Source organism: Halichoerus grypus, chromosome 3 (genome assembly GCF_964656455.1).
Source record: "Halichoerus grypus chromosome 3, mHalGry1.hap1.1, whole genome shotgun sequence".
NCBI classification, from domain to species: domain Eukaryota; kingdom Metazoa; phylum Chordata; class Mammalia; order Carnivora; family Phocidae; genus Halichoerus; species Halichoerus grypus.
The window spans coordinates 124,933,195-125,005,283 of NC_135714.1; the positions used below are offsets into that span (position 1 = coordinate 124,933,195).

General features: G+C 38.3%; 1 protein-coding gene and 1 pseudogene across 1 annotated transcript in view; one reads left to right on the forward strand and one right to left on the reverse strand.

The window, feature by feature from the left end:
- The first annotated feature begins 16,110 nt into the window (after nt 1-16,110).
- LOC118526511 (V-type proton ATPase subunit D pseudogene) lies at nt 16,111-42,534 on the forward strand (annotated as a pseudogene).
- An 18,235-nt stretch (nt 42,535-60,769) lies between these two features.
- The window catches only part of TTC29 (tetratricopeptide repeat domain 29), a 261,685-nt gene continuing 250,365 nt past the window's right edge, over nt 60,770-72,089 (reverse strand). Inside the window, exons 12-13 of the mRNA XM_078068212.1 lie at nt 61,260-61,329; nt 60,770-60,974 (exon numbers count right to left, since the gene is read on the reverse strand). Coding sequence (XP_077924338.1) covers nt 60,944-60,974; nt 61,260-61,329 — 101 coding nt within the window. The 3' untranslated portion in view covers nt 60,770-60,943. The remainder of the gene's footprint in view (nt 60,975-61,259; nt 61,330-72,089) is intronic.

Genomic DNA, 72,089 nt, shown 5'->3' on the forward strand with positions numbered 1-72,089 from the left:
GTACTGAAATGGATGAATAGCAAGTTGTGGCTGAAGAGCCTTGTCATATCAATCAAACCCATTGACATTCATGACTCATTTCCTAATTTTTTTCTTCAAGGTCCACAATTACTATTTAATTAGAAAGAGATATTTTATGAATTGACTTAGCAACACACCTAGTCATCCTCAATTTGACATTTCAGAACTATGCAGTTTATTTTTTAAAACTTCTCCAAAGGCAAGTGATCCAATCTTTTTGTTCAATGTGATCATCTAAATCTAAACTGAATGGAATAAATGTCCAACAACAAAGATCATGTAAGGCCTGGTTGATAATCTGAGTTCTCTCTACACCAATTGTATTCTGATATTATCTAGAAAGAGTGTAGTTTTCTTTGGATATTTGACATTAAATCAGTTGGTCAATTCTTCATCAGATTACGTCTCATTGACACATAGCTTGGGGAAAATAATGAAAATAAGAAAAAGCAAACAAAATAATTAGGATTTATGTTCAACATAATGCTCTTCTATTTTCTATAAAATGTATTTTTAAAATAAATAACAATAAATAACAATACATAACTAAGTCTTTTTACTATCAAGGACAGATTCTGAGGCCTCTCTTTGCCAAGACACTTGGAATTTGGGGTGTAACAATGCTTTATTTCAAACTTTAAATGAATTCATTTTGATCTATCTATTGGGGACACTCTTGAGGACATGGTAGAAAAGGCATTAAAAAATTCACTTGATTTTAAAAGGTGTATTATTCAGAGGATGAAGCTCAGATTTTTCCAAGCAAGCCATGACAGTAAGTTTAGAAATTTACCTTTTAAGTTGTTTGGTGAAAACAATTTATATCTCCAGGTAAAAGGCACACATTAAAACTCAAAACTGCACTTCACTTTTCAGTTGGTCTTGGAGGGAGGGGCTGCAACAGAAGCTAAAAAAAAAAAAAAGTTAGATTGGTTTTCTGATAGGACAAAAAGGAAGACAAAGATTCCCAGATAGTTATGATGATAGAAATGTTCCTGAAGTCTACATTTGTCAGGAGACAGATTTATGGCAATGAGAAAAAAAAAAAAATCACTAAATTTTTCCTGCTTTGCCCCTTTAAAGGAGTCTTTCCCAGTACTGAAAGGCTATTATGAGTGAATTAATAAATTACACAGCAAATTATTAAATCCAGATAATTACAAGGAATAAGTAAGTAATCATTAGTTATCTCAGCTAATTACTGTGGGTCAGAGCCAGCCGGAATGTGAAATCCTCCTCGGGAATTGAAATTAACTTTGCACAGTGAGTCTCTCTGCTTGACATCCCCAGTCTGTAGGCACATGGCAGCTCCCTTGTGAGCTAGTCTTTCTATTTAACTTGGAGAGAATAGAAATAAAATTAAGTGGCGATGTGATAATAGGAAGCTGCTCAGAAAGCAAACTGTGGGTTTTATTCTGTACTTTCAAGGCCTGGAGATGAAAAGCTTTATTTACACCAGTTTCAAAAAAATTTAAAGCACCCTTGTTGAGATAGACTCCCTGAACACACACACACACACACACACACACAATCTACAGTCATCTGGTATGACAGTCAGATTAGCAACACATGAAGAAGGCTCAAGAAGAACAAATGTTTTGAGGTGTGTGTGTGAGAGCGAGAGAGAGAGAGGGAGGGAGAGAGAGATAGGGGGGTAGCAGTAAGAAAGAAAGAAAGAAAATGAAAATACTACTCTTTGCTTTCATCCCACAGAGTAGAAAGGCTGTCGAAAAGTGCAGCCCAGTCTAATAATCTGTTTGTTTTGTTTGGGTAACAATGTGCTTTCATCTTGCCACAGGAAGAACCAGCTTAGTGCAAATGTTGTCTCTCGTTGATCTTTCCGCCAGATGCTTCAAGAACTGATGTCACCTTTTTTTTTCTTTTTCATATAGCATCACTTTCCAAAGCCAGCCTCCACTACTCTGTCTCCCTCCACTCCCACTAACCCCCCAAGGCCTTCTCAAAGGGCAGAGAAGACAGCCAAGCCTGGTGCCTGTTGGAAGTGGAAAATGTATCTGTGTGATAAAGTGATTTTGTGTATCACAGGGTTGGGAAAGACTGGACATACGAAGAAAACTGTTAATATATTAAAATGAGGGGGGAATCTAAGAGCTTTTTTTTTTTTATCAATTGCAATTAGATGGACAGTCTTTCCGCTCATTCCCTGCTCTAGTCTGGGATGATAATAAAAATTTAATGAAGCCTGGGACGAGCAGAGAGCTCTGTCTAGGGACTGTGGAATAGAATATTTTAACTGTACATTTATACCAACTGTCTGGCTTCAAAGACGTGACTGCTTTTAATCTCGAATTAGAAAACCACAGATTTGAAATTAAATATTAGATACCCTCGGATCCCCTTCCTTTCTGAAATATTGTCACGACTCTGTTTTCCTCCATTGGCCCGTAACACACATATCTTAGGTCTCCAATTACATTTCCGTGAATAATAGATGGCTTTGATAGGGTGCAGTATTCTGGTGCTATTGTTTTTTTTTTTTTTTAATAGAGTTAATGCAATATTAATTGGCTGTAGATGTTATAAGAATGCACAGCCCCCTTTTCAGGAACAAATCGATGAGACAGGATATGAGAGTCAGCAAGGCGAAGGCTTCTCCCAGCCTAGGTCACTTCTTTGTGGAGGGGACCTTCTTAGAGATTTGGGTAAGTGGAGGGCTGCTTTGAGTTCCGAGGCCCTGGCTGTGTAGGCTCTGCAACCTGGAGAGAGGACAGCGGGTGAGGGCGGAGGTACAGAAAGGGAACTGTGTGTGAGAGAAGCGGGGTGTGGGGAGAGCGATTACCGAAAGGCTTTACTAGCATTTCAAGGCTAAGGCTTCACGTGCGCCTGGCCCGTTCTGGCCGCGTGGAGGTATCAAGGTCCTCGCACCCACCGCTCTGGCTTACCACCCTTTTGCACCCGCCGGCCTTGAGTTGCATGCCAGCCCCAACTCCCCTCTCCTCCAGTTCGGGGTGCACCTTGGTGAGAAGCTGGTTGTGAATGGGTGAGGGTTAGAGTCCATAGGAGTTGGGGGGGGGGAGCAGAGCCGTCCACCCTCGCTGGACACATTGGCCCTGGCCCCTCGTGGCCCCCAGAGCCTGGGGGATCAGGAGGCTTGCCAGGCGCGCAGCCAGGAACCCGCGAGAAAGACAGGCCCGGGCGCCTCGCCCCCTTGCATTTTACTAATCACGTCTATTTAAATTCTAGCGCGGTCCGCCGCGCTCTCACCGGGAAAGCTCTGGAGAACTGGACCCATCAATTATTCTGAAAAAAATCCCAGACTACGTGAGGCTTCCAGCCTGCGGGAGGGAGGCGGCGGGAGGAGGTGGAGAACCTAGCCCCTACTCTTCTACCCTTCTCTCCGCCCTTCCCAGCGCGGATGCCTTGGTGTACACTTAACTTCAGGGTCCTGGGGCCCAAAGGAGCTATTGCATCTTCTGAAGATTTGCGCTTTTGTGGACCAGGAGGGGAGGTGGTGGGCGTAGACTGGGACCTGGCCTAGCTTTCCCTTCGACCCGTGTGGAGAGGTTTGAGTCCTATGCAGCCAGATCAGATAGATCACCGTTTCCTGACCTGCTACCCCTTCTGCATCGCTACTACACGCCACCCTCACTTTTGGCCAGGTCCCTAATGCGGGCCGACTGGTTGGGGGCTGCTGGGCGTGGAGCTGTCCCCGTTCAGCCTTCCTTTACTCCACAGACCTGCGAGGATGGGACCTTAGGGACATACTAGTTTAGGAGCCTTTTAGGAACCTCGATTTAAAGTCCTCTAGCACTCACCCCATCCCCTATTCAGGCTCCGGGATGCCCCGAGGCGGAGCAGCAAGCCGAGCGCGCAGCTGGACGCGCAAGAAGAACGCGTTCGCTCTAAAGTAGGGAGGCGGGTGAGCCTGGCTAGTAATTACTGCCCCCCCTCAAGCCTCACCCGCCCCCACCTCCGCACTGGGTCTGCAGCCATTACTCCAGCTGTCACTCGGCGGAAAGCAAGCGTCCTCCCCCCTTCCCCCGACTTTGCTGTAGCTAACAGAAGCCTGCGCCCCCCTTGCACTCCGATAGTGCCCGGGTCGTGGTTCCTAAATTTTTGTTATAATTTTTCATAAATACAATACTTCCTCCTTCCTCTGTCCCCTAACCTTCCCATTTTCTGGACCCTGGGAGCATATTCAAAGTCTTATTTGTGTATGTTGGTGTTTATTTTGTTTTTGTTTTTCTTTGACGGGGGGGGGGGGGTAGGGGGTTCTTTTGTAGCTTCTGGGTTCCCTTGAATAATTTGAGGCGACAAGAAAATGAGAAGTATGTATCAAATATTTTTGAAAGAAGCCAACTGGCTTCTGGAATTCTTGTAAGATGCCAAAGTCATCCTGTTAAATCAATGCAGTTTGGTTTCAAAAAACAAAACAAAACAAAAAACAAGTTACTGATGGGCTTGAAAGTGATTGAAAGGCTTAAATCTACACCTTCTGCAGGAGTGGCTCAGGCAGCGTTGGTATTCTCGGAAGGCCTGGGGGACTCTGAGTTGGTGGGCTCACCAGAAGATAGGTGGTTAATACACATAGGGCCAGATAGTCCTACTTTCCCAAAGGGACACCAAGGTTTGGCTAAATGGCAGTCTGTATCTCTGTGCAATTTGGTTAAATGGGGGTGAAGAATCCCTGATTTCCAGAGACAGAGTAGGTCTTGGTTTGGGGAACTTTTGGCCTGGTGTGTGAGGTGATGGAGGTGTGTATATGGAAGGGAACTTGAGGTAATTCCTTTGGAAGAAACAGTCACCTCATGTTCCGAATTCAGCAGCCGTCCAGCGTCCAGATATGAAAGGGTAAGATTTCCCCGGGGAATCCCCCTGACCCTTGCCCAGACTAGCTACCCCTACTCCAATCCTTGTCTCTCAATTTCCTTGTTTTAAACCCATGGACTTCTATTCATTGCACTGGGGGTGGGGAAGGTGGGAGTGAAGTGTCTCTCCCTTGGTGTAGACAGTCCTCTGAGGCCCAGCTGGCCTTTGGGCTCAGCAAAAGCAAGATCTACTCTAAAGGTGCGCCAAGACCAGCTTGAGCCAAATCACTTTATAGCACTCAGGATGCATACCTCTTCATACATCCATACATCCTAGCCTCCTCAGGCTTGGCCTAAAGCCACAGACCCCAAGAGGGGTAAACATCCTCTACTTCAACTCTGTCATTTTCCTGGAAACTTGTCATCCAGGTAACACACACAGGTAGATGGATGTTCACAAACCAACACGGGGTAGACGAAGGGATATTCCCTGCGGGCCACCAGCATGCGTTGATGAAACTTTTCAAACTCACTCAAAATCTCTCCCTCTTAGTCTAGCCCAAACAAGTGATTAGACGGGAAGGTGCTTGAGACTCACCTCCCTGCATATATATATATATATTTTTAAAGTGCACCTAACAGGCTTTGACCTTCTGTTTGCCACAGGTGTCTTTCCTGCCGGTCCTGCCTACACACAGAGCCCAAATCACGTGTCTTTTGGCTGTAGCCCCTCTGGCTCCAAAGGTGAGACAGTCCGTAACTGCCAGGAAGGACATGGGGGCCCCGCCTGCCTACAGCTGGGCTCAGTAGGGGCGAGGGGCCAGAATTAGATGGAGTATTCCATTTGGAATCAGGCTTCAGTGCTTCAGGCTCTGGGCTCTCCTGGACTTTGTGGTGGCTTCCAGAGAGGGCGTCCACGCTCACTGGTTTGAAGTCTCTCATTTTGGTACCAATTTGGAGGTTCTCACTAACAACTCGGAATCTGGCTAACTTTCCATCTCAGTACCTGGAAGTGACTGCTTCTTTGCCTGAATGAACCAGAATGAAAGCCACTGCTTTTTCCTCCACCTCCGGAGTCTTTGGTTTTGGGGTGGAGGATGAGTAGGGAGGAGACCCCTGTCCTTGGCTGCTGAACTAGCAGTTCTGATTCCTTCGGAGAGAAAAGTCGTTTTTGAGGGCTGTGGCGTTCATATCCTTAAATTGTGTCCCTAACTTCGTGGAAAGGTCCTAAATGTGTTAAGTAAGAATTGGTTGGCAACTTGCACTTTCTTTCATCAACTTTTCACTTTGCAGCCCTGAGAGCTTTTAATTACAGTATTGTCAGAGGGGTCCATTCTTCTATTTCCTAAATCATTTCATTGATTTTTTTTTTTTTTCTCATGCTGCCTTCCTTTTCAGCAAGACTTATTTTTTTTTTCCCTGGGATTCACTCAGAGCTTGAGAGGTGAACAAGAAAAAAGAGGGAGTGTGAAGGGAGACTGGTGGTTAATAGGAGAGAAATTTCTACCTCTCCCCAGGGAGAGGGAGAAATGCAAAGAATAACCATGTCTGCCCTCTCCCTAGTGAAGAGAGTGTAGACACAGAAAAGAGAAAGGGAAGCTATAATAAAATAGAAAGGACGCAGTGTGGGGCACCAGACCAGTCCCATTTCATCAGGTATTCTTAATTAGATCCATGAGAACTCCAAGTACCCAGATAATTGATAATTAGCCTTGGTAACATGCATTTGTTCACTGTAAATAAAATTGCAAAATTTCCTGAAGGTGACTCGAACTACATACTCTGGGCAGGAAGGAAAAGTAGAGGAATAAGCAAATGTAGCTCTCTGAGTTGAAATGTGGCAAACACCACTTCCCATTCTGAAAAGCTCAGCTACTTTTCCTCCTAAAACCGGGTGAAACCAGAATTCTTTGGTTTTGTCACTAATTTTGTTATTTGCATAACTCTAAGTTTTATTTTTCAAAAATAGTTTTTATCACCCAGTTTTGGCATCAGCACAGAGCATAAGGCAGCCAGCGGAAAACAGAGAGAAGCAGGATCTTGCTGTCAGACAAAATGAGAGGTGAGGCTGCTCTTTCTACTTATTCCCACTGCTTCAGAATCCTATACTAGTTGGTAGAAGAAATGTCTAGATGTTTCCTGAATGTCCCTTTAGCACTAGAAGTATGTGTGATTGGGGTAGAGGGTTGGAGGGAGGAGTAGACAGATTTAATGGAAGATAAGAATAATCGTATTTATTGTACCCCAATTTAAAACTACTTCATAACCCAGTAATGATGGTAAGAAGCATCCTTACTCTCCACCATTTAACTCCTGGCCATTAGGTATCAGTTACTCCCAGATAAAAAGATTTAATCAGTTAAGGAGAAATCTCTTTAATGCTCAATCCCTCACCCTTCCATTTCTCCCCTCCCCCTGCCTCTTCTCATTACTCTCATCTTTCAAATGGCTTGGATAAAGAAATCTTAGAAGCTACTGTCACTAGTAGAAACAGCTCTCTTATTGAGGCAGGATTTCTGTATCAACTCTAACACTGCCCATGAGCAGCTTATAAAAATGATCCCCCAAATCCATATTTATCATGCATGGGTAAGGCAAAGAAAACTGTCCTGAAATGCAGTAATGCTTGACTTTCTTGCAGCAGAAAGGCTGAGTTTTTGTTTGTAAATTATAATAAGCCATTGACAAGCTAGAGTTGTCTGTTTTTCAGGTTTTGCAAACTCATTCTTATACCAACTCTTTCCACTTGTTTAAGAAAGGATGCTATCCCTGAAACTGCAGCCAGATGCAACTCTAAGCAACCCCAGAGTTTCAGATGGCATTTGCCCCAACTGATGCCAAGTAAACAGCAGAAAGTGGACACAGGTAATACCATCTTAGAGTAACTCCTCTTCCAGGCCTCCCATTATCTGTCAGAGCAGGAACAGGTCGGAAGGAAATCAATTTTAAGAATCAATCCCCAAGTCCTTTCATACAGTCTGATAACCTGACTTAACACTTATAATGTGGGAAGCACAGGAGGGAAGGGGGAAAAAGCAGAGCCACAAATATCTCCTCCACTTTAAAATGTTCCTCCAATGGAGTTCCTCCAACCTTTCCTCTCTGAACTCCATCTGCTCTCAAATTCTTTTCCACTCTTTTTCTTCCCACCACACCACTACCACCATCATCTTTCCCTTTCTCCTTCCCCTGCTCACTTTCCCTCTCCCAATCCCTCCCCGCTCCCCAGCACTTTCTTATAGAACCTGAATTGTGTGCAAAGCTAAAAATGAGATCTCAAGTGATTTCATAATGAGAGGTTTCTAAAACTGTGATCAGTAGAGCTTAGATCCCAGAAAGTTGTCTGTGTCTTTGCGGGTACTATGGGGGTATATGGTTCGGGAGCGTATGATGCAGCCCTGGGTCTTACTGAAGGAAAGAGTTGTGTCTGTTCTGGGTGTCTTGGTGGGTGTGAGGTACAGGTCGAAGGGACCTGAGTCTGGATGCTCTTTCATGACCCTCTTTAACCATGTGGAGGAGATGCGAAGGACATTTTTACTCTTTTGATTGAAGAAGCACGCACACGACTCTAGAAAATATCATATTTACTACCTAAACACACTGACTTTTAGATGGAAATGCCATCAGTTGTCTCTGCCCAGTTCTGTTGCAGATCTATTAATCATATCCACAAGGATTGCCAAAATGGCAAGGCTCTCTTCACTTTTCAGTTTATACAGAACAGAATCATTTACATAAAGTCCTTAAGGCAAATAACTGTTGGGGCTCTAATTTATATCTGATCGAAAATTAGCCGTCATTATGCGCTCCATTAGCAGCATCTTTAATGTGCTTCTAAGCACCATTTGTCAAGCGGCTTGTTAATATCCTTCAAGTCTTTAAAGTTGAGAGCTCATTAAAGAGTGCGCTTTGTTATTGATGTAATTTAGATGAGTTTGGAAGAGCAAGTACACCATGCCTTGAATGGGCAACCTCCAGAAGCCAGGGCAAGGGGCCATTTGGTGACCAAGTTCACTATGAATGATATCCCAGAAGCCTTCATGCTTCTCTTACAGCAGGTCTCTTGGACCCGCAGAGGTGTTTTTGAAGGCCCACTCCCTGACCTGTGTACGTCATCCATCTCTTTGGGAAGGCCTATGTTTATCTTCAGTGTTTTCTTTTTTCCTCATCAATTCATAATATACTGTGGCTATTGAACCTTGTGAGAAGGAGTGGGGAGCATAGAAAAATGGGCCCTAATATAAGATCCTTGATGAGAGAATTTGACAGTTTTCTTTTTTTTTTCTTCACACCTCCATCGCTTATTTAGTGCCTAGTTGTTTACTTCCTGAGGTCTGCCCTTTATTCCACAGAGTGGAGGAAGTAAATATCCATTGAGAAAACCATAGGCTGAAAGACAGAGATACTGCCCTTGAACCTATTTTGACTGAGGTACAGTAAACCCGCTTAATTATGTACATATTATTACATTATCTATCAACCACCCCATCAGAAGAGCATAAAGGCCAATAAATTACCTCAGTTATTTATCTAAAAATCCATATATTTTGTCATTTTCTTTCTGGAGGAGATTATGTTAGTGTAACACAATAAAGAAAACCATTAGCACAGTCAGAAAATTGCAACTGAGTGCAACAATAATTCCACTAGCAGGAATAAATAACAGTTTAGAAAGCTGCATTTTGTCCTGGATTTTCTGGTAGGTTGTATCAGCCTTCCTTTTGATTCAAGTCTTGAGTGAATCTGTGAATCCTGCTAGCAGGGGTTTAGTAAGATTTCGTACACCTGCCTTCCCCCCTTCTAAATCTTACATTAAAAGAAAAACATTCAAACCATCATGATTTTTGAACCCCACTTCTATCTCTACTCTAAATTCACTTCCCCTCCTGAGACCTGGGGACTCAGAGATTAATGCAAGATAATGAAAGACATTAGGCATTTTATTCTCTCCTCTAAATTTCCAAGATTCTTTCAGCCCTGGAAGCTTGTGTGAAGATGGTTCTACTTTATCAGATTGAACAAAAATAAAACCAAGAGTTTAGGAACTGGATGGGGGTGGGGTTGGTCCAAATACCTTCAAGTCTTCTGTAAGCCCCTCTCTCCCCTTTACCTCCCTCTTTGAGAATAATCTCATTTTCATCATTTGTTGAACAGCTTATTCTTGCAGTCCACACCTTAAAAGAGTTTATTACTCACACATGGAGAAAGAGAAGGGAGAAAGAAAGATATAATAAGATCAATCTAAGGACATATTGAGGTCATATAACAGCACAAATATTCTCAAGTGCTCTGTATAATGTGCAGTGGGGATTTTGGGCAGTTTTATTGTGTGGTAGGATCCTCATCTCCGTTGTTTTTTACAGGATTCCTCCAGGCTAAAGTAATAAAGCGAGTAATTAGAATGCTAAAGACAGATGTAAATAACAGGAATGAGACAGCGGTGACAGATGAGCGGCTGGGTCAGGAAAGAGCCCAGTTGGTGGAAATGACACCGCTCCCTCGCTCCGGATCCCCTCCCCCACGCCATTCCCATTTTCTCTTTCGGCCCCTGCTCCCTCCCAGCCCTGGCCTTAGGCGGCCGACCGGGGACACACCGGTCAAAATTGCACTGGGGAGGCGCAGCGTGGCTGCCGTCCCCGGAAGCCGCGCGGGGGCCGTCCGGAGCCCGGAAAGCTACAGGCTCGACCCGTGATCGGCCGCGAGGTCCGGCGCCACTGGGGCGCCAGGGCCTTCCCCGGGGCCCCTCCCGCCCGCAGCCCCGCAGCCGCGCCCGCACCTCCAGCCTGCGCCCCGGCCACGGCCTCCCGGGCATCACGGGCGCGGTGGCTAAGCGCGGCCCGGCTTCGTCCTCGCATCAGCCCCGCTGCCTTCGGGCCTTTGTCGCCTTTTCGCCCAAGCCAGGGCGAAGAGGCCACGGAGGTGCCTTCACCGCCCACTTGGGCCCAGGAAGCCCAGCTGGCCCGTCTTTGGCGCCTCGGCCAGCGGAGCGGCCGCGGCCCAAAACCTGGGAAGCGGCCCCAGCCTGCCGGGTCTGCGCCGGGGTCTTGAGTCCCACGCTGAGAGTGCATCACAGGCCTTGCTTTGACTCCCCTCCAAGGCCACCCCTCAGGACCTAGCCTTTCCTGATGTACATGTTACGTTACCCCACGTAGGACCCGAGAAAAACAACTCTGCATGCCCTTTGACAAGTGTGCCTTTCCCAGCCCTGACCTACCAACCACTGGGCGTGTAAGAGAGCAACCACAGTAATTCCCCAGTGAACTAGCTTCATTTCCCTCCCAATGATTTAAATAGACTGAGCAGCCTGGTCTCAGTTCGTTATATGCAAGTGTAAAAGTGTAAATGCTACCTAACCGCTGTCTTTGACGTTAGAGAAAGAAGAATCAGGTCTGAATCAAATCTCTTAACAGGTCCTTTAGTTTCGAAAACCCCATAGACAACTTCCGTGATCTGGTTGCCAGAGAGCCCTTCTTATTCCTGCTTGTAGGAGCCATAGTCCTAAAATTGGGGCCTATTCATGCTTGAGGGTTTATTTTAAGGAGAATGACAATTCTAGCAGGGCTGCTGCCTTTTGGAATGGATGTGGCTGAGAGTGCACAGAAGTGAGCACACACCACCTTTCTATGTTAGCTTTAGAGGACCGAATGCCTTCTTTTTAGCATCAGTACTCTTCAGATTACAACACAGATGCATCAAACAAATGGAAAATCCCAGAATGAGCCAGATTAGGTGACGAGGCAGCTCTAATCTTCCCAGTAACGTTGGTACTGGATAGGTGAGCTGCTACTGGGATAGGTTAGCAGGTGCTTATGAAAGGCAGTGAGAGCGGACTCAGCAGATGAATTCCTCTAGTACTTCCTGGATTATTAACATCAGTTATGCCCACCAGTGGAGGAAGAGAGCCATTCCTTAGAATTTTTAAAAGAGGCTTGTAAATGGGTGGGGCAAATTGAGAAATACATATTTATCAATTTTGGTTTTAATTTTTAATACCTATTCAGTAAATGTATTTTCATAATTTTTATTGATACACGTGATAGATGCCTTTCTTAGCCTATTCCCCATCTGATTCAGACTGATTATTATTTTGGTTTGTGTTAACATTTTATTTTTAAACAACTATCTCTTCCTTAAAAAAAAAACAACACTGGGGAATGGCTGTGGAGTATTTATAAAACTGGTGATGATGAGCACTATTTCTCTTAGGCTCATAGGTCAGATGTTTCAGGCTTTTGTTAAGTCTATACTTAATAAAAGAAGAGTATTTCAGGTAGACCTGGCTAAAGAATTCGATGTCTTTCCTAGATGAAAAGTTTATCAGCATTGGTGGGTATTGATGAGGGGTCACCATAGAATTCATGGAAAATTGACAGCTTCCTCAGGATGATATGTCTGTTTCTATCTCTAGTAATTGGAGGTCTGATCAGTTATAAAAGGACCGATCTTGGAAAACTGAATTGGGCCTAAAACTAATGCCTCTGAAGAAAGGTACTGGATTAATGGATAAATTCCCTCTACTTGTGTGTAGCCTCAGGAGCTGAAATGTGGGTCTGCCCGGAATTTTGATCTAGTCATATCTCTGATAGCAGTCTTCACTTACTCATGTGAGGAAGCTTCATACACGTGGACTGAGTCAGGCTGGTACACCCAGTGGTGGTAGAGGATAGTGGTTAGTGGAAGATTATGCCTCAGAGAAGGTTATATTGTAAATATGTGTTGTAGCCACCTGCTGGGCATGGATTCCTCATTGCTAAGGTAACTATGTGACTGGAAATGAGGAGAAGCAGGAGGAGTGCTGGGAAGGAATTGGAGGTCATGTCAGCTTGGGCCACTTTTATAGGAGATGAGAATCACTTCTTGGTTTCCTTTTATCTCTGTAAAGGACCCTTACTGTGTGCAGAACTCCCTTCTGTTACAGAAATTTCAAATGTTAGGTTGTAACTCATTAGTGGGTAATGAAGTCAATTTAGGGGGTTATGACTCACATAAAGAAAAGATTTAAAAAACGAAATACAATAGAAACATTCAATGTGGAGCACATATTGTGAGAACAAGTTTTGTTTCGTGAAACTTTAGTTTTTGTTTTATTTATGTCTGTGTGCCTATATTGGGCCATGGTGTAGAATGTATTTCTTATTGTGTGTTTTAATCTAAAACATTTGAAAACCATTGTTGTAGGGCCTATGCTGTGTCCTACCTTATCTGAGAACTCTTTCTGGGTTATGCCAGTCCTTAACGTTCATAGTTCTTTTTCCCATCACCATTTATTTGTGCCACTTACTTGATGCTTCTCTCATGCTTTTTTGTATCATGAATTTCTCATATGTACATGTCTTTTCTGCCTAACCAAGTTGAAACTTCTTCGAAGATGTAGATGTTAGGCTTCTTTGTATACTTCATGGTTTCTAATGTGGTGCTGAACCCAATCAACAAATGGAGATGGCCGATTATGTGCTTAGCAAAAGCAAGCCACATCTTAGCTCACATGCCACCTTCTCAGGGATGCATTTCTTCTTCTTTTTCAAGCAAGAAGTTTATTTAAACAAAAAGATGCTTGACTTAAAGGGAAAACTATTTAGGAATCGTTTCTTTTATTTAAAAAAAAATTAAAAAAGATTTTATTTATTTATTTGACAGAGAGATAGAAAGAGCACAAGCAGGGGGAGTGGCAGAGGGAGAGGGAGAAGCAGGCTCCCCGCTGAGCAGAGAGCCCAATGAGGGGCTCAATCCCAGGACCCCAGGATCATGACCTGAGCTGAAGGCAGATGCTTAACTGACTGAGCCACCCAGGCGCCTGGAATCTTTTCTTTTAGAGGAATTTAAGGGATGCATTTCTTAACCTGTTCTCCACCTCTACTCCAGCCTAGATCATGTCCCCCTGTTACTAGCTCCCATAGCACTATGTAATGCCTTCCTAACACTTATTGGGGTTTGAATATAAGTATTTGTGTGACTACGTGATTTGTGTCCTCCACTAGAGTATAAATTTCATTGAAATGGGCCACATCTGTTGATCTCACATGTACCTAGCACAGAATTTGGCACATGGTGGACACTTAATCAATATTTGTTGACTGACTGACTGACTGACTGATGGACTGACAGGCTAAATGATTTAAAGAATGACCAGCTGTTCTGGCAGAGGAAATAGGCCCTTTCTTGTTATCAGAAAAACATTTTGCTAATGAACATGAGATAAGAAGGGAAGAGTCAGATCTGATGATTTGAGAAAGATAAACTTTTGCATTGCGGTGTCTCATTTTTTTTTTTTTTAAAGATTTATCCATTTATTTGAAAGAGAGAGGGCGCACACACGCGTGTCTGAGCAATTGGTGGGGGTGGGGGGGGGTGGGCAGAAGGAGAAGCAGACTCCCCGCTGAGCAAGGAGCCTGATGCGGGACTCGATCCCAGGACCCTGAGATCATGACCTGAGCTGAAGGCAGACGCTTAACCGACTGAGCCATCCAGGTACCCCACATTATTATTATTTTTTCTAATTATGCTAGCAGCAGGCTATCTTGGTTTACTTGCACCTGGCTATAGAAATGGGTTCATGTAAGAAGAACCTACGTGAATGACATTTCTGCCATTTCTGAATAACTGATATGGAGAAAATGGATTCTATTGTGTGTGGTTCAGTTTGGACCTACATAAGAAACCTCTCTCAGAACTTATAAGCTGCTTCTCCTTCTTCATAAGCCAGTAGTCTTCTGTTTATTAGATAAATGAGAGCTCTACTCCTGTGATTTCCCTCTTTGCCCTGGCAAATAGTGCAGGTCTAAGATTTGGCTTAAAATACCACAGGATTTCACTCATTTGTGGAATTGAAGAAACAAAACAAACCATCATGGGGAAAAAAAGAGAGAGGCAAACCAAGAAACAGACTTTTAACTACAGAGAACACACTGATGGTTACCAGACTGGAGGTGGGAGGGGGGATGGGTAAAATAGGTGATGGGGATTCAGGAGGGCACTTGTCCTGATAAGCACCAGGTGATGTATGGAAGTGTTGAATCACTAAATTCTACACCTGAAACTAACATTACACTGTATGTTAACTAGCTAGAATTTAAATAAAAACTAAAAAAAAAAAAAAATACAATCGGTTCTTTTCTATATACAGAATATTTATCTTCTTGTTCTCTAGGCTTTTATAACGTGTTTTTTTTGTTATTTATTATTTATTTATTTGATTATGTGCTTTCTGGTTTTATTATGCTTATGTCAGCATACCATAGAAAAAAATGGCATGCCTCGACTTTGATCTGAGTGCAAATTCTAAACAAATTTATATTGTAATACTTCCTAGCTATGTGATCTTAGAAAAGTAACCTCACTGTGTCTTACTATTCTCATCTGTAAAATGAGATCAATACTATTTTCCTCATTGTTTTAATTATATCTGAATTACCAATGCAGTGTTTAGCACACTTTAGGTGCTCAGAAAATACTAGTTCTCTTTATTTCCTTTTATGCTGTGTAACTTCAAATCCATTTTGGAAGGAGATAAATAAGATCCGTGATAACAAAAGGGTTTGGTGTGTTGAAGTTACATTTTATGTTGTTTTTTTTTTGAAAACCGAAGAAAATAATTTTGTTTTTCTCAGTTACTTTATCTACAAAATTTAGAAAATAATAATCATTATCACATCAGATGATTATTTGTTAATAATATTGATGTATGGATTATTTGAAGATGCCCATGTATGTGTCAGGGATAATCTTGAAGAGACTAGGAAGAGATAACTTGATGCGCTGAGAATATCATTTCTAGTTTCAATTACCAGGGGTTTTTTTTTTGTATTAATTACATGTATGGATTATTTTTTTACTAGTATTTTAGGTATAAGTTTATATTTCTTTTTTTTTTTTTAAAGATTTTATTTATTTATTTGACAGAGAGAGACACAGTGAGAGAGGGAACACAAGCAGGGGGAGTGGGAGAGGGAGAAGCAGGCTTCCCGCTGAGCAGGGAGCCCGATGCGGGACTCGATCCCAGGACCCTGGGATCACGACCTGAGCCGAAGGCAGACGCTTAACGACTGAGCCACCCAGGCGCCCCAGTTTATATTTCTTGAGGAAATTGAAAATATAATACTTCACATTCTCTACCTGAGTGGTGATAGTGTACCTAGGGAAATGTGAACTAGAGCTTCGGCTCCAGGGGCACACGCTGAGGTGTAAGTAGTGGTTGCCATCGTATAAACTCAAATTTAAATAGCAGCCAAATAGAACTGGTCAGGTAGGCACACAGACTTCTCGCAGAACCAGGTATCAGAAAGAAGCTGGATGGCTAGGACCTAGGGGAGGGTCACCGGGAATGAGAAACCAGTTTTTGATGTTCCAGGTAGACCTGGAGTTCAGCATGTAGAAAATGAAAGGTGTTCAAAATACTCTAGTTTCCTTTATACTTTGTGGGCTTTATATAGGAATCTGAGGCAGAGGGCTATTCTGGAGGTAACTGCAATATTAGGGACCTCTGCTGCTGTATTCATGGTTCGAATGAAATATGAGACCTTGTTTCCCATGATACCATGCCTTTTTTTTTTTTTTACACCAGGAGTCCTGGAATTACTATATTAATTTGTAAATGGAACACTTAAATCGTTAGTTTAACAAACTTTTCTTGAGTTGCAGGTATTTTGAAAGATGTTGAGAATAAAAGACATGATTTACCCCTGAAAAAACTGAGATTCTAAGGGAGAGAGACCCCTGAAGAATACGATGAGCAAATGCTGAGAGCTGGGACACAGAGTTAAGGACAGAGGGCGATGCTGAAAGAGAAATTGGAGCGACAATTTATATTTTGTGAGACAATGGTTTATACTAACACACTCCTCCCTTCCCCCTGCAAGACGCACTCTGAATGACACAGGCAGAATGAAGAATTTCTTTTGTTTGGAGCCTTTTTTGGCTTATGTAAAACCATAATTATGTGTTAAAGTCAAGTGGAGAAATGAGATAACTGTAGTGGAAGTTCAAGGAAAGATTCCATTTTGCCATTGAACTCTGTGCATTTGCATTCCAGTCAATGTACTTTTTGATGCGTTTGCTTGAGAATTTTAGGTTTACACATGTTTACTGTAAACAATTTTTAACTCAATGAAAACAGTACTCTATCCATTATCCCTTTATTGAGAATAGATACTCTTTTGGTTTCTAGAAAGCAATATCAGAACTAGAAGAGGAAAATTTTTCCTTTCCTTATTTTACAAGGATGGTATGTTTTTATTTTTAGAATCAACACATTTTTTGAGAAATTTTAGTAGGTTGCAAACTGGGCAAAATTTCTTCTACCCTTTTTGTGGAACTATATGATTGTATATTCTGCACTAGTGCTTCAAGGATGTTTCACATTTATTATTTGCAAAATGCGCCAGTTTAATACTTTGGGAAAATGTATTTGGGAGTGAAACAGCCACCCCGTGCTTTAGTGATTGTGGATGTGAGCAGTGATCATTTTGCAAGATGAGAAGCTCATAGTGGTAATAAAGCTAAGAGAATGATAGCATGTCAATAAGCCTCAGCTATCTATTTAAAGTCTTATTTGCTTTTAATATATAATAATATGGCCACTGTATAATAATCTGGGCCCCACATTTCCCAGCAGTTGGGGAGCTGGCTTTGGTCGTGTGTTGCGCTGCAGGACTTGGCTAGGAGCCAGGCCACAAGCACAGGCAGTGTGGAAGTCAGGTGAGGAGAATTAGTTAAGCTTTTAATTAACTCACCCTTTCCTGTCGTAGGGATGTGTAGAGACTCAAGTCTTCGGTTATACCTCAAATGCCCAAACTAAGACACATATTGATGTAAGCAATAAACCATTTCCTAAGCTTCAACTATGCGAGTACAGAGGTATAGCAAGGCTTTAAAGAGCTACTCAGCAGACCCAGGAGGCTGCAAGAATTTGTATGGAGATGGAGAGACGTGGGGCACCTCAAGGAGCTGGGATTTCTACTCCAGCCATCGTTGCCACCCTTCTCGGGGTGGAAGGCATCTGTGTTATGAAAGTAATATGTTTGAACACATTCCGCATATACATCTGTACGTAGTTAACCTAGATACAACTGGACACACTTAATTTATTTATACCTGTGGACTGTTGCTCTTGGGGGGTTATTAGTTTGGGCATGTTCTAAACCTTTTATTCATTTATTTTTTTAGATTTTATTTATTTATTTGACAGAGAGAGAGAGAGATCACAAGCAGGGGGAGCAGCAGAGGAAGAGGGAGAAGCAGGTTCCCCACTGAGCAGGGATCCCGATGCGGGGCTTGATCCCAGGATCCTAGAATCATGACTGGAGCTGAAGGCAGACACTTAACCAACTGAGCCACCCAGGCCCCCTGTTCTGAATCTTTTAAATCTCCTAATTCTTATGGATTACAGTTTTGCATCATCGTATGCTTATGTGGTCACTGTCTCTGAAGTCAGCTTCTAAATTTTTAATGATGAGAATGTTTACTGTTATCACATAAGAAGAAGTCCTGAGAGAGGACTCTCTAAAGCTGGCTAATCTCATGTGAAAGCAAACTGTTATCCACTGCAGGAAAGCGAAGAAGTGATCTATCACCTAGTGCAGCGTCAAGCATGATCTACAGAGCAGAATCGGTCACTGGAGTCTCAGACTCTTTGATAAATGCAGACCAGCCAGTGGTGTAGGTAACCAAGTTGGAGAAGTCAAGGACATGGTTGGTGGCCAAGGCAGCTGCTTGTGACTTCTGCTGGGAGTTTGGGGACAGAGCTGAGGAGCACCAGTGTGTATACTCAAGAGACTCTGATCTTCATTTATTGTCTGGGGGATTTAGTAGACCTTACGTATAGATATAAGAATGACAAGAGTTGACTTACCAGGTGTTATTTTTCAAATATAAACGATAGACTTTAAACTGCACTTTAGTAATTTGGATTTAAAATGTCTGTTCCCATATTATCTAAAGGTAAACAGCTTCCTTCTTCCCTTCCTTCACTTCTTCCTTCTTTAGCGTCCCTCCCCGTACATTCTGTTCCTCTTATTCAATCTCCCCCTCAAAACTCATTCTTCCTTAGCATAGATTTTACTTAAAACCGATTCTACATTACAGTGGTTATTTAAATTTTTATCAGATAGCTAAATTTTAATAGCTAAAAATTTGCCATGAAAATGTTAAATGAGTGATTTTTTTTTTGCTTTTAATACTAGCATTTTGATTTTATAGTTGAGCTTAAAGGTTTAGTATATGTAATAAGCACACTGGTAAGCTGAAGAGTTTTATATTCATCCTGTGAGAAGGACCCAAGGGAAAGAGAGTTAGCAAGCAATAACAGAAAATCTTGGATTTATCGTGACCTATGTTTTGAAGCCCAGTAGCTAAGGCTTTGTAAAAAGTCTTCCATAGAATACTAAAATAAGTTTGAGGAACAATTTAGTCCAAACTTACCGTATTATAGGAACAAAGAGATGAAGTGACTTACCTGAGGTCACATAGCAAGCTAGAAATGTAACTGGTGCTCGGCTTCAGGTAAAAGGAACTTACATTACGTGCCTTTTCACCGGATGATGACCTTGCAAGAAATAAGGGTAACATAAAAGCAAAGAACTTATTACAAGTATTAGCCACTATATTTGCACCTCCATCAGACTTAGTTTGAAAGCAGTTTTTCATCTCAATGACTGTGAGGCTGCACCCTGAGAGACCATGACAAGGAACTAGCCTATTGTCTTTCAGTGTAACTAGGATGGGGCAGCTGTTACCTGGGCCTCTGTCTCTGAAGCTGTCACTTCCCCGTTGCCCTTCTCAGACAGGGTTCTGGCTCTATTGACCTCATGGGTAGGAGATAATTCTTAATGACCTGCCTCATCCTCCTGAGTAGAAACTTGAAGAGTGATGTGAATGCCAGTGCAAATGGGTTCTGTTGAGGTTGGGCAAGAAGAGGGATATGTGTGGTTTGGGAGTGGGGCTGGTGAAGTCGGTATACACGGCCCAGGGTCAAGGGATAGGAAGGTCTGAACTATGGGGTAGGGTTGGGGAGACAGCTGCTAGACCTTGCTTTAATTGTAGAAAGAGTTGCTTCTATTTCATTCTACACAATTTAAATTCATCCTTAAAGAAATAGCTGACGTGCTCTGCATGCTGTGTAATGCTGTTTTGTCTCTGATTGGTACAGATTTTAGAAAATTAAGGAAGCAAATATTCCTTCCTCTTATGACTGACTAGCATGTACCTCATTCCATATGTTCCTCTCCAGTTTGTTCACTTACCTGGAGTAGGTAAAGGACATTGGATATCTATAGTATGCCATAATATTTTGAAGTAAATGACTGATTTTGAGAAACATTTTGTAAATTCGGGAAGATGAGAAGTTCAAAGAATACCCATCTTATATTTAAATGCTTGAATTTTATCATTTGTTAAGACTTGAGGTTAATTTTTCATCATTAAAATTTTTCATCATTAAAATTATATGTTTGTAATAGGAAATATGGTAATAATGAAACACTTAAAATATGATATAATAATATATATAAAGGATAAAAGACCACTCATTGCCTCACTACTCAAAGTCTATTAACATTTTGGAGTTGTTTGTTTCTTCTTCTATCTTTTCTACCTACTTATTTTTCCAGAATTTTATATATAGATTTGTATTTTGCTTTTTCACTTAGGAAGAGAATCCTGGTAGCAGGCAGGCTCCAGGCAGCAGGCAATATTCCTTGTTACGGCAACATCATACTCTATTGTGAAGTTATAATTTACCTATTTGTTTTCCTTTTATGGGGCACATAGAACACCGAGTGTAACATTTGGTATGTAGATAATGTTCTAGGATACTTCTTGATACATATGACCTCTGAGTTTGGATTTTTTCCTTAGCATGGATAGGAGTTATGAATTTACAGAGTCTTGATGTATGTTGTCAAATTACTTCCCTAAAATTTAGCAGTTTACACTTGGGACATCTGAAGTTCTGTACGTCAAGTATCCTTTGATTCCTCTTGCAGTAAGAGTACCTGCTTTGTTTTGATTTGCCTCACCCAAAGATGTGATTGTGGGAACAGGGGATGCGACCGAGCAGCAACGTATCTTCCCAGCTTTTAACAATGGATCTAATCAGGACGTGTAACTCAAATTAGGCCAATTAGACTTCTTTCCTTGAGTTTTTATATACTGAAGGTGGAGGTATTCTGTCCTCTGGTGATATGATTTGGAGATTTCTGCTACCAGGATTCCTGACGTAGGGTAGAAATTCTGTGATTGCAGAGAAGGGCAATACAAAGGGAAGTTGAGATGAGACCCTGTGGGGTGGGTGGGGGTTTGAAGGGAGATGAAAGGAGGGTGAGAGGAAGAGGAGTGAGGAAAGGGGAGAAGGGAAAGGGGAAAGAAGTAAGAGAACAGAGGAGAGAGGAGACAGTTGAGTTCTCCAATTCATTTATTCCTAGCATCGAAGGCATCCATGTCCTTTCCAGTTACATGAGTCAATAAATCCTTTTATGTGGTTAAGTTAGTTTGAAGAGGATTTCTGTGACTTGTTTCTGAAAGAGTTGTAATATACATTCCCACTTTTCCCTATAGTTTCCGTTTATTTATTTATTTTTGAAAAGATTTTTCATTGTTAAGTAATCTCTACAGGCAACTAACTCACACCCTGAGATCAACAGTTGCACGCTCTAATGACTGAGCCAGTCAGGCGCCCCTCTATAGTTCCAGTTTAAATTAAAAATCTATAGTATAAATTTCCTACTCTACCTTGCACTGATACCAAGTGTTAATCATAATTAGCATCAGTATTAATTACAATGCACATCCATGCTTAAACTAAAAATCCTCAGTTGACTAGCATTTGAATCAAGATTAGTGACAACAGGAGTAAATACATTTTAAATTGATAAATGAGGTGTTGAATGAGTATTAAAAGTTCATGGGACATTTATTCTTCACCTTAAATTTAATATGGTAGGTTTGTAACTTTTTCTTTTTTCTCCATCCCTCTTTAATTCTTAGGTAGAAAAATTCCAAGAAAAGACTAATGTTTTGCTATTATTGAACTCTTGATTTGTTCATCAAAAAGAAAATCTTATATTTATTTCCTTCAAGAGCATCCAATATATTTCTTAGTTTTTTCTAATGTTTGGGTTATATCTAGGACCATAACTGAAGGTACAATATATCCATTCCAAGGTATTTTGAGATGCTCCCAAAGAGGGCTGATTGATATGTACCATTGATTTGAGCAATTCCTAAAAGTTTTCCGCCATAAAGTAGATATGAGAAAGTCTCTAGAGTACAAGAGGGACTTGGTTAAAATAGTTGGATTCTCAAAGGCTTTAAAGTGCTAATTTACTAATACTCCAAAGGGAACTGCAAAAGGCCGAACATTTTTAAACCATGAGACACCCTTTTCATTTAACATTTCATTGACTATGTGTTTGGTTTTGGAAATATAGCAGTAAACAAGATAAGCAGTTTCTTTGTTTTCACAGAATTTGTATTACTTATATAAGTCATTGCTCTGCTGGAACATGAGTACAAATGAGAGCCCATAGAGCATATACCTATATTTTTAAAAGCTATACATTAAGCTAACACATTGTTCAAATGTGTCCCATGCTCTTACTTTGACTGATACATCAGCCAAATGACCTGAAAGACCAAGCTTTCATTTAGAAATTTTTGGATTCCTTGGTGTGTGGTAATGGTGAAGGGAGAGCATATTCCTGGCTCTCTGCTCCTGGGCCTCTTCCAAATCCAAAAGAAGTTTTGCTTGCATGTTTGTGAACACCACAGTGCTTTCATCCAAAGTCTACTCCCCTGGCAGTGAGGAAACCCAGAGCATCAAGGGTGGTGGGGAGCAGGTTGGGTAGGGGTCCCCATAGCTGGTTCTAAGGGTAGTACTGCTTACTACATCACCTGTGCAGATCCTTGTTCTGAGGGATGCACTTGGGGAAACTGACTGAGTTCACCATTCTGAAAACAGTGACAACTTGAGAAGATGGTACCATAGGGTTTTGGCTTAAATATAGTTAGTTAGTGTTTGTGACAAGAGGCAGATTAGAACTTGAAACAGTTACTGTAAAGGATAGAAATTATATCAAATGAAGCTGCCTCTCTTCTGGAAGCCAGATTTCCACTATAACATATTTCATCTTAAACCTGGCAGTAATTGATAAAGACCTCTGAACATCAAGGACTTACCCAGAGCACAAGCATTTGGTTCTGTAAGAGGTTGAGGGCTACCATTTAGTCCTTACTCAGTGTTTGAAAATAAGCAGCCACGGGGGTGGCTGGGTGGCTCATTCGGTTAAGTGTCTGACTCTTGATTTTGGCTCAGGTCGTGATCTCAGGGTTGTGAGATCGAGCTCTGCGTGGGATTCCATGTTGTTTAAGATTCTGTCTCCCTCTCCCTCTGCCCTTTCCTACGCCACCACCAACCCCCCCTTGGCCAGCCTGTCTCTCCCTCTCAAAGAGAGAAAAGAAAGGAAAAGAAAGAAAAGAAAAGAAAAGAAGCAGCACATATTGTTAGTAAGCTGAAATAATAGCAAGTAGCAGGGAAAGGAGAAAATGCAAAAAGTGGACAGAAAAACTATAAAAGCACAGCCATCAGTGGCCATCTGGTATATAGGAACAAACAACCTTACACCCCTCAATCCTTGCTCCGTGGAACTTTATGACAGCTCCATGAGTTTCCATAGATTTAGAGTGGAATTATTTTTGTTTCATTCTTTATTTAAAAAAGATAATGTGGTACACAGAAGTTTTTTACACGTTTAAAATGAAAAAAAAATGTTTTGAGATAATGGTTCCTTGTTATTAGTAATATTCATTTATGTGGCATACCTAATAAGGAAATTGACCTATTTATAGTTGCTGAAAACTTCCAGATTAATGGCATTCACCAGCATGAGAATTACCACTCTTACACTTAAAATCCTGCACAGCATGGCTTATTTTTCATTTTTTAAAAAGATTTATTTATTTATTTTAGGGAGAGAGAAAGAGAGAGAAAACATTAGCACGTGGGAGGAGGGGCAGAGAGAGAGGGGGAGAGAGAGAGGTTAGCAGACTCCCCGATGAGCATAGAGCCCAATGCCAGGCTCGAGGCTCTATCTCAAAACCCCTAGACCACGACCTGAGCCGAAATCAAGAGTTGAATGCAAGAGTTGGTCGCTTATCTGACTGAGCCACCCAGGCACCCCGACTTATTTTTCTTTTAAAGGAGGCTGTCCTTCTTCAGCAATCTCCTCCCCACGCCGCATGGAGTCCTAGGAAGTCTTTTGAAGAAAGGGTATACTAGGGTGCACTGAAGGGTATGCTAGGAAGAACTCCGATCATCCCCTGATAAGGATTCCTTTGAACACTGGATGGGAGGATCATTCCGTCCACTGATTAACCAGCTTTTTTGGGCTAGAACAGTGTTTACTAAAGAATATTGACGGGCTGGATCGTTGCTGATTGCCCCTGACTAAAAGTTCCCTTTGTTTTGCTTAGAATATGTTGCAGACATTTTCTGGAAGCGTTTTGTGATCTTACTTGGACAAAATGTTTATTTGCCAGTAGATTTAGTGGATGAGAGGGAAGAACAATGAACATGCAGGAATTATGTATGTGCCATGAATTTAAGTTGTTGATAGACATCAGCTATGACAATACTGTGCCACAGATTTCTTTATTTTCTGCAGCTGAGGTTCAGAGACATGAATTATACTTGATTGCACAATATCTTCTCACAGAAATTGTAAGGAGAATGGCATGCCCAAACAGTGCTTATTTACACAGAACACCCCAGTTCACTGTTTCCCCTCTGGCTTTTCTTAAATAAGCAATTTATTCTCAACAGTTTTAAATTTAAAATCAATATTTCTAATAAAATAGTTTTACACTTTTCATCTTTATGTATGGACATGCATTGGAAGAGAATCCAAATGAGTTTAAGCAGTAAAGACGAAGCTATCAATAAAAACATTCTAGGGAAGTCTATGAAAATGAGGTATTTCTGTTTATCTTTCAACACAAAAATATATATGGATGGACACATTGTGTAAGTTTTATCCATTAATTAGATCTGAAGTAGTAAAATTGGTTTCAGGGAAATTAAGTGAATTAATTTTTGTGATATAGAATTTTAAAAATCTACTAAAGTATCCATTTTGGGGGCACCTGGGTGTCTCAGTCAGTTAAGCATCTGCCTTTGGCTCAGGTCATGATCCCAGAGTCCTGGGAATTGAGCCCCACATCGGGCTCCTTGCTCAGCGGGGAGCCTGTTTTTCCCTCTGCCTGCAGCTCCCCCTACTTGTGCTCTCTCTCTTACCTCTCTCTTTCTCAAATAAATAAATAAAATCTTAAAAAAAAAGTATACATTTTGAAGTCTAGCTTTCCCTTGTTTCTATTTTTCCTGTTACCCTAACCTACTTTTATTAGATTTTTGTGTATCCCTCTACTGTTTTTTTTATTAAATTAAATTTAAAAAATTAAGATTTTTTTTTATAACAGTTTTAGGTTTATAATAAAATTGAGAGGAAGGTACAGAGAATTCCCATGGACCCCTGGCCCCACACACATATAGCCTCCCCCATGACCAACATCCCTCACCAGAATGGGACATTTGTTACAACTGACGAGCCTACATTGATTCACAATCAGCCAAATTCAATCAACCAAATTCCATGGTTTACATTAGGATTCACCCTTGGCATTATACCTTCTCTGAGTTTGGACAAATGTATAATGACACGCATCCCCCTTACAGTATTGTATAGAGTATTTTCACTGCCCTAAAAATTCTCTGTGCTCTGCCTAGTCATCCTTCCCACTACGCCCAAGCCCTGATCTATTTACTGTCTCCATAGTTTTGCCTCTTCCAGAATACCATATAGTTGAAATCATATAGTATGTAGCCTTTTCAGATAGGCTTCTTTCACATGGTAATATGCATTTAAGGTTCCTCCATGTCTTTTCATAGCTTGATAACTCATTTTAGTGCTGAATAATATTCCATTGTCTGGATGTACTAAATTAATGGAGAATAATTTAAGTAGTATCTCAGTGTAAGCACTTTGAGCAACTTTAGGAATGCTTACAAATTCCTGGATCCCAAGGTACATTTTCTGTCCTTGTTCTACGAAAGCATTCCATCCATGAAGAATATTCAGTACCTACTTTAAAAGAGCAAACTGCTTAAATTATTTTCAAACTACCAAATGAATTTTTTAAATTTGACATCCTACTTTTTTCCAAGTTTTGCTGATATAAACACCTATGTATAGATTTTTGTGAAGACACAAGTTTTTAACACCTTGGGGTAAATACCAAGGATCACGATTGCCAGATGGTAGGGTAAGAGTATGTGTAGTTTTTTTGGAAACCGCCACACTGTCTTCCCAAATGGCTGTCCATTCCCACCATCAATGTATGAGAGTAGCTCCACACACTTGGCAGCATTTGGTGTTGTCAGTATTTTGGATTCTAATAGGTGTGCAGTGGTGCCTCGTTTTAATTGGCAGTTCCCTGGCACACACCGTAAAACCTCTTTTTGTATGCTAGTTTGCCATCTGTGTATCTTTTCTGGTGAGGCGTCTGTTCGGGTCTTTGGTCCATTATTTAATTGGGTTGTTTGTTTTCTTATTGAGTTTTAAGAATTCTCTGTGTATTTTGCCTAACAGTCCTTTAACAGAAGTATCTTTTGCAAATATTTTCTCCCAGTCTGACTTCTTATTCTCTTGACATTCTCTTTTGCAGAGCAGAAGTTTTTAATTTTAATGAAGTCCCACTTATCAATTCTTTCTTTCATGGATCATGCCTTGGTGTTGTATCTAAAAAGTTATCACCATATCCAAGGTCATATAGGTTTTCTCCTATGTTATGTTCTAGGAATTTTATAGTTTTGCATTTTATATTTAGGTCTGTCATCCATTCTGAGTTAATTTTTGAGAAGGGTTTGAGGTCTGAGACCAGATTAATCTTTTTGCTTGTGGATGTTCAGCACTACTTGTTGGAAGACTATTTTTGCTCCATTTTATTGTCTTTGCTCCTTTGTCAGAGATCATTTAACTATGTTATGTGAGTCTATTTCTGGGCTCTCTATTCTATTCTATTGTTCTGTCTTTTTTTTTTTTTTGCCAATGCCACACTGTCTTGATTATTGTAGCTTTATAGTAAGTCTTAAAGTCAGGTAGTGTCAGTCCTCCAACTTTAAAAAAATTATCATTTGTCAAATTTTGATATATTATCAAAGAAGAATAGCCACAGTTATCTGAAGACTGTTAAATACTCCATCTTTTTCCAAGTGACTATCTGTGTGGGATTGGATTTTCTTCGTATACCTCCAAACAATATATTGCTAAAAGATTGAATTCAGAAGCAGTTATGGGAATCCAGCTGTGTTCTATTAAGCCTATTGTTAAGTTATATTAAAGATATTTGCAAAATATAAAACACTTCCCACTAATTTTTTTTTTTTGGAAAACACAGTTATTTTCATAAAAACATGCCATTTGTATTAACATGTAATGGGATTTTTGTGTTACTTTAAAATAAATACATATTTAAAAATTTTGCTTCCATTTTGAATGTGGTATCAATATATATAACCCAATAACTTTTTTAGAGTCTGAAGCCCCCTGAAACCAAAATGTTTGAGAGCCATATTCTTGGTACCCTATTAGTATTGGGCAATTTGAAAGAGTGAGGTCTGAAGGGTCAAGGCCAATTATTCATTAGGTTTGTTTTATTATGTGCACGATCTATTCTGAATCAATCAGGTTTCCATTGCCATAAGTGGAAGTTTGTTTGCTTTAGAATAATGCATCAGCTGAGCTAAACTATTGTGAGCATTGCTCAGTCCTCTCCTTTCTATTTTTACCATTTTGTTTCTAGCTAGATGATTCTTGTTCATATCAATGCTTTTTATGCCTTAAATAACCTTGTTTTTATTCTTTTATTCATAATTCACAATGAAACCCACTTTGTCCAAGTCCATTCCTTTTTTTTTCTTTTAAGATTTTATTTATTTATTTGAGAGAGTGCGAGAGTGAGAGAGAGAGCACAGAGGGAGAGGGAGAAGGAGACTCCCTGCTGAGCAGAGAACCTGGTGCTGGGCTCCATCCCAGAACACCGAGATCATGACCCTAACTGAAGGCAGACACTTAACTGACTGAGCCACCCAGGTGCCCCTGTTTTTTGCTTTTTTTTTTTTAAAGGCTTTATTTTTAAGTAATCTCTACACCCAATGTGGGGCTCAAACCCACAATCCCGAGATCAAGAGTCACATCATGTTCCACTGACTGAGCCAGGCAGGCACACCTCCTTTGTGAAATTGACATTTTGGGGTTTTTTAATTTGTTTTTTTCTTTAAAGATTTTGTATTTTTTTAAGTAAAGTCCAAGACCGTTCTTTTTTTTTTTTAATTTTTTATTGTTATGTTAATCACCATAATTACATCATTAGTTTTTGATGTAGTGTTCCATGATTCATTGTTTGTGCATAACACCCAGTGCTCCATGCAGAATGTGCCCTCTTTAATACCCAACACCAGGCTAACCCATTACCCCCCCCCAGAACCCTCAGTTTGTTTTTCAGAGTCCATCGTCTCTCATGGTTCGTCTCCCCCTCTGATTTCCTCCCCTTCATTCTTCCCCTCCTGCTATCTTCTTTTTTTTTTTCTTCACATATATTGCATTATTTGTTTCAGAGGTACAGATCTGAGATTCAACAGTCTTGCACAATTCACCGCGCTTACCAGAGCACATACCCTCCCCAGTGTCTATCACCCAGTCACCCCATCCCTTCCACCCCACCCCCCACTCCAGCAACCCTCAGTTTGTTTCCTGAGATTAAGAATTCCTCATATCAGTGAGGTCATATGATACATGTCTTGCTCTGTTTGACTTATTTCACTCAGCATAATACCCTCCACTTCCATCCATGTCGTTGCAAATGGCAAGATCTCATTCCTTTTGATGGCTGCATAATATTCCATCGTGTATATATACCACTTCTTTATCCATTCATCTGTCGATGGACATCCTGGCTCTTTCCACAGTTTGGCTATTGTGGACATTGCTGCTATAAACATTGGGGTGCACGTACCCCTTCAGATCCCTACATTTGTATCTTTGGGGTAAATACCCAGTAGCGCAATTGCTGGATCATATGGTAGCTCTATTTTCAACTTTTTGAGGAACATCCACACTGTTTTCCAGAGTGGCTGCACCAGCTTGAATTCCCACCAACAGTGTAGGAGGGTTCCCCTTTCTCCGCATCCCCACCAACATCTGTCATTTCCTGACTCGTTAATTTTAGCCATTCTGACTGGTGTGAGGTGGTATCTCATTGAGGTTTTGATTTGGATTTCCCTGATGCTGAGCGATGTTGAGCACTTTTTCATGTGTCTGTTGGCCATTTGGATGTCTTCTTTGGAAAAATGTCTGTTCATGTCTTCTGCCCATTTCTTGATTGGATTATTTGTTCTTTGGGTGTTGAGTTTGATAAGTTCTTTATAGATTTTGGATACTAGCTCTTTATCTGATATGTCATTTGCAAATATCTTCTCCCATTCTGTCGGTTGTCTTTTGGTTTTGTTGACTGTTTCCTTTGCTTTGCAAAAGTTTTTTATCTTGATGAAGTCCCAATAGTTCATTTTTGCCCTTGCTTCCCTTGCCTTTGGTGATGTTTCTAGGAAGAAGTTGCTGCGGCTGAGTTCGAAGAGGTTGCTGCCCGTGTTCTCCTTTAGGATTTTGTTGGACTCCTGTCTCACATTTAGGTCTTTCAACCACTTTGAGTCTATTTTTGTGTGTGGTGTAAGGAAATGGTCCAGTTTCATTCTTCTGCATGTGGCTGTCCAATTTTCCCAACACCATTTGTTGAAGAGACTGTCTTTTTTCCATTGGACATTCTTTCCTGCTTTATCAAAGATTAGTTGACCATAGAGTTGAGGGTCCATTTCTGGGCTCTCTATTCTGTTCCATTGATCTATGTGTCTGTTTTTGTGCCAGTACCATACTGTCTTGATGACAGCTTTGTAATAGAGCGGGAAGTCTGGAATTGTGATGCCGCCAGCTTTGCTTTTCTTTTTCAACATTCCTCTGGCTATTCGAGGTCTTTTCTGGTTCCATACAAATTTTAGGATTATTTGTTCCATTTCTTTGAAAAAAGGGGATGGTATTTTGATGGGGATTGCATTGAATGTGTAGATTGCTCTAGGTAGCATTGACATCTTCACAATATTTGTTCTTCTAACCCATGGAGCATGGAACGTTTTTCCATTTGTGTCTTCCTCAATTTCTTTCATGAGTATTTTATAGTTTTCTGAGTACAGATCCTTTGCCTCTTTGGTTAGATTTATTCCTAGGTATCTTATGGTTTTGGGTGCAATTGTAAATGGGATCGACTCCTTAATTTCTCTTTCTTCTGTCTTGTTGTTGGTGTATAGGAATGCCACTGATTTCTGTGCATTGATTTTATATCCTGCCACTTTACTGAATTCCTGTATGAGTTCTAGCAGTTTTGGGGTGGAGTCTTTTGGGTTTTCCACATAAAGTATCATATCATCTGCAAAGAGTGAGAGTTTGACTTCTTCTTTGCCGATTTGGATGCCTTTGATTTCTTTTTGTTGTCTGATTGCTGTGGCTAGGACTTCTAATACTATGTTGAATAGCAGTGGTGATAGTGGACATCCCTGCTGCGTTCCTGACCTTAGGGGGAAAGCTCTCAGTTTTTCCCCATTGAGAATGATATTCGCTGTAGGTTTTTCATAGATGGCTTTTATGATATTGAGGTATGTACCCTCTATCCCTATACTCTGAAGAGTTTTGATCAAGAAAGGATGCTGTATTTTGTCAAATGCTTTTTCTACATCTATTGAGAGGATCATATGATTCTTGTTCTTTCTTTTGTTAATATATTGGATCACGTTGATTGATTTGCGGATGTTGAACCGACCTTGCAGCTCAGGGAATAAATCCCACTTGGTTGTGGTGAATAATCCTTTTAATGTACTGTTGGATCCTATTGGCTAGTATTTTGGTGAGAATTTTTGCATCCACGTTCATCAGGGATATTGGTCTGTAATTCTCCTTTTTGTTGGGGTCTTTGTCTGGTTTGGGGATCAAGGTAATGGTGGCCTCATAAAATGAGTTTGGAAGTATTCCTTCCATTTCTATTTTTTGGAACAGTTTCAGAAGAATAGGCATTAATTCTTCTTTAAATGTTTGGTAGAATTCCCCTGGGAAGCCATCTGGCCCTGGGCTTTTGTTTGTTGGGAGATTTCTGATGACTGCTTCAATTTCCTTAGTGGTTATAGGTCTGTTCAGGTTTTCTATTTCTTCCTGGTTCAGTTTTGGTAGTTGATACATCTCTAGGAAAGCATTCATTTCTTCCAGGTATCTAATTTGCTGGCATAGAGTTGCTCATAATATGTTCTTATAATTGTTTGTATTTCTTTGGTGTTGGTTGTGATCTCTCCTCTTTCATTCATGATTTTGTTGATTTGGGTCATTTCTCTTTTCTTTTTGATAAGTCTGGCCAGGGGTTTATCAATCTTGTTAATTCTTTCAAAGAACCAGCTCCTAGAGTCGTTGATCTGTTCTACTGTTCTTTTAGTTTCTATTTCATTGATTTCTGCTCTGATCTTTATTATTTCTCTTCTCCTGCTGGGTTTAGGCTTTATTTGCTGTTCTTTCTCCAGCTCCTTTAGGTGTAGGGTTAGGTTCTGTACCTGAGACCTTTCTTGTTTCTTGAGAAAGGCTTGTATTGCTATATACTTTCCTCTTAGGACTGCCTTTGCTGCATCCCAAAGATTTTGAATAGTTGTGTTTTCATTTTCATTGGTTTCCATGAATTTTTTTAATTCTTCTTTGATTTCCTGGTTGACCCATTCATTCTTTAGTAGGATGTTCTTTAGCCTCCATGTATTTGAGTTCTTTCCGACTTTCCTCTTGTGACTGAGTTCTAGTTTCAAAGCACTGTAGTCTGAAAATAGGCAGGGAATGATCCCAATCTTTTGGTACTGGTTGAGTCCTGATTTATGACCTAGGATGTGATCGATTCTGGAGAATGTTCCATGGACACTAGAGAAGAATGTGTATTCCATTGCTTTGGGATGGAATGTTCTGAATATGTCTGTGAAGTCCATTTGGTCCAGTGTGTCATAAAGTCTTTATTTCCTTGTTGATCTTTTGCTTAGATGATCTGTCCATTTCAGTGAGGGGGGTGTTAAAGTCCCCCATTATTATTGTATTATTGTCAATGTGTTTCTTTGCTTTTGTTATTAATTGGCTTATATAATTGGCTACTCCCATGTTAGGGGCATAGATATTTACAATTGTTAGATCTTCTTGTTGGATAGACCCTTTATGTAGGATATAGTGTCCTTCCTCATCTCTTACTACAGTGTTTGGTTTAAAATCTAATTTGTCTGATATAAGGATTGCCACCCCAGCTTTCTTTTGGTGTCCATTAGCATGGTAAATGGTTTTCCACCCCCTCACTTTCAATCTGGGGGTGTCTTTGGGTCTAAAATGAGTCTCTTGCAGACAGCGTATCGATGGGTCTTGTTTTTTAATCCAATCTGATAGCCTGTGTCTTTTGATTGGGGCATTTAGCCCATTTACATTCAGGGTAACTATTGAAAAATATGAATTTAGTGCCATTGTATTGCCTGTAAGGTGACTGTTACTGTATATTGTCTGTGTTCCTTTCTGGTCTATGTTGCTTTTGGGCTCTCTCTTTGCTTAGAGGACCCCTTTCAATATTTCTTGTAGGGCTGGTTTCGTGTTTGCAAATTCCTTTAGTTTTTGTCTGTCCTGGAAACTTTTTATCTCTCCTTCTATTTTCAATGACAGTCTAGCTGGATATAGTATTCTTGGCTGCATATTTTTCTCATCTAGTGCTCTGAATATATCCTGCCAGTCCTTTCTGGCCTGTCAGGTCTCTGTGGATATGTCTGTTGCCAATCTAATGTTTCTACCATTGTAGGTTACATATCTCTTCTCCCGAGCTGCTTTCAGGATTTTCTCTTTGTCCCTGAGACTCGTAAGTTTTACTATTAGATGTCAGGGTGTTGACCTATTTTTATTGATTTTGAGAGGGGTTCTCTGCGCTTCCTGGATTTTGGTGCCTGTTTCCTTCCCCAAATTAGGGAAGTTCTCTGCTATAATTTGCTCCAATACACCTTCTGCCCCTCTCTCTCTTTCTTCTTCTTCTGGGATCCCAATTATTCTAATGTTGTTTCGTCTTATGGTATCACTTATCTCTCGAATTCTGCCCTCGTGATCCAGTAGTTGTTTATCTCTCTTTTTCTCAGCTTATTTTCCATCATTTGGTCTTCTATATCACTGATTCCCTCTTCTGCCTCATTTATCCTAGCAGTTAGCGCCCCTATATTTGTTTGCACCTCATTAATAGCCTTTTTGATTTTGACTTGATTAGATTTTAGTTCTTTTATTTCTCCAGAAAGGGTTTCTCTAATAACTTCTATGCTTTTTTCAAGCCCAGCTACTATCTTTAAAGTGATGATTCTGAACTCCAGATCCGACATCGTACTAATGTCCGTATTGAGTAGGTCCCTGGCGGTCGGTACTACCTCTTGTTCTTTTTGTTGAGGTGATTTTTTCCGTCTTGTCATTTTGTCCAGAGGAGAATAGATGAATGAGAGAACAAAATGCTAACAGGGTAACAACGTCCCCAGAAAATATACTTTAAACAAATCAGAAAAGACCTGAAGCAGGGGGAAAAGAAAGGGAATGAGAGAAAAAAGAAAAAAAAAAAAAAGAAAGATAAAGATAAAAACAAACAAAAACAGAACAAAACAAAAAAAACCAGAATATGATCAAATATGATCAGGCTGGTACATAGATCAGTGCCCCACACTAGATTTTGGGTGTATTTTGGTCTGTTAGAAGAAAGTGCCTCCCAAAATTTTAAAGAAAGAAAAACTTATATATGTACAAAAATAAGGGTTGATATGATGAAGGGATGGAATATGACTGTAAAGATGGAAATTATAAAAAATTTTATAAAAGGAATTGATAAGAAGTTGTTTGAAAAAAGAAAGAAGAGGATTTAAAAAAAAAAAGAAAAAAAAAGGGAGAGAATGTGATCAGGCAGGGGAGTAGAAAAAAACCATACACTAGAGATTTAGGGTATATTTTGATCTGTTAGAAGAAACTATCTCAAAATTTTAAAGAGAGAACAACTTACATATATATATGCCAAAAATATAGGTAACTACTATGAAGGGATAGAATATGACTCTAAAAATGAAAAATAAAAAATTTTTTTAAAAAAGGGATTGATAAGATGTTGGTTGAAAAAGGGAAAAAGAAAAATTCAAAAAAAAAAAAAGACAGTTAAAAAAAAATTAACTTTGAAAGACTAAAGAATCATGGTAAAAAAAGCCATGGATTCTATGTGCATTATTTCCCTTGCGCTGGAGTTCTGCTGTTCTCATTGATCGGTAAACTTGGTCTTGGCTGGCTGTTCTCGCTGATCTTCTGGGGGAGGGGCCTGTTGCCGTGGTTCCCAAATGTCTTTGCCGGAGGCGGAATTGCCCTGCCCTTGCCGGTCCAGGCTAAGTCATCTGCTCGGGTTTGCTCTCCGGAGCTTTTGCTCCCTGCAAGCTTTCCGTACAGCTTTGGAGGATGATAGTGAAAATGGCGGCCTCCCAATCTCTGCCTCGGAGGAGCCGAGAACTCGGGGCCCCACTCCTCAGTGCACCCCCAGAGAAAAGCAGTCAGTCACTCCCCTCTCCCCGGTCTCCAGCCGCACTCCGTGCTCACCCGGCCTGTGACCAAGCATTCCTATCTCTGGCACCCAACTCGGTGTGGAGTCTCCAAACCCAGCAGATCCCTGCAGTGCGCTCCCGCGCCACTCCTCCCGGGGGAGGAAGGGGAGTCTCCCCGGATCTGCCGCTTGTTGGGTCCCTGCTGGAGGAGCAGTGGCCCGACTGTGCCGCGGATCACGGTTTATGGCAACCCCGAGCTGAGAGCCCGCGCCTCAGCTCCGTCTCTGCAGCCGGCTTCCCTGCTCCGATACCTGGGAGCTCTGCTGCACTCAGGCAGCCCCGGTCTTTCTGTGACCCCGAGCGTCCTGAGACCACACTGTCCCACGAGGGTTCCACCCCCCGCTTAGCCACTGGAGTGACGTCCCTCAGCGGAGCTGACTTCTGAAAGTTCCTATTTTGTGCTCTGCGGCTCTATCACTTGCCAGAAGCGGCCTACGGAGGCCCCTCCCCCGCCGTCTATCCTCGTGAATATCGCCTCGGATTCACTTCTCCGCACGTCCTACCTTCCAGAAAGTGGTCGCTTTTCTGTTCAGAGAGTTGTTGCTATTCTTTTCTTCAATCTCCTGTTGAGTTTGTAGGTGTTCAGAATGGTTTGATCCCTATCCAGCTGAATTCCTGGGACCAGAGGAAATCCAGGTCTCCTACTCCTCTGTCATCTTGCTCCGCCCCCTGTTTTGCTTCTATTTTTATGTTAAAGAGTCTGTGTTGAATAAAGTTGCTGGTGCTTATGCAAAATTGTCCCTTATCCGCACACTGGATGGATCCACAGCCGGAACCTAGGTGAGGCCATGCTTTCAATTTACTAGATCCACAGTCCCTTAGACCTTCTTAACCTCTCCCAAGTTGGGTGCTGATACCTCTGAACACTAGGAAGGTCCTTTGTCATCTCTCAAGTCCAAGACCATTCTGAGGCATTGCTATGACCATGTGGGGGGTGTATGTTGGGAATGGGATATGGCTGTGTGTGGTTGCCTAGGGCTTCTGTGTAGTTTTATAAGTGGCATTGGGGTATAGATGAGAATAAATCATGGTTGTCAGTGAGAACAAGACAAATGATAACATGATCCATTGAACATCTTTATGTCCAATATCTGTGGTTTTTTGTATCTGGGCAAACTTAAAGTTTGAAGATAAAGAGTTTGTGTATATATTTGTGTGGATTTGGGATGAGTGGCTGTCTAGGAAATAGATATTTTTCATACTTCCTTTTAGAGATGAGCCCATGGTTTGGTGTTAGCCTAAGTATTTGGCCAAAATTTTTGTCTTTAGAGGCCAAATGCCTACTTCAGTTGTCATTCTATATGTTTGCAGAATCAGCAATGTGGTCCTATAGGTTCCTATCACATTGAATCTGCATAGCAATGCCAAGAACAGGAACAAAGCATATAATTCAGATTTATTGCTACTATCTGAATATTCTCTTTCAAATGTAGATATACATTCTACGTGTGGTTTGGAATGAATAATATGTCTACAGATTTAAGATGTTGACGGTCTATCAACCCATTGAAATACAAACGTAAATGTTATTGCAAGAATAAAATAGGGCAATATTTAATGATGATTGTGCAAATTGCTAACTTTACATACAAAAATAATCAGATTTTAAATAATAAATTTATAAGGAAGTAGATTTAAAGTAAAGATTAATATTAAGGGAGCATTAATTAGCTAGATAATGTTAGGAAGACTATTATATCCTCTTAGAGTCAGTAAATATTTATAAAATTTAAATAACATAAGAAAGAATAATAGAGGGGTACCTGGGTGGCTCAGTCGTTAAACTTCTGCCTTCCTTTGGGCTCCCTGTTGAGCAGGGAGCCCGCTTCTTCCACTCCTCCCTCTGCCCCTCCCTCCTCATGCTCTCTCTCTCTAAAATAAATAAAGTCTTGGGGCGCCTGGGTGGCTCAGTCGTTAAGCGTCTGCCTTCGGCTCAGGTCATGATCCCAGCGTCCTGGGATCGAGCCCCACATCGGGCTCTCTGCTCCGCGGGAAGCCTGCTTCTCCCTCTCCCATTCCCCCTGCTTGTGTTCCCTCTCTCGCTGTGTCTCTCTCTGTCAAATAAATAAATAAAATCTTTAAAAAAAAAAAAAATAAATAAAATAAAATAAATAAAGTCTTTAAAAATATTAAAAGAAAGAAAGAATAATAGAAATCATATGAAGATTAGAATTAGTCTTTGGAGTTTTATCAGTATTCAAATATTAATTAAAAAAATTTCAAATTATTATAATATATATTTTTAAAAAACAAGTCTATTTATTTGTTTATTTTTAAGACAGGAGGGAGGCGCAGAGGGAGAGAAAGAATTCTAAGCAGAGCCCGATGCGGGGCTCCATCTCACAACCCTGAGATAATGACCTGAGCAGCAGAAACCAAGAGTTGGAAGCTTAACTGACTGAGCCACCCAGGTGTCCCTCAAATTATTTTTATTTTATAGTTTGTGGGTTTTTTTGGTTTTTTGTTGGTTGTTTTTTGTTTTTGTTTTTGTTTTGGAGACTTAATTCCATTAAGCCATGAGTCTTTCAGGAAAAAGTTCACTTTGGAAATTCTTCACAGCTTGAGGAATGGATAAAAAGCAAAATGTTACTTGCTTTGTTAAAATTTCACAAGGTGGGGAAACAGCCTAAATCATGTACAACACCTGTGATAAATCATCTTTGATCGAGGCATAACAAAGAATATATAGAATAAAGGAAGACAGTGTTAAGGAAAAATGAGAAACTCCTAAAATATCATGTTCCTCTACCAACCTCAGTTGCAAGGATGCATGTATTTCATATCACACATGAGTTGTATGGGGAGCACAGGAGAATCTGTCAGTTGAAAGTACTGATAAAATGTTCTTCTTTTACTGTGTCAATTTTTTAAGAATTTACTACTGGTTTTAATGATAAAATTATAGTAAAAATTACTTTTGGGTAAAATTCCAAGATTCTGACATCTGAAAAGTTCATTTATGATGGTGAACTCAGGTTAGGGTCTTAGTTTTAGCTGAACATTGATTCTAACATTTGTTTATTTTGCATTACCCATAATTTCACACAACCTCTATGTCTAATGCTCTAAGCATTACTCCTGCAGCACATAGTACATAAAAAAAAAAAGGAAGAGTTCATATTGCTGCTAATAAGGTTGACATTTTCCTCTGTGTTTTTCTTTGTTGCTCTTTGTTTTATTTTTTTCTTCTCTGTGACATGCTTTTTGAACTTCTGCCCATTTGGGAGGGGTGTTTATCTTTTTTCTTTTTTAAAAGATTTTATTTATTTGACAGAGAGAGACACAGCGAGAGAGGGAACACAAGCAGGGGGAGTGGGAGAGGGAGAAGCAGGCCTCCCGTGGAGCAGGGAGCCCGATGGCGGTGCTTGATCCCAGGACCCTGGGATCATGATCTGAGCCGAAGGCAGATGCTTAACAACTGAGCCACCCAGGCGCCCCTATCTCTTTTCTTATAGTTTTGTAAAAGTTCTTCATAAATCTAGTTTATTCTTGTTTTATTATTCCTTTTTGTAAAATTTTCTCCACTCTGCTTTTGGTGTCTTTTGATAGACAGAAATTTAAAATTTAATTTATCAAATTTATCAGTATCTTTTTTTTGAAAAGTTCTTTCCTACCATGAGGTCATTTTGCCATATTTTTTCTAAAAATTGTGAAGTTTTGCCCATCACATTTAAATCTCCAATCAATTTAGAATTAATTTTTTATGTGTATATTTTATATTAGTTTGAATAACCAATTTTTCCAGTACTATTCATCAAATATAGTTTTAGTGATTTTCAGTGCTATCTCCAACATAAATCAAGGTTCCATTTGTTTGAGATTCTGTTTGGAGCCTCTGTGTTCTATTCCATAGGTCAATTTATCCCTTAACAAATGCCACATTTAAAAATTACAATAGGTTTATAATAAATCTTGATTTTTATGTGCATAAAGTGTTTTCCTCGCTTTTCTCCTCCTTCTTCAACAGTGTCTTGGTTATTTTAAGTTTTGCTTTTCCATACAAATTTTAAAACTAGGTTGTAATTTATTTGAAAATTCTGCTGTGGTTTTTGTTTTTTGAAGTATACTTTACGTACAGGAAAACAGATTTAAATGTACAATTCAGTGAGTTATAAAAAGTGTATAACCTTACGTAACGCATAGTCAATCAAGATATAGAATATTTCTGTCACCTCAAAAAGTTCTCTTGTGGCCCCTGTCTGTTAATTCCTACCTGCCAGAAGCAACCACTGTTCTGGTTTCTATCATCAGAAGTTAGTTCTGTGTGCTCTTGAATTTTAAATAAGTAAATCCATGTGCTGTGTACTCTTTTGTGTCTGGCTTTTTTATTTTAAGATTTTATTTATTTGTCAGATTGAGAGAGGGAGAGAACACATGAGCAGGGGGAGTAGCAGGCAGAGGGAGAAGCAGGCTCCCTGCTGAACAAGGAGCCCAATGCGGGACTTGATTCCAGGACCCTGGGATCATGACCTGAGCTGAAAGCAGACGCTTAACCGACTGAGCCACCCAGGTGCAGGCACACAGCTCCTGGTTTTTGAATGTGGAATTTTTTTGTTTTTTTCATTTTCAAACGTCTATTCCACCCATTTGGGATATATTCACTCAACATAGAGTGCTATTTTAACATTTTTTTCTTTTAGCACTTTATTTTTTTATTTTTATTTTTTTTAAAAAGATTTTATTTATTTATTTGTGAGAGAGAGAGAGAGAGAGCTCAAGCAGGGGGAGCAGCAGAGGGAGAGGGAGAAGCAGGCTCCACACTGAACTAAGAACCCGATATGGGACTCAGTCCTAGGACCCTGAGATCATGACCTGAGCTGAAGGCAGATGCTTAACCCACTGAGCCACCCAAGCGCCCTGATAAAATTAGTATTCTATGAGGGAAAAATAAAGCAGGGGAAAGGGATAAAGAATAAAAGAGGTAGTTATTGTGGTGATAATGATGCATGTATATTTTTAAAAATAGAATTTTGAGGAAAGGCTGTCTGAATAGGTGATATTTGAGTATAGACTCAAGCAAAGCAGTTAAGTGACGGTTTATACACAGAAGAAGGGGCTGATTATTAAATGTGATTTCAGAGGCATTGGGAAGGCTGCATTCTCCACTAAGCTTCTGAAATCCAGCTGTCTGAACTTTGCACCTTTATCTTAAGGCTTTATTGCCTTAAAATGCAAATCGCTTTGGGAGAGTGTCTATTTAAACTTTTTCCTGTCAAATATTTCTGCGTGAATGAATTTCAGAATTTTGATGAAGAAGTGAAAATAATAGTTCAAGAACATAAGGAGTCAGAGAAGTATAGTTGTTCGGAGCATGAATTGCCTGGGTGTCAAATCCTGGCTCTGTTACTTAGTAGCTGTGTGTGTGGCCTTCATCAGGTTACTTAATATCCTAATGCCTCAGTTACTTCAGTTGTAAAATGGGGATAATAATAGTATCTGTCCTAGTATAGTTGCTATGATGATGGTATGCTGTAGCATTTTCAATTTTCACAGTTCTTCCTCCTGGGAGGATTGCCCATCTCTCTGCTCCATTGTCAGACTTGGTCAAGTCACTTTTTTTTTGGCCTTTGAAATGTGATCTTAAGTGATGTATATAAATTATAAGCAAAAACTTTAAGATCCATCATATATTTTCACCATTCTTTCTCTCCCCTCAGCTGTGAGAATGGTGATGTCTCAGATAGGGGTTTCTTCAGCCTGCATCCTGGAGTAAAGAGGGCATGACGCAGAGTCACAGTCAAAGTCAACATATAATGAGATATACAGGCTGGTACGAGCCACTGAAATTTGGGGTCATTTTGTAGTGCTGCATCTTTTAACTCTCATTGATATAAATGAATTATTATTTTTAACATGCTTGTAACAGTATCTAGCACATGGCGTATATTAAATAAATATAACTTTGAAGGAATATAGCTGTTGGAGAGAAACCATAATAAAATCACAAGACTTGGAAAAAAATAAAAATAAAATAAAAAAATCACAAGACTGGGGGTCCAAAGCCGAACTTCTTGATTACTTCTTGGTTCTGCCATAATTTTGTGCTAAAGATACAAAATATCGGGTGATGTGTCATTTCTTTGCACTCTGAACCAGATATTAGAAGTAAGATGTTGGAATTGGATATTAGAAAAAAGATGTTGGAGTTGATTAATTTGCTAATGTTCTGCATTATGATTGTTTCCAAAGTGCTTCTTAAGGAGTCTTTACTCCTCACTCCTATGTATACTTCTTAAGTACAACATGGCCTATGAAAAAATATGTACACAACGCCTATTACAGTGTTCTCACAAAACAATCTCCTTAATGTTTTTCAACCAACTGGATAACCGCAAGAAAAAATTAACTTGTTAATCTGAATGGTTTGAAAAAAAAAAAGAGTTTCTACTCATCTTGTATATGTTGTAGGAGTGACCATGATTTTCCTAATCCCATTCTATTTGCTTTGTTAGCTAAGTTATTGTACTAAATTCTGAAGCTTATATTTCTCCTTATATTTTGCTTGGAAATTTAATTATTCCTAAGCTTTTTGACTTAAATTGCTTCTGGTGGATTAACTGGGTAAAGGAAGAATGAAGACTATTCTTTTTTCTTATTTATGTCTACCAAAAAGGTCACAGGTTTAAGAATATATTAGAAGTCAATGATAGCAATACTTTTTTAAAAGGGGAGGTTAATCTAAATTGAATAAATTGTGATTAAAAAATGATGTCAAGATTTGAGCAATTTCCTCCTTGAATCATTGAACAATATTAAAAATGTCTATGCTGTTAAAAAATACTCTGCTGAAAGTCTGGAAATGGAAGAGCAATTGGAGTATACATTCATAATAAAAATTTAGTGTATGGAAGGAACTTTATTACAAATTTGTAATAATTTATATTATATATTATCCTTTATAAAATAGTATGCTTTCCAACACTATAAATATAAAAGGATATCCTTTATAAAAGTGTTAAAAATTATCTCTTAATTAAATAGTTATTTAATTACAACCAAAGGTACTTAGTCATTGAGGCTGATAGGGAAGAATTTAAATCACTAGGGAATGAAATATCAAGAGAAAAATTAGAAAAAGTAGGGCATGTGTTTGAAAAAAATCTTTTTGCTTGGGGACTGGAAGGCATGAATTTTTATTTTAAATCTACTTCTTAAAAGTTATTCTTTGTTATATAGATAACTTTGGAAAATGTAATATATATCTGTGTTCCCACCACTTGCCTTTATCAAATCTTTATATTATTTTGTGTTTACTTCAGTTACTTCATTTTTCAAGAAATACAACATTACAGATATAATTGCTATCTCTGTTTCCCTCCCTGAGGTAGCACTGTCCCGACGCTGACGTGGGCAAAGGGAGACTGGAGCTGGGGCTGTGGCAGCCAAATTATCAATGTCCCACCATCCAGTCGGGCAACTCTAACTGCCTTAACTCTTCCATTTCAACAGATCCTAAAGAAGGTAATAGGGACTCAAATGTTGATGGGTGAAGTGTTGAGAGAAGCTGCCTTTACATTTGCCGAGGCCACGTTCACAGCAAGGGACTTCTGCACTACATTATCCACAATGTACAGAAAGCCCTACTGAAGCTTCCAGAGAAGAAATATAATGCAGCCGGTGTGACTCTGCCAGGAATTTGAACATTATCCGAAGGAAAGAAGGAATGAAGGAATGAACCAGCAGGTGTGAACTGACTGGTTTGGCCATTAGAATTAAGCCAGAGCAGTGGAAGTACCGGTGGGAGTAGCTTCACTGCAGGCTTCCTTTGTTACTTTGGACGAAGCTATTAAGATAACCAACAGGTGTGTAAATGCCACAGAACATGCCATCATTCCCCAGAACATGCCATTATTCCCCAGTACCCTTGCTCATATCATCACAGAGCTGGATGAGAGAAAGTGAGAAGAATTCTACAGGTTAAGGAAAATTCAGAAGAAGAAAATTCTTAAGGAAAAACTGGAGAAGGACTTGGAGAAACAGAGGGCAGCTCCGTAATGGGGAGGTGATAGAGTCTGCTGATCTTTGGCTGAAGAGAAGGACGAGGGTGGGAGGGATGGGATGGCTGGGTGATAGACACTGGGGAGGGTATGTGCTATGGTGAGTGCTGTGAATTGTGCAAGACTGTTGAATCACAGATCTGTACCTCTGAAACAAATAATACAATATATGTTTAAAAAAAAAAGAAGAAGAAGAAGATAGCAGGAGGGGAAGAATGAAGGGGGAGAAATAGGAGGGGGAGAGGAACCATGAGAGACGATGGACTCTGAAAAACAAACTGAGGGTTCTAGAGGGGAGGGGGGTGGGAGAATGGGTTAGCCTGGTGATGGGTATTAAAGAGGGCACGTTCTGCATGGAGCACTGGGTGTTATGCACAAACAATGAATCATGGAACACTACATCAAAAACTAATGATGTAATGTATGGTGATTAACATAACAATAAAAATAAAAAAAATTAAGTTTAAAAAAAATAACATACAGTTGAAAATAAAAATGAGAAATCTCAAAAAAAAAAAAAAAGAGAGAAGGACGAGGATCTTCTGTTTGAACAATCTTTCCTGCTCTGGTTCTTTCAGAAGCCCTAACATGGCACCATTTCAATTCACAGCATGTAGGTCCTGTATGTGTGGCTATTTATTTCTTGGTCTAAGAATTCCACGGGTTGTAAAATTTCCCTGGATGTTCGGTTATGGGAATACCTTTGCAGAATCATAGTTTAGCCACCATTTATCACCTGAGATTAGTAGGCTATGTCCCAGAACTTGTAGGGTTTCTTCATGTATGTTTAAACATGTATTTTAGTACAAAATTATGTTTTTGGAGATTCGTCCATGTTGATACAATCCTAGTTCATTCATTAACTACTGTATATGGTTTCCATTGTATGAATGCCACAATATATCTATTCTGATAATAACCAGTATTTCCAGTTTTTCATTACTATAAACAAAGATGCAATAAAAATTCTGTTTGTTTTGTTGTGCATACGTGAGAGAGTTTCTTTAGAGCATGTGCTCTGCGATTCATAGTGTATAAGTGTCTTTGACTTTACTAAATAGTGTCCACTTGCTCTCTAAAGTGTTTGTTCACTTCTGCACATTCCCACCAATACTTGGGGTTATTAGAATTTTGTATTTTTTTGCCAAATTGAATGCATATAAGATGTATCTTGTTATTATATATTTTCCTGATTAACTGTAAGGTTGATTATATTCTCATATTTTTCTAGACTCTTTGGAGTTCTTAGCCTATGAACTGTCTATTCTTTGGCCATTTTTATATTGTGTTGCTTTTTCCTATTTATTTGTGTACTTTATTACACTTTAAATATTAATATTTTATTGGTTGTACGTATTATAAATTATTTTTATACTTATTTTATTAGTGCAATGTGTTTGGAGGGTGGGGAGGGATGTGTAACAAAATGTGAACTTTTTTTTTTAAAGATTTTATTTATTTACTTGACACAGAGAGAGAGAGAGAGCGAGAGAGGGAACACAAGCAGGAGGAGCGGGAGAGGGAGAAGCAGTCTCCCAGCCGAGCAGGGAGCCCGATGCGGGGCTCGATTCCAGGACCCTGGGATCACGACCGGAGCCGAAGGCAGACGCTTAATGACTGAACCACCCAGGCGCCCCCAAAATGTGAACTTTTACCTTGATGAGAAATTCTCTTATCACTTATATAGCACTTATTATGGGTCAAGCATTTTTATTTAAGCATTTTACAAACAACTCATTTTAATCTTGATGACACTCACGAAACAGGTATCCTATATTCTTTTTTATTGTTACTTTCACAAATAGCAGTTTTATTGAGATATAATTCACATACCATAAAACATACCCTTTTACAAAATGTACAATTCAGTGGTTTTAGTATATTCACAGAGGTGTGCAATCATTACCACGAAGTGATCTCAGAACAAAGAAGCCCCACATCGATTAGGAGTCACTCTCTATTTCCACTTAAGTCCCCAGTCCCAGGCAACCACTAGTATACTTTCTGTTTCTGTATTTTTGCCTATTCTGGACATTTTCCTATAAACAGACTATACAATGTGTGGCATTTTGTGTCTGGCTTCTTTCACTTAGCGTAATGTTTTCAAAGTTCATCCATGTTGTAATATATATCAGCATCCCGTTCATTGTTATTGCTGAATAATATCCATTGTATGATATACCACATTTTGTTTACCCATTCATCAGTTTTTGCCATTTGGGTTGTTGTGCTTTTTGGCGATTACAAATAGTGCTACTACAAATGTTTGTGTACAAGTTTTTGCTTGGACATTTGTTTTCAGTTCTTTTGGAGTGAAATCTCTGGGTCATAAATCAACTCTAGGTTTAACTTCTGAGGAACTGCCAAACTGTTTTCCAAAGCAGCCGCACCTTTTATATTTCCACCAGCAATGTACAAGTGTTCCAATTTTTCTGCATTCTTTCAACACTTGTCCATCCTTTTTGAATATAGCCATATAAATGGGTGTAATGTGGTTCTCATTGTGGTTTTGATTTGCATTTCTCTAATGACTAATGAATGATATTGAGCATCATTATATGTGCTATTGGCTATTTGTATATCTTCTTTGGAGAAATAACTATTCAAATCATTTGCCCATTTTTAATTGGGTTGTCTTTCTGTTGTTGAGTCGCAAGTTATTTACATGTCAATTATCTTTATGCTAAAGATAAGGAAACTGGTACAGGAAGGTTAAGTAACTTGTCTAAAGCCACACAGCTAGGATATGAAAGCAAGTAGACTGGCTCTGGATGGAGTCCATGCTATTAACTTTTATGCTGTCCTGTCTCATAGCATTGTTCACCCTGTGTTTTAGTGTAGTGAAATTACAATATTATCTATAAGAAAAAGGGTCAGATTAAAATTTAGGACTTAGGTTTTGGAAATACATCATGATGAAAAGTCATGATGTTGGATGCCTTAAAATTTATTGATCAAGAGATATTTTTATAATAATAAAGGAAATAAAAACATTTGCTCATATTCTATCACATGAGTTCTTGACCTATATTAATGTAAGCTGTAATCAAACTCAAATTTTGATTCTCAGAAAACTGGTACAAATTCTTAATCTCTTTGGGAGTAGGAATAGTATCTTATGTGTTTTACATATTTAACACACTGCTTGGCATAAATCAGTTTAAATATCTGAGACTATCAAATGTATTGGATTTATGTAAAATTAATTTTATATATAGATATGTTAAATATTATCCTAAGCCAACAAATGTTTTCAGTTTATATTTTGAAGTGACATATTATGTATGATCATTATATTTCTTCAAAGACAACCTCAAAAAATAAGTTTGGTTAGAAGTATAATTAAAATTGAGTTGCAAAATTGTCCAACAGTATAAATTTTGAAAATCTCTTCTATTAATGTCAATATCTAATGAAAATTAGAGAAAAAAATCCAACTTACTGAATCATTAAATTGTCTGCCGAATTGAACTAACTGCATTTCATTTTTAAACATGTAATATAAGTTTGTATATTCAACATTTGTAGTATATAAATGTCCACACAAGACATGCAGTGCTTTCAGAATTAAGGGCATTATGAATTCATTATAATTATCAGCTACTTAGAAATTTGTCAGGATCTTTGCCTTGAAGTCCTAGTGGCCACCATATTCCATGGCAGAGCAGTTAGTTGGCTTGGCAATGTTGGGCTCCTAGTGCCTGTTGCTGACTTGATTTTGCTGTTTCTATTCATGAGTAAGTGACTTGCTGGTAAGAAGTTAGACATTTCAGGTTTATATTTCTCTTAGGGAATGAGACTGTTTTTCTCCAGTTGTTACTTAATAAGGAATTTTAGGTTCTAAACTTTAGTCCTAAATATGTGCATTTAATAACACATGTACTTTTTGGTGAATCGTAAGTATGTAATTATAATTTCTTCTTCTTGATACTAGTGTGCTTTACGTTAACGTAATTGATTTCTGTTTCCTATACTCAAGCTGACTGTCCCTAAATTTTGAATTGACTCTGTTCCCTCTTGGCCTTTTTTTTTTTAAACTACCATCCATATTCTGTTGACTTTCAAATTGTTATCTTTACCCTGGCCTCCTCTTTGAGTTCTGCACTTTGATGTCCGCCTCTTTGACTTTTGGTGCAGGAGGTTTAATAAGCATCTCATACTTGTGTCTAAAATAGAGCTCTTGATTTCACCCTCAAACACTGATCTTCCTCTGGCCTTTCTCATCTTAGTAAATGTATTACCAATCATCACTTTGCTCAAGGAAAAACTCTAGGATCCATTTTGATTTTTCCCCCTTTTCTCACCATCTCAACCAGTCTCATCAGCAAATTTTGCGGATTGTACCTTAAAAATATGTTTTAAACCATTTGCTTTTGTCCATCCTCATTGACAGCCTCATATTCTTAGTGATGCTCATCTATGTCTTGCCTGGATTACTGCAGTCTCCAAGGTACTACCTTTGCCCTCTTACAGTCTCTTCCCTACTCAACAGCCAAAGTTGTCTTTTAACACTTTCAAAAACACATCTCTTTCATGTTTAAAAGTTTTGAATGGCTTCCCGTTGATATTTATAATAAAATCTGAATTCTTCACCCTGGTCTAAGGACATTTATTAATCTGGTACCTGCCTATTTCTCTTTAACTTCATCCAGTGCCACTGTCTCTCATTCATTCTAGTGCAATCATACCATTCTCGTTTGTATTCTGCAAACACACCAACGCTTTCTTGTCTCAGAACCTTTGCATTGCTGTTCTCTCTGCTTCTTTTTTTGGCTTTTTCTTCTGCTATATTCTTCTCATCCTGCAGGTCTCAGTCCAAATGTTACTTCCTCTTTTATTTCCTTCAGGTTTTTATAACAATATGTCTTGTTTATTTATTCACTTGTTAGGACATCATTTGTGTTCTCCATCTTGAAATTTGGCTCCATGGATTTGGCCTCGCTGTTTTGTCCACTGGAATCTACAGTATCCTCAGTGCTTGTTGCTTCAATAATGACAGTTCAGGTCATGCAGTTTATTTTATTTTTTTTTTAAAGATTTTATTCATTTATTCATGAGAGACAGAGAGAGGGAGAGAGAAGCAGAGGGAGAAGCAGGCTCCCAAGGAGCAGGGAGCCCGATGCGGGACTCGATCCCAGGACCCTGGGACCATGACCTGAGCTGAAGGCAGACGCTTAACCATCTGAGCCACCCAGGTGCCCCCAGGTCATGCAGTTTAAAAGCTAGAATAAACCTACAGCTCCTTGACAATTAGCAAAAGTGAATTATTGCAGTGAGAACCTTGATCTTGAATGAATCACGTCACTTTAAAAAGAAATTACAGTTTTCTACAATGTTTTAAGTGACAAAATGAAGACTTAATTTCTAGTAACTCTAATGGCTTCCTTCTCCCTGCCCTTTCTTTTAACCTGGATTGAACTTAAGCACATTGTTGAGTAGTCTATTTAGAATCAGAAGCTCTTACAGCTGGTAAGGGTGAAAAATATCATGTAGTTCATTTTACTGATTAAGAAATAGAGGTTCAAAAATAAGGGATTTTTTTTCCCTCAAGGTCATAGAAGGAAAGGTACAGAACTTGTTTTGTCTTTATCATATATTCTTTTTATTATGCCATTAATACATGTTCATTGGAAAATACAGAAAATTTTAAAAATTAAATTTATATCACCTGAAATTCTATCTTTTGGAAATAACAACTGTTAATGTTTTATGGTATATTTTTCAGGAATTGTTTCTATGCATATTTGATAATGTAAATAAACCATGCAAATTTCAGGAATTGCTCTTATATATATTCACTAGTGTAAATAAGCCAATACCAACTTACATGCATATATGTATATCTCTATATCTCTATGTCTGTCTATTTATCTAATCTATCATAAATGTATCTACATATCTATCTATTCATTCTAAATAAACATGTCTTCTTCACTCACTTAATAGTGTTGTAACATCCGTTCTGCCATTAAATATACAGCCAAATCCAAGGGTGGAATTAAAAATATTTAATGACTGGTATTTCATGGGCACCAAGCAATGAAAGGACAGAATGTAGTCCAGAGGTTTATTGCTGTGGCAGGCATCAGTCCTTTAATTGAGAGAGCAGGGCAGGGCTGTGGTCATCCTAGAGGAGGGGCTGGGAGAGTGTCCAGGCCCTGGATAGAACTACCCAAAGGCTACAGAAGCATTTCAGTATTTTAATGCCTAGTTTATATTTTGGGGCAGGCAAGCCGAATTCAATTCTACAGTCATCATTTTTAGTTATTGTATTGTGTTCCATGGTGTGGTAGGGTAGAATCATGCCTCTCGCCGACCGCCCCCCCACAATGTCTCACCCAATCCCAGGAACTTGTGACTAATGAGGAGATACCACTCCATGATCATATTACATTATATGGCACAGTTGACCTAAAGTTAGGGAGATTATGTGGGTGAGCCTAATCTAATCACTCAAATCCTTAAAAGCAGAGAAATTTTCCTGGTTGTCACAGAAGGAAAATTGGAGCGTCTTGAAACCTGGGAAGGACTCCATGCACCGTTGCTACCTCTAGGAATGAGGCAGCTCTAGGAAGGACTGCTGGTTGCCTCAATTGGTGAGGGTGGCCCTTGGCTGATAGCCAGCAAGGAACAGAGCCCTCAGTCCTACAGCTGCAAGGAATTGAATTCTGCCAACAACCTAACTGAAGGTGGAAGCAGCTTCCAGCCCAGATCTGTCGGATAAACAGCCCGCTCAGCGGATACCGTGATTTGGCCTTCTGAGGCCCAAAGCAGAAAATCCAGCCAAGCCAGCTTAGACTTTTGACTGGCAGAACTGTGAGGTTAATAAATGAGAGTTGTTTTAAGCTGCTATATTTGAGTAATTTATTACAGCAGCAATAGACAATTAATATCCCTAGTATGAAGGTACTATAAATTATTGGACCCATTATTTATTATTGGGAATTTAGGTTGAATCTACGTATTATTTGTTTGTTCTTATGCTAGCATGAGAAAGGAACTTTGATAATAGCATTGTACCTTCATCATTTCTCACTTGTCTGATTATTTCCTGAGATAAATTCTTAGAAAGGAAATTGCAGGGGGAAAGAGCTTTTAAAAGCTTTTGGTACCTACTGTCAAATCACTCTAAGATTTTTTTTTTCTTTTTACAATTTACATTTTTACCCCTGTTTACTCACTGTTGTAACACTGGTTATTTTTATTCTTTTTAATTTTTGATCATATAGTAGGCAAAATACTGGTATTACATTGTTGTTTTAATTTGTATTTCTTTGAACACCAGTGGATGCAGAACATGTTTAAAAGTTTAGGGATTATAAAGTGGTGATAAGCTTATTGTTCTCGGATGCCAAATTTACTCACCCTGGTAAATTCTAGATTGTCAAAGTGAATAATTATTGAGAATTATTTAAAAGAAATTTTGAGTTAATTCATATACACACTCACACACACACACCACACACACACACATATATATATATGCTCAAAATTCAAAATTTGGGAGACAATAACTTCATAGAATCAATTGCAGTTTCATAAAGTTTACAGGTATGATTCTACAGAACTCTTATTTCAGATAGAGCTGGAGAAGTTAGATATAAAAGCAAGATGTTTGGAAAGAAAAGCAGTTTTTGGTGGAGTAGTAATTAAACCTTCAGCATTGGAGCCTGTTTCTTTCTTTGATTTTCAGTCAATTTAGATCAACTTTTTTAAATATAAAAATCCCATAATACATGGCCACACTACTCTCCATAAAATAGTTTATAATTTTTATGGTATGTGTGTGTGGGTGGAGGTGAGATAAATATCTGTCAGTGATAATGATAATGTAATACCTTTCTTTAAAAATACCTGGGCAAAGTAACTTTGCAAAGAAAGCGTTAAAATTATTCACCTTAGTGGAAGTCATGTTCATTTTTTTTCCTAAATATGCCCTGTATTTTACCTTTACATGCGGCTCTTGAGAGTGAAACAAACATGTCTCTGTTTTCTACATTTCTGTATATGCCATCATCCCTGTGTAGATATGCGTATCACTCCTGGCAGGGAAAAGGAAGGCCCTAAAAGGGAAGAAGGGGGAGGAGGGAAGAAAGATAAAGGGTCCTTTAAAAATTAGATCAATACGTATCTACCAGGATATTTTCAGTGTCACCTAAAATATGGGAGCACAAAAATATTTGTTTATTGTAGCCTGGGATGCATTTTTTGAAACAACTTTTGGGGAATCTTACTAAAGAGTATAAAAAACAGGGGCGCCTGGGTGGCTCGGTCGGTTAGGCATTGAACTCTTTGATTTCTGCTCAGGTCGTGATCTCATGGGGGTCAGGAGATTAAGCCCTGCAGCAGGCTCGGCACTCGGGGAGTCTGCTTGGGATTCTCTCTCTCCCTCTCCCTCTGCCCCTCCCTGCGGCTCTCTCTCTGTCTCCCTCTAAAATAATAAATAAATAAATAAATCTTTTAAAAACAAAAAACAAAAACCAAAAAAAACCTAAAAAAAAACCCAGAAAAACCGTGATGTCGTAGAAAATTTTAAAGGAGAAACTGAAAACTAAAGTAATTATAGCACATTATGGAATGTTGTATTTTAGGCACGTTATTTTGATAAAAAAGGGTACTAGAGACCATTGTAAATACTTCCACATTCTCAGTGAGTGGTCCTTGCAGCACTATTTATGGGAAGAGCCTTTTATAAAGAACTCGCACTTGATGTAATTGTGATTTGCATCTGTCATCATGAAACCTTGCTTTTGTTTTCATATATGTTTTCAGTTTCACAAATAAAAATGACTCAGATTGAAATTTAAGGAGAAACCATCAAAGAAACCTTTTGATTAGATGCATCAGAAGGGATAGCAAGGTGACTGGCATTTGATTGTATATTCTGGTTTCTGTTGACCTTCCCAACAGGTATACGTTTGATCTAATTTCCTGAAGTGTTTGCAGAGTTGTGGGCATTTTGATTAAAAATATTCTCGTAAAACTTTCCAGACATATTTTTAAGGTATCTTAAAATTAAGAAGACACTATCATAAAAGGCTGTTGTTACAGAACAAGCTTCAAGAGGAAAAAAATAAGTATTTGTAATTTGAACTTAGAACTTCAAAGCTAGAACTGTTCTTGGGAAGGGAAAAAGTTTTCTCATGGCTAATCTTACTATTTATTTATTTATTTAAAGATTTTATTTATTTATTTGAGAGAGAAAGAGCAGGGCAAGGAGCAGCAGAGGGAGAGGGAGAAACAGGCTCCCTGCTGAGTGCAGAACCTGCCATGAGGCTCCATCCCAGGACCCCGAGATCCTGACCTGAACAGAAGGCAGACGCTTAATTGTCTGAGCCACCCAGGCACCCATAGTTTTGCTTTTTAAGTAGAGTCATATGAGATAGGGAATTTTTTAATGAAAGTGGTTAAGGAAACACTTTACACCAGGGCAGAAGAATCTTTTTTCTTTAATATTTTCTATATTAAAGTTTTTTTTTTAAGGTTTTTAAAATTTATTTATTTGACGAGAGAAACACAGCTAGAGAAGGAACACAAGCAGGGGCAGTGGGAGAGGGAGAAGCAGGCTTCCCGCCCATCAGGGAGCCCGATGCGGGGCTCGATCCCAGGACCCTGAGATCATGACCTGAGCCGAAGGCAGACGCTTAATGACTGAGCCACCCAGGCGCCCCTATATTAAAGTTTTTAATTTAATTAAATATTTAATATAAATATTAAAAAATCATACCTACAGCATATATAGTCTTACATGTGGAAAAAATTTAACCAATACAGAAGTATAAAAAATAAAATCATTCCCAGTTTCCCATTCCCTAGAGATAATCGAGTTCACATTTGGGTTTAGATTATTTAAGACCTTTTTCTATACTCATACATATATACATATCCACAAGTACACACAACTATGTTTAAATAACAGTGTGATCAGGCTGAATTTACTTTATAGCCACGTGCCCCTTTTTATTTTTATTTTTTTAAGTCAGATTTATTGTGTTATAATTGATGTAGCAAAATTCATCTCATGTATACAGTTCAATAACCTTTGAGTAGTGTATATAGTTGTACAATCAAGATAGAGAACTACAATCAAGATAGAGAACATTTCTATAGCCCCCCAAATTCTCTCATATCCTTTTATAGTTACTTCCCTTCCTCTATGCCCTGCTCTTGGCAGCCATCGATCTGATTTCTGTTCTGCAGTTTTGGCTTTTCTTATAAATGCAATTTTTGTGATTGCCTTCTTTCATTTAGCATAATGCTTTTGAAATTCATCTTGTTATATTTATTAACAGTTGCTTTCATTTTATTGCTGAGTGGTATTTCATTCTATAAAATATACCACAATTTGTTTATCTATTCACCAGTAGATGCATATTTTGTTTAGATCTAGTTTTTGGCCACTATGAATAAAATTGCTATAAATATTCACCTACAGGTCTTCACGTAGAAATTTGTTTTCATTTCTTTTGGGTAAATAACTAAGAGTGGGTTGCTGGGTCCTATGGTGTGTGTTTAAATTTGTAAGGAACTACTAAACTGTTCCAAAACAGCGGTACAGTTTTGCATTTCCATTAGTGATTTTGAGAGTTCCACAGACCTTTTTTTTTTAAAGATTTTATTTATTTATTTATTTATTAGAGAGCGAGAGAGAGAGAAACGGCATGAGAGGGGAGAGGGTCAGAGGGAGAAGCAGACTCCCTGCTGAGCTGGGAGCCCAATGTGGGATTCATCCCAGGACTCCGGGATCATGACCTGAGCCGAAGGCAGTCTCTTAACCAACTGAGCCACCCAGGCGCCCTCCACAAGAACTTTTGTTGGGGCGCCTGGGTGGCTCAGTCGTTGGGCATCTGCCTTCGGCTCAGGGCATGATCCCAGGGCCCTGGGATCCAGCCCCACATCGGGCTCCCTGCTCAGCGGGAAACCTGCTTCTCCCTCTCCCACTCTCCCTGCTTGTGTTCCCTCTCTCGCTGTCTCTCTCTCTCTCTGTCAAACAAATAAATAAAATCTTTTTTTTTTTAAAAAAAAAGAACTTTTGTTGATCAACATCTTTTCAACAGTTGGAATTGTCAGACTTTTAAATTGTAGCTATTTTTAAAGGCACATAGTGTGATATTGTGGTTTTCATTTGCATTTCTCTAATAACTAATGGTGTTGAGGATCTTTTCATGTGCTTATTTGCTATCTATGTGTCTTCTTTGGTGAAACGTCTTTTCAAATCTTTTGCCTATGATTTAACTTTACATTCTTTGTCTTATTGAGTTATGAGTCTTTATATATTTGTATATAAGTGTCTTATATATATACAAGTCCCTATCAGATAAGTTCTTGCAAATATTTTCTTCCAGTTTGTGATCTTTTTGTTTTCCTTTTTAAAGAACTTTTTAATTTTTCTAATTTTATTGACATATAATTGACATATAACATTGTATCAGTTTTAAGTGTATGACATAATGACATATATTGCAAAATGATTACCACAGTAAGTTTAGTTATCATTCATCATCTCACATAGTTACAAATTTGTTTTACCCCTTGTGATGAGAACTTTTAAGATCTACTCTGTTAGAAACTTTCAAATATATGATATAGCATTGGTAACTATAGTCACGTTTTACATTATATCCCCAGAACTTATTTTATTATTATATTTATTTATTTAGATTTTATTTTTAAATAATCTCTATACCCAACATGGGGCTTGAACTCACAAACCCAAGATCAAGAACTGCATGCTCCACTGACTGAGCCAGCCAGGTGTCCCTTATTTATTTTATAACTAGACATTGGTACCTTTTGATCACCTTCACCCATTTTGAACATTATCCACTCTCTGCCTCTGGCAACCACCGATCAGTTCTCTATATCTATGAGTTTTTTTGTTTTTTTGATTCCACATATAAGTGAGATCATATAGTATTTGTCTGACTTATTTCACTTACCATAATGCCCTTAAGGTCCATCAATGTTGTTGCAAATGCCAGAATTTCTTTTTTATGGCTGAATAAAATTCTATTTTATGTATGTGCATGGAATAAACGATATATGTATGCTTACATATATATTTTCTTTATACATTTATCCTTCAATGGAAACTTAGGTTGTTTCCATGTCTTAGCTATCATAAATAATGCTGCAATGAACATAGAGGGGCAGATATCTTTTGAGATAACAATTTTCCTTCTTTTCTCCACATCCTTACCAAGACTTGTTATCTCTTGCTTTTTTGGTAATAGCCATTCTAACAGGTATGAGGTGATACCTCAATGGGTTTTGATTTGCATTTCTCCGATGATTAATGATGTTGAGGATCTTTTCTTTTCTTTCTTTTTTTTTTTTAAGATTCTATCCATCTATTTGACAGAGAGAGACACAGCATGAGAGGCAACACAAGCAGGGGGAGTGGGAGAGGGAGAAGCAGGCTCTCCGCCGAGCAGGGAGCCCGATGCAGGGCTCGACCCCTGGACCCCGGGACCATGACCTGAGCTGAAGGCAGACTCTTAACAACTGAGCCACCCAGGCTCCGAAAGAAAGAAAAAAGAAAGAAAGAAAGAAAGAAAGAAAGAAAGAAAGAAAGGAAGGAAGGAAGGAAGGGAGAAAAGAAAGAAAAAGAAAGAAAGAAAGAAAGAAAGAAAGAAAGAAAGAAAGAAAGAAAGAAAGAAAGAAAAAGAAAGAAAGAAAGAAAGAAAGAAAGAAAGAAAGAAAGAAAGAAAGAAAGAAAGAAAGAAAGAAAGAAAAAGAAAGAAAGAAAAAGAAAGAAAGAAAAAAGAAAGACTATCCTTTTCCTGTTGTATATTCTTGGCTCCTTTGTTGTAAATTGATAACATATGAATGGTTTTATTTCTGAGCTCTCTATTCTTTTTATTGATCTGTCTGTTTTTATGCCATTATGATGCTATTTTGATTATTATAATTTTGTAATTTATAATTTTGTAATATAGTTTGAAATCAGAAAGTGTGATGTTCTTCTTTCTCAAGATTGTTTTAGCTTCAGAGTTTTTTGTGGTTCCATAGAAATTTTAGGATAGTTTTTCTATTAAAATACCATTGGACTTTTGATAGGGACTGCACTGAATCTGTAGATTGCTTTGGGTAGTAAGGACATTTTAACAATATTAATTCTTTCAATCCATGAGTACAGAATTATCCATTTATTTGTGTTTTCTTCAATTTCTTTTATCAATGTCTTATAGTTTTCCGTGTATAGGTCTTTCACCTCCTTGCTTAAATTCATTCCTAGGTATTTTGTTCTTTTAGATGCCATGGAAATATTTTCTTAATTTCTCTTTCTGGTTAATTATTAGTGTATAAAAACATAACTGATTTTTGTATATTGATATCATATCCTGCAACTTTACTGAATTTATTATTAGTTCTGAGAGTTATTTAGTGGAGTCTTTCGGGCTTTCTATATATAGAATCATGTCATCTACAAATGTCATCTGTTACTCTTTCCTTCTTTTACTTGCCTAATTGCTGTGGCTAGGACTATGTTGAATAAAAGTGGTGAGAGTGGGCATCCTGTCTTATTCTTGATCTTAGAGGAAAAGCTTTCAGTTTTTCACCATTGAGTATGATGTTTGCTATGGGCTTGTCATATATGGCCTTTGTTATGTTGTGGTATGTTCCATCTATACTCACTTTGTTGAGTGTTTTTATTATATATGGATGTTAAATTTTGTCAAATGCTTTTTCTGCATCTACTAAGATGATCATATGATTTTTACCCTTCATTTTGTTAATATGATGTATCACATTAATAGATTTTCAGTTTTTGAATCATCTTCACATCCCTGGAATAAATCCTGCTTGATCATGGTATATGATCTTTTTAATGTATTGTGTTCAGTTTGCTAATACATTGTTGAGGATTTTTGCATCTATGTTCATCAGGGATATTGGTCTGTAATTTTCTTTTCTTCTAGTGTCTTTGTCTGGTTTTAGCATCAGGGTAATTAATGCTGGCCTTGTAAAAGGAGTTTGGCAATATTCTCCCCATTCTATTTTTTGGAAGAGTTTTTTTTTTTTTTTTTTAGATTTTATTTATTTATTCCTAAGAGAGAGAAAGAGAGACAGAGGGAGAAGCAGGCTCCCCGCCGAGCAGGGAGCCTGATGTGGGACTCGATCCCAGGACCCTGGGATCATAAACCAAGCCAAAGGCAGACGCTTAACCATCTGAGCCACCCAGGCACCCTTGGAAAAGTTTGAGAAGGATTGATCCTAATTCTTTTAAAAATATTTAGTAGAAGTGTCCATCAACTGATGGATGGATAAAGATGTGGTATATGTATACAATGGAATATTACTCAGCTAGACGGGTGATGGGTATGGGGTATTAGGAGGGCACTTGTTATGATGAGCACTGGGTGTTATATGTAAGTGATGAATCACTAAATTCTACTCCTAAAATCAGTATTACACTATATGTCAACTAACTAGAATTTAAATAAAAATTTGGAGAGAAAATAAATAAATAAATAGAAATAAAAAATATTTGGTAGAAATTAACAGTGAAGCCATCAGTCTTGGGCTTTTGTTTGTTGGGAGGTTTTTGATTACTGATTCAATCTCCTTACTAGTAATTGGTTTATTCAGATTTTCTATTTCATGATCAGTATTTGTAAGTTGTCTGCTTCTAGGAATTTCTCCATTTCTTCTAGATTGTCCAATTTGTTGGTGTATAATTGTTTATAGTAGTCTCTTATGACCTTTTGTATTTCTGTGTTTTCAGTTGTAACATCTACTCTTTCATTTCTGGTTTTGTTTATTTGAGTCCTCTTCCTTTTTTTCTTGGTGAGTCCAGCTAAAGTTTTGTCTATTTTATTTTTTCAAAAAAACCCATCTCTTATTTTCATTGATCTTTTCTATTGTCTTTTTAGTCTCTATTTCATTTATTTCCATTCTGATTTTTGTTATTTCCTTCCTTCTACTAACTTTGGGTTTCATTTGTTGTTTTTCTAGTTCCTTGAGGTATAAAGTTATGTTGTTTGAGATCTTTTTTTTTTTTCCTCTTAATGTAGGCATTTATCACTTTGAGCTTCCCTCTTAGAACTGCTTTTGCTGCATCCCTTAAGTTTTGGTGTGTTGTATTTCCATTTTCATTTGTTTCAAGGTATTTTTAAAATTTCTTTGATTTCTTTGTTGACCAGTTGGCTGTTCAATAACAAGTTTAATCTCCTCATATTTGTGATTTTTCCAGCTTTCTTCTTGTAATTGATTTCAGGTTTCATACCATTGTGGGTGGAAAAGATGCTTAATATGTTTTCCACCTTAAACTTTTAAAGATGTGTTTTGTGGCCTAACATATGATTTATCCCAGAGAATGTTCCATGTGTACTGTTTCTTTTGGATGAAATGTTCTGGATATGTCTGTTAAGTCCATCTGGTCTAATGTGTCATTTAAGGCCAAATGTTTCCTTATTGATTTTCTGTCTTGATGATCTATCTATTGATGAAAGTGGGGGTATTAAAGTTCCCTAGTATTATTGTATTGCTATCTATTTCTCCCTTTAGGTCTGTTAATATTTGCTTTCTATATTTAGGTGTTCCTATGTTGGGTGCATAAATATTTACAAATGTTATATCTTGTTGTTAGATTGTTCCCTTTATTATTACATAATGTGTTTGTCTATTACAGTCTTTGACTTAAAGTCTATTCTGTCTTATATAAATATAGCTATCCTAGCTTTCTTTTGGATTCCATTTTTATCTAACATTCTTTCCCATCTCTTTACTTGCAGTCCTGTGTATCCTTAAAGCTGAAGAGAGTCTCTTGTAGGTGACATATAGTTGGGTCTTGTTTTTGTTTTAAATCCATTTAGCCATTCAATGTCTTTCGATTGGAGTATTTAGCCCATTTACATTTAAAGTAAGTATTGATAGATCGGACTTTTCGCCACTTTTAAACTTGTTTTCTGGCTGCTTTGTAATTCTTTTGTTTCTTTCTTCTTCTCTTGCTCTCTTCCTCTGTGATTTGATGATTTTCTGTAGTATTATGCTCATATTCCCTTATGTTCTGTGTAACTACAATAGGCTTTTGCTTTGTGGTTACCATAAGCTTATAGCAGTTTATTTTAAGCTGATAACAACTTGAGTTCCACTGCTATGCTCTGTCCTTTTTCTTAGATTGTCTTTTTCTTTTCCTCTTATTCTTTCTCCTCCTTTTCTTCTTAATCTTCTTTCATAAATTATTTGTTTTATGAGCATTCTTTTTTTTATTGTTGTTGCAAACTCTTCTGCTCTGTCATTGGTCTTTTAATTTTGTTTAGTGACCTTTTCACTGTATGAATATTTTAATGTAATCACATATGTTGTAGTCATTGTTAATTCTGTACCTGACCTTGATTTCTTAATTACAAAGGCATTCTCCAACCCAAGATTAGAAACACGAGCCCCTCTGTATATTTATAGTTCTATCTGATCAGAGAACATGAGATGGGGAACACTAGATTTTGCTCTTATATAGAAAACCAGTGGTTTCAGCACATTTATTATGGTAAGACACATTAGGGGAGGGGCCTAAGACTGAAGAATTTTCTTAATCTTTTAAAATTGACATGGACACATTTTGTTATACAGTTGATCCTTGAACAAGGTGGGGGTTAGGAGCACCAATCCCCTGCACAGTCAAAATCCACATGTAATTTTGACTCCCCCAAAACTTAACTACTAATAGCCTAATGTTGACTGGAGGCCTTACTGATAACATAAACAGTTGATTAAAACATATTTTGTATGTTATATGTATTATATAAAGTAAGCTAGAGAGTAATAAACTAGAGAAAAGAAAATGTTAAGAAAATCATAAGGAAGACAAAATACACAGTACTGTACTATATTTATATATTTAAAATGCACATATAAGTGGACCTACACAGTTCAGACCTGTATTGTTCAAGGGTCAACTATATACAATCAGCTAAAAGTATCATAAAATATGGTTCTACACAGTGTAATGTTGTAATAGTGTAAGAAATATATATTTGGTCTTTGTCCCTGATTCCTGGCATAGAGCTTCTAATGTAATACAATAAATTAACATTTGGGTTTTGTCCCTGGTTCCATAAACAGCTCTAGAGAGCTAAAGGTGAAAGGAACATCTTTTGTTATAATATTTGGTTTTTGTCCCCAGTTCCTGAAATAGCTCTGGAATGATAAAGGTGAAAGGATCATCTTTTGTCATTCATAACAAGCCCCTTTCAACTACACTGGAGTTTATGTTAATGAGATGACTTTTGGAAAGCCCTTAAGGATGGGGTCTGTTTGCCAGGGGAGCCAACCATGTGATTAGGGGGTTGAAACTTTCAGCCCCATCCCCTGACCTTTGGAGAGGGGAGAGGACCTGGAGGCTGAGTTAATCAATGATTTAATCAATCATACCTATGTTGTGAAGACTCCATACAAGCCCCAGGACTTGAAAGGATTTGGAGAGCTTCTGGGTTGGTGAATGCACAGAGGTGCTGGGAGGGTGATGCACCCAGGGAGGGCAAGGAAGCTCAGGCCCCCTCTCCCTTACCTTGCCCATGTATCTCTCCTATTTGGCTGCTTATCTTTTATTGCATTTTTCATAATAAACTGGCAATGTAAATATCTTTCCCTGAGTTCCATGAGCTGATATAGCAAATTGTTGAAGTTAAGGAAGGGAGGTTGTGGGAATCCCCAGTATGTAGCCAAGTCAGTCAGAAGTATAAGTGACACCCTGGGACTTGTGACTGGCATTTGAGGTGGGAACCAGTCTTATGGAATGATCCCTTCATCTGGGATCTGTGCTAACTCCTGGCAGTTAGTGTCAGAATTGAGTTAAATTGTAAGACACCCAGTCAGTATCTATTGAGACTTGAAGAATTGCTTGGTGTGTAAAACCTCATTCATTCGGTGTCAGAAGTGGTGTGAGTAGAGGAAACAGAAGTCTCCTTTACAGAGGTAAAGTTTGCTTTACCTCTGTAAAGGAAACTGTTTTGAATGGTACAATATGAGAGTTTTTACTGCTTATAATCCTTTTATTTATGTCGAAAAAACTTCCTGAAATTGTAATAAATATTTTCCCCGTATTTATTCAGCATAGATTTCCTTAAGTTTAAAACGACTTTCGCATTAGATACAACTGAATTTTGATTCTATAATAACACTCTTCCTTGTGGAATAGTGGATAAGAAGAAAATTTTACAGTTTGTTCTAAGAATAATTGTTGATATTTCTCAGCATTTGAGATGTATTATTATTTTCATGAATTTAGATGATTTAGATTAAATTTGTAGTAGTACACTGCAATACAAAATACAATCTAAACATAGTCATAGTTTTATTATAATTCTATCTGTATTACTTGTAACATACTCCTATTACAGTTATCAAAGATGAAGGTGACATGATAAATTTCTTCTTGCTTTGTTGCTGAGTCCAAAGCTGGTTTAAGTCTCATTTTTTTGATTATCTGGAAATCTGAAATAAATAAATTACAAGATTTAATTTTACATTGAGGCAGAAAGTAAAAACAGTCACTTGAAAGACATTTTGTTTTTTGTAATTTTCAGACATACCTTAAAAGATGAAAAACACTTAACATTATGTGATATTTAAAAGTAAATCTGGGATTTTTTTTAGATAGTGTTTCAGTATTATCAAGTACTAGATGAAATTATTCTTCTTGTGTTTGGAGAATCAGTTTATACTTAGACTCTTGCCTACTTTGTATGCAACAGAAACTTTTTACTTGATTTACCATACCTACTACATTCTTCTTCCAAATTTTCTGGGACTTGACGTAAACTTTCCATTGTGGATTTTCTAGATTCTCCTACAGGAAAAAAGATGTAGAAATTTAATGGTTTATCACAAATACAATTTACAGTTATACTGAGCTTGAACCTGGGAATCCCTTTTCAGGGATATCTACCCTTATCATCTGTATGATAGAAGTCTATGTATCACTTATGTCACCAAGGCAGATTATATTGGTCAAAGATGGCCACAATATCTCCCACTTTACATGTTCCTCAACAGTATGAGCTTGTCATTCCTCCACCCAGAGGTGGAATCTAATTCACCTTCTGTTGAAACTGTGCTAGGCTTAGGACTCTTGTAATCATTAGAATGTGGAGAGTGTGGCTACATGATTTCTGAGGCGAGGTCAGAAAAGGCTGTGCAACTTCCTACTGGTTTTCTTGGGGTGCTTGTTTTGGAGAGAGCAAGTCACCATATAATAATCCCTACCACCCTGCCATTCTGGAGAGGTCACATAGAAGATGCTCCAGTTGACAGTTCCAGCTAAGTCCAAAGTTCCAGCCATCGCTCTAAGGCTCCAGTCTGTGTGGGAAGCTGTCTTGGATCCTTCAAACTAGCCCATCTGTCAGCTGAGCACCACCACTGGGTGACCTCAACTGGTGTCTAGCCAAACCATGCTTGAATTCCTAACCCACAGAATTCTTGTGATACATAAAATGGTAACAGGAACAGCCACCTTTTGGGGGATAAAATGATTTGTTAAAGCAATACTTGGAAGGAAAATTAATTTAGAGAGCAATATAAAGTGTCCAAATAATTAAATCAGATATGGGAAGTTTATACATATAAATAGGCATGTTAATTTTGTACTTAACTTTTGTATCTGTCCTTTAATTTTTGAGTTGAATCCACTGGGATTAATCTAATAATATGCTCTTTATTCTTGCTTATCACAGGCCTTGGTCTCCAGATCCCCCTTCATTTCCTGTATTTTATTTTCTATAAGGCTCTGTATTTCATCCCCATCTCCTACCACAAGTCCTGAAACATTTCCACTGTACCCTTATTCCATTTTCCGAAATTCCCATTACTTTCTTGCTCTAACAGAAACGTGGCTGTCCTCAGAGGTCACTGCCAACCCAGCAGCCTTTTTCGTTTTTCTTTTTCTCAGTTTTGCTACCATTGGGCCTGGAGATTATACTCTACTGTTCCCTTTCAGGACATTCACTTTTTTCCTTCCCTTCCTGAAACTCAGTCATCAGTTTATATAATCAACTATTGTGATTTACCTACAACTGGGATCATTCTCAGTTGATTTTATCATTGGCTCATTGTACCTTACTACTACTTTCTTAATTTAGCAATTTAAATGTACATGCAGAAGATTCTTCACCTTGGATCTCAATTCCTTGAGCTCTGTTCTTCTAGATCTTGTCCCACACCCTACTGCAACTATTGATTCCCATGGATATACTTAGACCTTGCCATTAGCAATAACTTCAAGCCCCCCTCAAATTCAGTTGCCAACATTCAACTACTTGACTTCTAGCTTTATCTTTCTAGATCACTCCTTCTAGTACCCCAACACCAGCAATTCATCTACTTCCCTGGGACTTCCAGTCCTGCCACATTTTAATTGTTCCTCCCCATTTTGGTCCCTTCTCTCCCTTCTTTATTTAACTTAAATTCTATGGCCATTCTCCGCCTTGCATATAGCCTGACCTCATTACCCTTTTTCCACTTTGTCATACTCACTTGACAAAACTATAACCCTAGATAAATCCAACTGTCTCCTTATTCCTATCCTGTACTATATACCTCAATGTGACTGGAAAAAAAAATGTGTAACCAGGCCTCACTTTAAATTCATAGCCATAGACATTAGGTGGCCTTTTAATGCTTTCAGGCCATCCTATTAAACACTGCTGGTCCATTCATTCTTCTCCTCTCCTAGATGGCTATTTAGCTTTTTCTTCTATTTTTCCCAAAATTCTAACCCTGCCCAAGGATCATTGTTTTCAGCTGATGATGTATTTCTGGTTTCATGGAGGAAATAAAAGACAATAGGAAAAACACATGCTCTGTGTTAACAGTTACTTACCTACTTGTTTTTGTTCTATATGCTCTATCTTACCTATGTTCCCATCTAAGGCTAACCCCAGACTTCACCACTTCTTGCCCACACAAGACATGGCTCCAGTAATTCCTTCTGCCTCCCACTTATCAGGGTTTTTTCCCCCTCTTTATTAGATCTTCTTATCAGCAAATAAATATTTAGTTGAAGCCACATGACTAAATTCTCACCAGTGAATGTAAACAAAGTAATATATACTGCTTCTGGGTCTGAGTGTTAGACACTGGGCATTTATTCCTCCTTAAATTTTCCCTTTTCCTCAATCTTGGACAATAGAGCCATTACCCCATGATTCAGTTTCTAACATGCAGATGATGACAACACCCCAGGCCAGTGGTTCTCAGCTGGCACTGATTTTGCCCCACAGGTGGCTTTTGGAAATGTCTGGAGACATTTGGTTGTCACAACTTGTAGGTGGAAATATTACTGGCATCCATGGGGTAGAGACCAGGGATGCTGCTACATACCCTACAACGACCATGACAACCATACCCCAGCCCCCTCACCAACAAGAAAATCATCCAGCTCAAAATTTCAATAGTGCAAGATTGAGAAACCCTGCTCCAGGGGATGGTGGAGCAACAGAATGGAAGATCATGGTCCCCTAAATGCCTGTGGAACTACCTTGTGTATGCAGACTGCTCACTTCAAGGTTAAGGAAGAAACAAATTTGTATATTCTTAAGCTACTGTACCTTGGGGACTCTTTGTAACAGGAGCTTAGCCTTTACCTTAACTAACACCATTCTTTTAGGTAAGGAACTACCTTGGGTTTCTCAGTTTAATATTTGTCATTGTATGACAATATATAGAACATCTTAACATCCTAATACCAATTTTGTACTATCTAATGTCTTAAACTCAGCATTCCCTTTGGTTTGGCAGGATGTAACAATATCTTTTAAGCTGGGGAAATCTTTTCTGGATTTTCCAAGTTTAAAATTATGCCTGGTTTGTCTCAAATAACTGTTTTGCATTCATTCCCCAGATGTTGAGGAAAGACGATTTTTATTGGGAATATTTCCCAAGTAGATTCTTTGAGAATAGCTTATCTTTAGCTATTCTTTTACTCAACTTAGGCCACAATTGCTGGTTTAAATAAAAGACATTCACACGCTCTCTGTGCTAGGAAGTCTTAGCAATGATTAATTTATATAGGGGAACACCCGAACTCATCATTCAGGTGTTCTGATACTTCTATTCATTTGCAACAAGATGAAACAGGATTGTTTGTTCTTGGTTACATTGTTGCAAAAGCACTCATTTTGATTCCTAACCTAGGTTTTGCACTGTGGGTTTGACTTAGAATATGATTTGTGATGTTTGATCTGTAGGACTTCAAGGAAGCTGGAAAATTAGGACCATTACCACTCCAACAAGGAGACCAGAACCAATACAAAGTGGAGAGTATGATATTTGCTTATACTGTCTACCATTTCAGTAGAAACAGGCACTTCTCTGTTGCTAATAGTAGACTCTCAAATGCCAGATTCCCTCAGGTGGGCAACAATAGGATCTTATTTATACCACCACTTAGCCTATACTGTACCAAAGAGCAATAGAATAAGACAGCAAATGCTGAATTGCAATCAATCTAACATCCCATCCCTTCCCTTGAAAACAATGGCATATAATTTTCATATAATACAGCGCTATATGCAAATGTAATTTTTAAAATGCTATTGGTAGAGGACTGTGAATTAAAATGGAGGAAACACTGACTAGTAGTTTTGAGAATGAGAAGGTAAATGAGTTTTTATAATTTTGGCATGCAAAACATTTTTAGTGGCCTTATGCTAGAAAAGGGTAAATAATAACTCATACATAAAGGTTGTGTCAGAGTTTATAGACTAGACCCCTAGTAATGGATTCAACCTTTCCACAACAAATCAAAAGTATTGTTGTCTGCTCACATGAATATACAGTAGTCATTACCTTAAATTTAAAACTCACTATAAGCAGCAAGCACATAGAGCAAGATATGAAGGCTGTATTGTATCAGTGTGGTCTGCAGAGAATTTCTTCCTATGGTTTTTGCCTTGTTGAAATATATGTTGCAGTTCAAAGCTAAAGGGATTACTTCTGAATAGTCATCACAGAAGTTGATTATGTTCGTATATCATATTTAGCTGGACCCTGCAGGCTATTATTACATTAGCTATGCTGGTCCTGCTATTGTCAAAAATTTGATCACCTAATGTTAAAAGATTGTGCTTTCTGTTGACCTTATCAAAATGACTCCAAAGGTTTTGTTAAAAAATAAAACTCAGATTGTGTTTTATGGAAGTGATTAAGAATAAATACTATGTATAAAAATGCTCATATCTTATGGGTGATCTTAGCATTATACCATTATTAATGATAAAATTATATTTTGCTTTAGTATTTCAGCATACTTTACCTAAAATCATAGGTTTAACTTTAGTAGAAATAGTTCTTTCTTATTGATAGTAGAGAGTGTCAGAAACTGATTTCTGAAAAAAATCTGTGTCTCCCTCCCTCCCTGTATTCAAATCATATAAAATTAAAACCATGGAAGTAAGCTCAGTATAGCAATATTTATACAATAGTACATTTACAATGGCCTAATTACAACATGGTTTTATAAGACAACAGTACTGAGGAGAGAAGTGTTTTGTTTGGAGGAAATATGTAGAGAAATGGAAAGTTTGTCATTCACACTTGATAGAAAATCACTTCAAGGGGCACCCGGGTGGCTCAGTCGGTTGAGCATCCAACTCTTGATTTCAGCTCAGGTCATGATCTCAGGGTCTTGAGATTGAGCCCCACATTGGGCTCCACACTGGGCATGGAACTTGCTTAACATTCTCTTTCTCCCTCTCCCTCTGCCTCGCTCCCCTGGCTTGCATAAGCACATTCTCTCTCTCTCAAAAAAAGAAAAAAAAGAAAATCACTTCAAATAATATATATATACAATATATATATATGTATTTTAGATTTTATTTGTCAGAGAGAGAGAAAGAGAGAGCACACAAGCAGAGGGAGAAGCAGGTTCCCCGCTGAGCAAGGAACCTGACATGGGGCTCGATCCCAGGACTCTGGGATCATGACCTGAGCCCAAGGCAGACGCTTAACTGACTTAGGCGCACCTCAAATAATATTTTAACTGTTTATTCTTTGAACAATGGTTGTGTAGTTTCACTTATTCACTCATAACAGTTGAAAAATTTTAAAGAAATGAGCTAAATATATATTCTTATAAACCCTGAATCCCATTACCAATATAAGACATATTTCGATAAGCTTGACTTTTAACCTAAGTTATTATGAATTATTTACAGATTAAGTAAGCAAATGAAAGTGTTTCCTTTACAAATATATTGAGAGGTATGGCTTTATGATTTAAAATGCTCCATATAAAATTTTCATTAGAATCACATTACAAAAGCTGTCTTTGGGGAACAAAGAGGATTTTGAAGCTATCTCAATGAACTGCTAGTTTTTGAAATATGTTCCCAGAAATGGGGAGGGACTGGCATAGAGTCATGTCTCCTTTTTGGCATGGTCTTCCTTGTAACTGATGGTGTGTAAAATGGCTGGTCAGGGATACAGCCTGTGGTCCTAGAGCACAGCCAGACACTAATTTCAGCCTCATTAGCATTGTTCTCTAATCAACTGAAGTTTTCAGCAAGTGGAAGTTTCCTAATATTTCTTGTACTTGCTTGCCTTTAGCCACCCCAGTTGATACAATAGAGAAGGAAAGGGTATCAGTCAGGGGGAAACAGATGGCATGTTCAACTGGGATTTTGAAAAGACTTTAATGAAGTGACTACTGGGAGCTGAGGGCAGGACTAAGGAACTGACAAGGGATGCTGAGGCACCCAGTGCCTCACACCAGAGGGATGCCATGCCATTATCTTCCCTGGGGTTGAAAGGCAAAGGGGAAGAGGATGTTGTTATTGCACCCTGAGTAAGAAATGGAGATTTAGAAAAGGGGTCTTCCCACAGAAGCTACAAGCAGCAGCTGTAGAGCGTCATAGCTGTCAAGACTGTGCTGAAGTCAGGGACAGAGGAATCCCTGACCTCTCCACCTTCCTAACCTCTGATCTCCTCCTAACCTCTGATGCCCTTTGGATAAATCCAAACCAGGAAGCCAGAGGCAAATGAACCGGTGACAGGCAGTCTGAAGTCAGTTTTCTGGGACACAGAACAAACAAAGTGGGAGAATGGATCTTGGGGTGTGTGTGCGAAAGAACACATCTCAGTTTTTGACCTTTAAGAGAATATGCCCAGAGGTGCCTGGGTGGCTCAGTTGGTTAAGTGTCTGCCTTCGGCTCAGGTCATGATCTCAGGGTCCCGGGACCAAGCCCCATGTTGGACTTCCTGCTCAGCAGGGAGTCTGCTTGTCACTCTGCCCCTCCTCCTGCTTAAGTTCTCTCTCTCAAATAAATAAATAAATAAAATATTAAAAAAATTAGTTAGTGAAACTGAAGACAGAGTAGTAGAAACTACCCAAAATAAAACAAAGAAAGGCAAAGAATGAAAAAGATAAGTAGAATATCATTGAGTTGTAAGACTGCTTCAGGGAGTTTATTCTTATAAATGTTATTGGAGTTCTGGAAGGAGATGGGTAGAAAAATATTTTAAGAAATTATGGTTGAAAATTTTTCTAAACTTGAACACCACAAACCCATAGATCTAAGAAGTTCAACAAACTCTAAGCTCAAAAAACTATGGAGTACTAAAAGAAAAATAACCCATCAAGTCCAGAATTCTATACCTAATAAAAATATGTTTCAACAATGAAGACAAAATGAAGACTTCTAAGACAGACAAGCTGAAGCAATTCCTCAATTGTGCAAATTGCACTGTAGGAAATGATAAAGTCCTTGAGCAGAAGGAAAATGACACCAGATGGAAATTTGGATCTATGCTAAGTAATGAAGAGTTAGAAATGGCAAGGAAATGGGTAAATATTGAAGATTTTTTAAAATTATTAATTCCTTCAAATGATATTTGACTGAATAAAAATAATAACAATATATTGTGGGATTTACAATATATATAAAAGTATAATATATGTAAAAGTATAATGTATGACAACAGTAGTAAAAAAATAGAAACAAAAGTATGTTATTATAAGGTTCTTATACTATGTGTTAAATGATATACTGTCACCGGAAGGTCTGATGAAGATGTGAGCTGGTCGTTACTATTTTTTTTTTCTGGTTGTGGATTTTTTAAATTGTTCTAATATATACAAAATAAAAAATTTTCATTTTAACCATTTTTAAGTGTATAATTCAGTGGCATTAAATACATTCACAATGTTGTGAAACCATTCCCATTATCCATTTCAAGAATATTTCAACATCCCTAACAGAAATTCAGTATCTATTAAACAATTCCCCAACCTCCCCACCCTGCAGCTCTTGGTAACCTCTGTTCTACTTTCTGTATAAAAATTTGCCTATTCTCAGTACCTCATATAAGTGGAATCAGACAGTGTTTGTCCTTTTTTGGTCTGGCTTATTTTACTTAACATAATGTTTTAAAGATTCATTCATGTTGTAACCTGTATCAGAATCTCATTCTTTTTTTAAGGATGAATAATATGTCATTATATGTATATACTATATTTTGTTTGTCTGTTCTGTTGATGAACATTAGGTTGTTTACAACTTTTGACTATTGTCAATAATGCTATGAACATTGGCATACAAGTATGTGTTTAAGTCCTTGCTTTTAATTTATTTGGCTATATACTTAGAAGTGGAATTTCTGGATCATATGGTAATTCTATGTTTAACTTTTTGAGGAACTACCAAACTGCTTTCACAGGATCTGCACTATTTTTACATATCCACAAACAATGCACAAGAGTTCTAATTTCTCCAGGTCCTTGCCAACATTTGTTATTTTCTATTATTTTGATAAGTCATCCTAATGAGTGTGAAGTGATGACTCATTTTGATTTTGATTTGCATTTCTCTAATAAGTAGTGATATGGAACATCTTTTCATGAGCCATTGGCCATCTGCATATCTTCTTTGGTGAAATGTCTACTGAAGTCCTTTGCCCAATTTTTAATTGGGCTGTTTGTTTTTGTTGATTTGTTTTTTATATATTCTGGATATTCAACCTTTATCAGATATATGATTTGCAGATATTTTCTCTGTATTTTTCACTTTTTGATAGTGTCCTTTGATGCACAAAAGTTTAAAATTTTGATGGATTCCAATTTATTGTTTCTTTTTTTTGTCTGTGCTCTTGGGTGTCAAATCCAAGAGATTATTGCCAAATCCAATGTTGTAAAGACTGCCCATTATGTTTTCTTCTAACAGATTTATAGTTTTAGCTCCTATCTTTGATATAGTTTGTGTTAATTTTTGTATGTACAAAAGGTGTATACAAAGGTAGGGGTCCAAGGTGTATACAAAGGTAGGGGTCCAATTCCATTCTTTTCTTTTGCATGTGGACATCTAATTTCCCCAGCCCCATATGTTGAAAAGACTATTCTTTCCCCATTGAATGGTTTTTGTACTCTTGTCCCAAATCAATTTGCCATATACATATGAGGGTTTATTTCTGATTTGTCAGTTCTATCCCATTAGTTTATGTGTCTGACCTTTATGCCAGTACCATCCTGTTTTGATTACTGTAGCTTCAAAGTCAATTTTGAAATAAGGAAGTGTAAATCCTCCAACTTTGTTCTTCTTTTTCAAGATTATTTTGGCTATTCAGGGTCCCTTTCAATTTAATATGAACTTGAAGATTGCTTTTTCCATTTCTGCAGAAAGCCTGTTGGAATTTGATAGGGATTGCACAGAATTTGTAGATCACTCTACGTAGTACTGCCATGTTAATATTAAGTCTTCCAATCTATGAACTTAGCATGTGTTTCCATTTATTTATGTCTTTTTAAATTTCTTTCATCAATATTTTACAGTTTTCAGTGTATAAGTGTTTCATTTCCTTGTTAAATTTGTTCCTAGGTATTTTATTCTTTTGGATGCTATTGTAAATGGAATTTTTTCTTTATTTCCTCTCAGATTTTTCATTGCTGGTTTCTAGAAACAAAGCAGTATTTATGTGTCAATCTTGGAAGCCTGCAACTTTGCCACATTTGTTTAGTAGTTGTAGTTGTTTTTTGGTTTGTTAAAAAATTCTCTGGGATTTTCTATATTTAGAATCATGTCATCGGCAAGTAGGGATAGTTTTGCTTTTTCCTTTCCAATTTACATATCTTTTTCTTGCCTAATTACTCTGGCTAGAAATTCCAGTCTCATCCCACTTTTACGTCATCTTGATCAGATTTCAAAGTCCTGTAAGAAAAGATCCAATTTGCTTTATTGAGATTATGTGCCCATCCCCTGGCCCCTTAGATTAGAGGATTTTGATTACTAAGATGTATACATGGAGAAGGAGTTATTCTACTGGATGAAATTGTGGCACTATTACCAAAGAAAGGGAGATGGATGCTCAGTAGCCAATAAACAAACAAACAACAGTTGGCTCCAAGGCCCTATAGGGTCACAATTGGTTGTGGCAAATCCAAGACTAGAGTCTAGGCCCCTTGATTTATAGGCCTTGTCCAGTAAGCTAGCAGTTCTTTGGTACATTTTAAACATAAATTAACTTTCTCAGAATGCTCAGTTCAATAGGCTTGAATTTTCAGTGTTACCATTTATACAGTTTAACTTCTTCTTCTTTTTTTTTTTTTTTTTTTAAGATTTTATTTATTCATGATAGAGAGAGAGAGAGAAACAGAGGGAGAAGCAGGCTCCCAAGGAGCAGGGAGCCCGATGCGGGACTCGATCCCAGGACCCTGGGATCATGACCTGAGCCGAAGGCAGACGCTTAACCATCTGAGCCACCCAGGCACCCTAACTTCTTCTTCTTATTGAGGTAAAATTGGTATATAACATTGTATTAGCTTCAGGTGTACAACATAATAATTTGACATTTGCATACATTACAAATGATCACCACAATAAGTCTAGTTACCATTTGTTACCATATAATTGACCCCCTTGCCCCTTTTTGCCCACTCCAACCCCTCTCTCCCTCTGATCATCACCAATCTGTCCTCTGTTTCTATGAATTTTGTTTTGCTTTTTAGATCCCACATATAAGTGAAATCATACAATATTTGTCTTTCTCTATTTCACCTAGCATAATACCTTCAAAGTCCATTCATCTTGTTGCATATGGCAAGATTTCCTTTTCTTAATGGCTGAGTAGTATCCCATTGTGTATATATACCACATCTCTATCCATTCATCCATTGACGGATACTTTCACATGTTGGCTATTTTAAGTAATGTTGCAATGAACATAGGGGTTCAGGTATCTTTTCAATTCAGTGTTTTCATTTTCTTCAGATAAAAAACCAGAAGTGGAATAACTGGATCATATAGCAATTCTATTTTTAATCTTGTGAGGAAACTCCATATGTTTTCCATAGTGTCTGTGCCTATTTACATTCCCACCAACAGCGCACAAGGGTTCCCTTTTCTCCACAACTTCTCCATCACGTGTTATTTCTTGTCTTTTTGATAATAGCCATTCTGACAGGTCTGAGATGATATCTTATTGTGCTTTTAATTTGCAATTCCTTAATGATTAGTGACGTTGAGCACCTTTTCATGTGCCATGGGGCCACCTGTAGGTCTTCTTTGGAAAAATGTCAATGCAGATTCTCTGCCTGCTTTTTAATCAGATTTTTGTTGTAACTGA